The sequence below is a fragment of the Ascaphus truei genome, chromosome 5, assembly GCF_040206685.1.
Source record: "Ascaphus truei isolate aAscTru1 chromosome 5, aAscTru1.hap1, whole genome shotgun sequence".
Lineage (NCBI taxonomy): Eukaryota > Metazoa > Chordata > Amphibia > Anura > Ascaphidae > Ascaphus > Ascaphus truei.
Window position 1 is genome coordinate 263,574,039 of NC_134487.1, and position 71,105 is coordinate 263,645,143.

The 71,105-nt window shown below is 46.9% G+C and overlaps 1 protein-coding gene across 2 annotated transcripts; it reads right to left on the reverse strand.

Annotated features, from left to right (window-relative positions):
• Window positions 1-18,246: 18,246 nt before the first annotated feature.
• SLU7 (spliceosome associated SLU7) lies at window positions 18,247-54,777 on the reverse strand. 2 transcript variants are annotated; one of them, XM_075601941.1, is made up of 16 exons: window positions 54,639-54,777; window positions 51,108-51,288; window positions 48,584-48,737; window positions 38,920-39,000; window positions 36,981-37,145; window positions 36,077-36,145; window positions 33,244-33,291; window positions 31,095-31,226; window positions 30,059-30,156; window positions 28,549-28,616; window positions 27,027-27,166; window positions 26,438-26,599; window positions 24,807-24,911; window positions 22,965-23,039; window positions 22,069-22,170; window positions 18,247-18,728 (listed from the first exon to the last, which is right to left on the reverse strand). In XM_075601941.1, exons 2-16 carry the CDS (start codon window positions 51,272-51,274, stop codon window positions 18,549-18,551), a joined length of 1,746 nt encoding a protein of 581 aa, XP_075458056.1. In that variant the 5' UTR covers window positions 51,275-51,288; window positions 54,639-54,777; the 3' UTR covers window positions 18,247-18,548. The 2 variants fall into 2 exon arrangements, with proteins under 2 accessions (XP_075458056.1, XP_075458057.1); XM_075601942.1 differs by having other exon boundaries at window positions 54,620-54,642.
• Between the last annotated feature and the right edge of the window lie 16,328 nt (window positions 54,778-71,105).

Consider the following 71,105-nt stretch of genomic DNA (forward strand, 5'->3'; position numbering starts at 1 on the left):
CAGGTTACTCCCCTCATTGCTCCGATTGCCCCTCCACTTTCTCCGATTGCCCCTCCCCTTGCTCCGATTGCCCCCCCTTGCTTCGATTGCCCCCCCTGCTCCGATTGCCCCCCTTGCTCCGATTGCCCCCCTTGCTCCGATTGCCCCCCTTGCTCCGATTGCCCCCACCTGCTCCGATTGCCCCCCCACCTGCTCCAATTGCCCCCTTGCTCCGTTGCCCCCCTCGCTCCATTGGTCCCCCTTGCTCCATTGACCCCCCTTGCTCCGATTGCCCCCTCCTGCCCCGATTGGCCCCCCTTGCTCCGTTGGCCCCCAGTGTGCCTATGTGTGTGTGAGTGTCTGTGTGTGAGTGTCTATTTGTGAGTGTGTGAGTGCGTGCGTGCGTGCGTGCGTGTGTGTGTCACTCACCCACCCAAGTGTCAGTCACCCACCCACCCAAGTGTCAGTCACTCACCCACCCAAGTGTCAGTCACTCACCCACCCAAGTGTCAGTCACCCACCCCCACCCCACTCTCTCTGTCTCTCTCTGTCTCTCTCTGTGTGTCTCTCTCTCTCACCCACACTTACTCTGTCTTTTCTTAACTGCCCTATACCTACACCGAAATAACCTATACTGCTTTCTCCCAGATCTGACTCTCAACCTTCACACGGGAGACATCGGAATCCCCCCTATCCCAGAAGACAGGTAGGGAAAACCTCCCCTCCAGTATATAACATTGCGAGAATGAGGTTAACTGGAAATTGAAGGACTGCGGATCAGGTAAGATCCCAGATGGGATTGCTTATTTAAAAATTGTGACGCGGGGTCATCCTTACACTGGTTAAGGGGTTCAGGAAAGTAGTCATTCACATCTGGCTTTTTTTTTTTTAGATTAGTGAGGTCATCCGACATTTTCACACACACGTAACTATGTAACAAGGACTAATTGTAGTAAAGTATAAATGTAATACAATAAATAAACTGTTATGTAAAAAAAATCTTGTTATTAGTTCTTACTAGGAATTCATTCAATTTCTTTTTTAAAGGATGGGGCTAGGTGGCAAGTAGATTTTTTTGGTTATGCGAGTACTGCCTACCGGCTGCGGGATCCCCACATGCCAGACCACGGGCCCCTCCATAACAACACCCCCCCCCCCAGTCCCTAACCGAGCAGGCAACCAAACGCGCCCCCCCCCCCCCCCTCCGTTTCCTACATTTCCAGCATTCTACCCTGTCCACCGCGGGCCATCAGCAGCAGGTTCCTCCTCTGCTGCCGCCCGGTACAGACCCCCCACATGCCTAAAGAAGTAGATCATCCAACTCACCCCCCTGTCTGGGCCCTGGTACTGGCAAACACGGGTACGGGCTGCGGCTCCTCCCCCTCCCCCCCCCTACGTGCTGGACATCAAACACCGTTGACCATCAGCATTGCATGCCACGGACCGGGGGGCAGCCGGAGACAGCAATAATCTGATAGCAGACGTGCCACGAGTGAGAGGGGATACTCTCTAACATTATCCACCGCCTGCTAACATCTTCCATCTCGTAAGTAGGGCATTCACCTAGTGCATCAGAGTATTATTGGATTCTTGTATGGACTTAGTTTCCATTTGTTTTATATATATATATTTTTTTTTAATAAATGTGTTTTTAATTCAGTATCAATCACCTGTGTTGTCCCTGAGGCTTCTACTTACAGTAGTTTAATTTATTTTAGTTTGGTTCTGTTTGTTGTGTGTCACATTTAACATAGAATATTATGCTACTGTATGTGTTTTTTCCTCTCATTCCATGCACTTGATATATAACTACAACGATCATCGTTGGAAACTACAAGGACATTTATCGTGTGTCATTTCACCAAATGGTTGTTTATCATTTTTCTCTTAAACTTATATTGGACTTTCCGGTATTGAGTGAAAAATAAGGGGCCAAATGTATCTTTATTGCACTCCATCTGTAAGCCACACTTGCCTTTGTTTTAATTTGTAAATACTTAATTTTCCCTAGTGTTATCACAATAACATACAAAATGGTGGTAACATTTCATTCCTACATTAAAATAAATTAAGTATTAATAGTCCAGGGTGTGCTCCATTAGTGCAACTCTTTCTGAGAAACGAACCCTTTGGCCTCAGACATGGTCAAAAAGATCGTGCTGAGGCGCGCTGAGGGGAAACATTATCCCTATCAGCTCGGCTTTAGACGGCGCTTCCGCAGGCGTGCGGAGGCGTGTGGAAATGCAATAGACAGGCACATTTAAATTTTGCCGCTGAGGGAAGCGCATGGCCGGTCACGTGACTGCCAGAAGCCAATGGCAGTCCGTGACGTCGGCGCCGTGACGTGGTGCCCTAACCCCGCCTCCAGCCCGGCTTCCACCCGGCCCACAAGCGCGCTCGCTGACGCTCATGCAGGGACATGAAAAATCTCCTGCTTGAGCAGGAGAGCATGAGCGTCAGCGCTGCCCAGCGCTCTTCATATCACCATGTCCCAGGCCTGAGATCAACAGCTTTTCGTGCTTAAAATACATCCCTTCCTCACGGAACAATCCACCTAAATTCTTACTCACGCACTCATATCCTGACTGGACTTCTGCAACCTGCTTCTAGTTGGTCTCCCCCTCTGCCATCAGTCTCCTCTCAAAATACTGCTGCTGGGCTCATTTACCTCACTAGCCGCAATTCTTCTGCTGCACCATTATGCAAGTCCCTACACTGGCTGGCCATACCCAACAGAATCAAATTCAAGACCACACCTCTCTACATACCTGACCTAATTTCCAAGTTCACTTCTATTCTTGATCCAAGTCTCTTCACCCCCCCCCGTATTACTTCCTCTCACTCATGTCTCCAAGACTTTTTCCATGAGGCCCCCCAACTCTGGAATTCCCTACCACACACAGACTCTCCCCTACCATATACAGGCATACCCCGCATTAATGTACACAATGGGACCAGAGCATGTATGTAAAGTAAACATTTACTTAAAGTGAAGCACTACCTTTTTCCCACTTATTGATGCATGTACTGTACTGCAATCGTCCTATACGTGCATAACTGATGTAGATAAGGCATTTGTAACAGGCTCTATAGTCTCCCTGCTTGCACACAGCTTCGGTACAGGTAGGGAGCTGGTATTGCTGTTCAGGACATGCTGACAGGCGCATGCGCGAGCTGCCATTTGCCTATTGGGCGATATGTCCTTACTCGCGAGTGTACTTAAAGTGAGTGTCCTTAAACCGGGTATGCCTGCATACACATTGAAAAAGATCCTTTAAAAAAAAAAAAACTACTTTTTCAAGGAGATTTGTCTAACATTCTCTTGAAGTTGATAGCTAAACCCTTGCTATGAAACACACTATTCCTTGTTTCTCAATTCCCTTCTAGGTTGTAAGCTCCTTCATATTGTCTCAACATGTACAGTACATACTCGTGTCATTCAATGTTATTATCCAACCTCCCAGATTGTATTGCGCTGAGAAAATGGTGGTGCCAAAAACACACATATACATATACATATATACATATATACACATATATATGTGTGTGAAGGAGGCGTTACATACTCTAGTGCCCCCTAGTTAAATGTCTACTATAAAAAGGAGCACTACATAACCCAACCGTTCAACCATAATACTTACAGTATATGTTAGAAAATGGTCATACAGATGCATATAGGTAAAACAATGGTACATAAAACCAGTATGATCCCTGAAAGGTAAAAAAATAAAAATAAATCCCTAATTAATGCAGTCTGAGGGAGAAAATTAGGACTATATCTGTCTAAAAATACCAATATCTCATAAAGCTGTCATAAATGATGGATAACCTGTTACTGGGGATACCCCCATATGGTCTCCAAAAAAAAATTATGGTAGATATTATAAAAGGAGGCAAGTCTTAGAACTTTACTGTACTTAATTTACCTGAAAACAACACGTTCACACATCACAAGCCAAGATAAGGAAGCAAGGTGACCTCTTGGCATAAGGTAATTATGTAGCTTCGATGACCACTTTAATGTGCTCATGGTAGACTACATGGTCTACACTGAATATGAGCACAGGAACCAGGGGTCTCTGAACTTGTTACAAAAAAACATCCAAATCTTTGCCGTGTCAGATGCCCTCGATCCCCCTACTGCCCATCCATTTGGTAAGGATGGTTAGGAAATGACATTTTACACCAAGATGTTATTGCTGGAAGATGACTGACAGTGATAAGTAGAACTTGATATGCTCCAGTATATATGGAAAACATTGGCACTAACCAAATCAGATTGAAACAGACCATGGAGATGCCCTTTAGCATACAAAATTGCCAGAACCTGTTTTCTTTCCCCCTCAAGTTGCAGAAAAGACATGTTTGGGCATGTACAGTTGGCCATGTTCACTTCTGACAATTTACCTTTTCAGCACCAATTGGAAACAGGCATAAGTGCCACCTATATGTACCCCAGTCAAGGTTCGAGTTTTTGTTTATTGTTCCCCATGATAAAATTTCAGCACCATCTCAGAGTTCTGAGAACTCCCATTTTAGGGCATAGACAATGTAAAGTGTATTATGAAACCAGATAGCTTCAATGACGTCCATAGACTAAAAACATTCCAAATAGTGGCACGAAATAGAACTTGGGCCTCATCCAGGGTGGGAGGGCGCATGAACACCGTGACGTCAGGCGCTGGGCGATTCCTGGACAGCTAGTTGCATGCTCGGGAGGGTGTCAGGGGGCACAGCTGACATCACATAACTAGTTCACCCTCATTGGGCAAACTGCACACGTGACACGCCAGCGAGAAGCCAACTCAAATTGGTCTTGTCAATCAGCTGAGCGCTCACATGCACGCTGGTCAAAAACATTGTCTCACTGTGTTTGAATGAGCCCCAAGGATAAACAGAGGGCCATTGTCATACCACAGCATGCTACATGTTTTGTAACATTTCTAAAATAGCTTTTTTATTTTACCTGCTGCAGTACACAGGAGCAGAACGGGACAGGATGGCATGTAGTAGGGCATTATATACCCTCCAACTGTACCTATTTAGCAGTACATGTTTGTATTCTGTAGGACCAGTTGTACCTTATTATTCTGTATTAAATAGAACGTTTGGGGTTAGCTGCATTGTGTTAAGGACATCCACGCAAAATTTTGGAAGGTCTGACACTTATTTGCAGGATGTCAAGACTCCTACAATAATTTTAAAGTTGTGCAGGGGTAAATTATTACATCCACTAATTTTATTAATACGATCCTGGGAGCTCTAGTCACCAGTACCAAATCTATTATTGGAGACACCAGGGACTGAGGTGGGTGCCAGCTATCAAAAAAAAAAAAAAAAAAAAAACCACAAGTAGGATTACCCAGAGAAGATGTCATTCAACACAATGAAGTGACTCAATGCAGCCATATTTAGTACAAACTTTCCTGTACCAGTACAGTCAGTGGTATATTTTACAAATTACACTGATAACTCAGTAAATCAGGCAACAAATTTGAAGTGCACAATGTTTATTACGCTTTTAAAATTACAATATAATAAAAAATAAAAACACATTTACAGAACAGGAGGCAAGTCAATGTCAATGTCTTCAAAAAAGGGAACAACATCCTGAAGAGTATCTGGAAAAAATAAAATTAGAATTTATGCAACAAAATCTTTGTAATACTGTGAAGCACACCATTAAGAGACCTTTCCCAAATAGAAAGCTTTGATACATGACGTTCTCCTATTCTGGCTGAACACCTACCAAGTTACATTGGTTTGCTTCCAAAGACAGTCGTGTTATGATGGGTAAGTGGAAAAACCCTCCCCCATGCAAAGAAACACTTTAAAGCATATCCAAGAATGAGGCAACCAAGTATGTATACTTGTCCAAGGCTTATATGTACAATCTATGTAATGAAGCAGTCAAAAACACTAGGGAGTCCAAATAAAACTGGCAAGGGAGCTAGAAGTCTTATCTGCAGATAAGTCACTTTTTTTTTTATATGTGGCAATGGAATGAAACTGGTTTGGTGGACCAGGGGAAGACATGCTGCAAACACACCATGGGTTTACGTGTGTAGCCAAGTACCCCTGGGCTACCAATTCTCTGGCCCCTCCAGCACCATTAGCCCCAGTACAGAGGGTAGTGTTGGGAGTAAATCCTACAGGGCCTGGTTATGATATTGTAGAAGAATGTTAGGTAATACAGTTCAGGATTAGTCTGGTACTATAAGGGTCTATGCCTGAGAGGAGGCTGGCTTACAAGCAACTCCCATGGGAAGGAGGGTTTTTTTCTCTAAGGCTAGAGTGGAGCAGTGAGTCGTGCTGATCTCCCACTGTGGAGGAAGCACCAGTAAAGTCTCTCCCAGACAGGAGTGGTCTGAGGCCTTGCCCCGTTAGGGAGTAAGGTGTACTGAGGACCTCAAGCTCTGGGTACTGCCTTCAGGGAAATGGAGAGTGATATTGTCTGCTGTACCAAATAAAGTTCCCGTTATACCATCCTTGGTGTTGTCTTACAGGAGGGGGGGGGGAGGAGTTGCCTGTGAGGACCATCCTGGCTGCTCCAGGATCCTCATGGGATGGAGGCGCTGCCTACAGAACATGCAGCTGAAAGCCTGACCTGATGCCTCCCACAACATAGCAGAGCCTTCAGGCCTTCTGTAACAGCAACAGGTATGCACCGGCACACACTAGGTAGCGACATGATCTCCCTGGGGAAGGGGGGTGGGGAATGGAAGGTGCAACATGTGCATAAGACAAACTGCTTACCACATTGCCACTTCATAGGCAGTAGTTCCATAGGCACAATAACTGTGTTGGTAAGGGCATCAAATCTGTCCTTATCCAGAGACACCCAGAGGGGAAGACCAGCAAGACACAAGTGACTGAGCTTATGTTCTTCTGGAACTTCTAGGCTTTCATAATCTGCAAGAAAGAATTCATAGCCCAGTTAGAGTTTCACTTCAGCCCATCCAAGATAGGTTATAAGATGCCATAGTGCCACATGGCCAAGGAGGCTACTCAGATAGAGAACCACAAAAATCTGATACTGGAGTACTTACAGGGATCCAATATCAATAAATCTTTATTCCACATGTAGCTTGCAATAATGGTACAGAAAGCTTCAGGTGAACCAGCAGCAGCCTGCAAATATTCCACCCACTAGCAATCTGACTGCCAGGAGGTCTCCATACTTCCTTGCAGTGGTACTTGGGATGAGAGGAGATGCCACCCTTCTAACATCCATCAGAACCAGTTATAGCAGCCACCTTCTGCAGTTTGACCTGGTCACCCCGCTATTGCATATTGCACATTACTCATGCACCATTAACCCCCCCCCCCCAGATGCCAGAGGGGGCTATAGAAACAGGGCTTAGGCTGTGGGTTGATCTCAATGACTATGGGACACTAGAAAGTTGAATACCAATACCTAAAGGGTTGTATGGAATGAATGTCTCAATCTCAGGATATATTTCTTCACCGATCATATCACAGGTCTTCCCTTTGTTAACCTGAAAGTACAGAACCCACAAATTAAAAAGGCCTCATGTTTAATAGAATTGATGCAGCAATCATGAAGCTTCTCATACCCACCTTCTTGGTCATGAAAGGTTTGCTTGATTCAGCAGGTTTGTTCACATTTCCCAACACCTTCCTATGTGTTGGAGTTCTGGGGGCGTTAAAGCTTTTCACCTTGTGTAGTGACTGAACCCTTTTAGAAAATAGCATTGCTGCATGGAAGATATAACCAAGTTAATATGGCACATACATACACTGAATGGATAGTGTGTCTCTGAAAGCAACGATCCTGTGAAGCAAAATGATTCCTTTTAGTGGAAAATAGCAGAGCCTACAAGGAATACATAACAGAAAGTGCCAACCACTTCAGTGAAAGTATTTATTAGAACATGCTCAACCATGATAGATATATATGGTAACAGTTTTAGAATCTCACTGGTCACTTAGTGTATATTAGATACAAAAATGACATCAAAGAGGTTTTGCCAATTTAAATCTATGAAGTCTGCACTTAATGAAACCTATACAGCAAATATAATATTAAACCAACTAAATGAGGTACAAAAAACAGTTCCAATGTTAAAACATTTGCAATTATTTTTTTGCACATCAAAACCGACACAATTAGCAAGTTCCAGCAGAGCCATGTTACTAGGGAACAGTTTTGCCACCCATCTCAGACTAGACTCCAGTTCAGGTTTCCCCAAGTCAATGTTCCATGGATCCATTACCAACCAAACCACAGTGGCATTAGAAAACTAGGACTGGAGCCAAGCCCCAAAATGCAGTGCAGCATGCATGATAATGCTTATTAAATATAGAATGACACTGCTCCTTTCCAATATAAATACTCAGTAGTAGCTATTGTACTTAGACTGGAGGAGATCAACTTACAGGAATCTTGTTTAATGCTGGAAGCCAGTCTACCAATGTCACCATTTTCTTTATCCATTTGGACTAGAGTTGCCATCTGCGTGGATTAGGCACTAAAGTTAAGGAGTTACAGGTTAATTTAAACAATTAACACTGAATGCACCACTGCCCACTCTGGCAAGAAGGGACAAGTCAGCTGATAAATTAAGCCAAACACCTCTGTATACAGGAGATCAAGTCAAGTGTTTAGGAAGTATTTACACAGGGCAGTCTCACTTGTTTTAAGAAAGAGGATTACATCCCAAGGCAAGTTTTATAGCTCTTGAAAATAAGCAGCATTGCCCTTTTCATCAAGATTGAAAAGGAAGCTACAACTGTGCACACACCACACAAAGGAATTAAGTTATTACAGGTTAGACTATTTAATGTCCCACATACTGTAGGACCAGCCACTGATAATTACTCATTTTGAAGCTTCTTATACTGTACCTCTACTATTTTTCATGGTGTTGAGTAAATCTGATTACCAAGAGAAAACAACAGCTTTCACATCTAAAGTGAAAACAGTGACCAGACAAGTTAAGTGTAATTGGCTAAATTAGGACGCCCCCAATCATACTTGAGTGAAGAAAATAGAAATGTTCTCTTTACCCAAGGTGCAATTAAGTAACTTGTAACTAACAGTGTTTGAACTCATTAGGCTAAAAAAAAAAAAGTAAAATTCAAGAACCCGAAGTAAGTCAATATATATATTATATATATCCTATGTTCTAGGTTAATAAGAAGAATATTGGCCACCACCAAAAATTGCTACCAAAATATAAACTTAGTCTACAGAGAGGAGCAACACAAACCAAAGCACTGTGTACAAAGGCAGCCCTCCAACACACTGGCAGTAACTTGTTACCAAAGCCAACCCAGCATAGAAATCACGCAACAAATCAAGCTTATCTGGTCTCTTCTTTTAAACACCTTCCTTGTACCTGATTGGCCAAAATACTTCCCCAGTCATTAAAACCTGCTTAGCTGTAGGTGTGCCACTTTATGTTAACCCCTTCCTTCCCATACTGCAATACAAGTAGCAAAGGGGTTACAAGTAAAATTTTACTTGGTCCAAAAAACGTTGGTTTTAGGATATATATTGCATTTTTAGTTTCCCCAAATACATATATCATTGTGAAACTGTCCGGCTGTTTTTACCTGCTTAGCCCTGATTGCTAACCTCTGCCTCCCACCTCTACAGTGACATATCAGGGAAGTACTGGATGTGATAAACCAGTAAAGAGCCTGCATCAAATTCTAAGAATTCTGACCACTGAGATTTGGGGGATTCTCTACCAAAAAGGTTTATTTTTTTATTTTTTTTGACCTTATAATGTCAGAAAACCTCACGAGAGCTGGTACTTTGACTGTTTTACTGGCCCTTATTGAAGTCATACAATTTTTGCTTGTGTCAAGGGCAGATCACAACTGCCACTTATAGTGTTTAGATTCTAATATAAGTGGAGGGCAGTCACGTGGTGTTAACGCCAAAATGTGGGTTGTTAGCATTGGCACTTTGACACAAAAAGGTTAATATATTGATTTACAAACAGTAAAAATGTACTGAAGCCGTAGGGGTCTATTTATCAAGGCAATTCTGGTTCAAAACGAGGGCATTTTCATACTGCCGCTATGTGTCAAAGTTTTTTGCTTCAATTTTGCCCCGTCTACCAACGCCTGCGACTTGGGACGTGTCAGCGGGAGGAATTACGTGTCAGCGGGAGGAATTACGTGTCAGCGGGATTTACGTGGTGCACAGGTTATAATGAGATCTATCACATTCTGCGTCTCTCTGCAACATTCTTTTCCCCTTTTCATTGCCCCCAAAACATCCTCCATATCTGAAGTGGTGTAAATCTAAAATGCTGCATCAGATGTAAGAAACTGTTCTTAATACACCGCAGCTCTGCTCTTAAAACAGAGCAGTGCATCTAATAAACACACAGGACCTGCACCCTGACACCTACCTCATGTGCGGGTGGTGGAGGTAGCAGCATGGCGGGAGCCCACCTAGGTGGTCCAAACACGGAAGTTAAAACCGACCGGAGGTCGGGCCCCAATATCCATAATCACCACCTGGGTGGGTTCCCGCCGCGCTGTTGCCCCTGCCGCTGACCCCACCATACATAGGGGTCGAGAGAGAAGGGAGAGTGAGTGAGAGAGAAGGGGAGTGAGAGAGAAGGGAGAAGAGGAGTGAGAGATTGGCGTCGGAAAGTGAGAGAGAAGGGAGAAGCAGAGTGAGAGAGAAAGGAAATGAGCAAGAAGCGAGAAGGGAGAGAGAGTGAGAGCGAAGGGAGAGTGAGTGAGTGAAAGAGAAGGGAAAGTGAGTGAGAGAGAGGACTGACAGAGAAGGGGAGTGAGAGAAGAGGGAGAAGGAAAGTGAATGAGAAGGGAGGATAGTGAGAGAGAAGGGAGAGTGAGTGAGCGAGAAGGGAGAAGGAGAGTGACAGAGAAGGGAGGAGAGTGAGTGAGAAGGGAAAGTGAGTGAGAGAGAAGGGAGGAGAGTGAGAGAGAAGGGAGAGTGAGTGAGAGAGAGTGACAGGGAAGGGAGAAGGGGAGTGAGAGATTGGCGCCAGAAAGGGAGAAAGAAGGGAGAAACAGAGTGAGAGACAAGGGAGAAGGAGAGTGAGGGGAGGAGGAGAATAAGGGAGAAGGGGAGTGAGAGATTGGAGTTTCAAAGTGAGGGAGAGAGTAAGTGAGAGACAAGTGAGAATGAGAGTGTGAGAGACAAAGGAGGAGAGTGAGTGAGAGATAAGGAGAGTGACAGAGAAGAGTGAGTGAGATCAGAGAAAGAAAGTGAGGGATATGGAGAGGGGGAGAATTGGGGAAGGGAGATTGAGGGAGAAGAGAGAGAGGGAGAGAAAGTAGAGTGAGTGAGAGAGAAGGGAGGAGATTGAGGCAGAGAGAAGGGAGGAGAGGGGGAGAAGAGAAAAGAACAGAATTAAAAGTGTAGATGGGGGAAGAGAAAAAGGAGAGTGTGTGAGAGTGTGTGAGAGTGAGTAAGGGAGGCGGAGAGGGAGGAGGTAAGACAGAAAGGGCAGGTAGAGGAGATGCAGATGGGGAGAAGCTGATGAGGGGAGCTTTGGTAAGCTTCACGAGCCACAAACAATGTAGATTCTACATTAGGTCTGTGGCATGTGAAGCTTACCAATGTTCGTCAAGTAGCCCTCCAGCCAAAATAATTTCCCACCCCTGCCTTAGAGACTACAGATGCTAAAATAACTTAGTCTTTCTCTAAATCAGCGAAAATCTGTGAGGTTCAACCAGTCTGTTAAAATATGTATAAAAGCTCAGCTTTGTGTAGACAGGACATTTGGTATTTTGTTTAAGAGAAAGTTCCCCTGCGTGCTTATAGTTCTATTTCTATTAAGACTTCTTCCCAATACTGTATAGTAGAATGTCGGTTTTCACTTCTCCAATCTTTCCTTGCTGATTGATTTCTCCATTTGTATATTTTATTCCTAAAAATAAACCCCAAACCGAAATGAGTGTAACCCTCCTTGCCCGGCCCTAAAGGAGTTTACGAGCGTTGACTATATACGTAGCTTAGCTCAGCATCTCATACCTTTTCAGGGTGCTGTATCCACGCAGGCTGGTCGTGTATGTAGATGGTACAATGATGGGCGCCAACAACTTATTAGTACAAACATAGAGTCTTTATTTACATCTGGTTCCAGTTCGTATTATCCATGACTCCTACCACACATTTGTCATCATATGTACTGCTCTCTTATGCATCCCTATCAAACCTATTCTCAACGCCTTAGGGAGGTACTGTGGCTTACTAACTCTTGTGGATCGTCCTCGGTCAACTTCTCTTACTGTAGCTCCCGTTATGTTCATCCCCTTTGGCTATGGCAGACAATTGGCAGTTCAAGGGATCTGTGTCCCGGTGCTTCACTCTAGTGTCCCTTCTTGGGCATCTCTGTAACTAAAGCTGCAACGAACCTACAGATAAGGCAGACTACTATGTCCCTGGCCTCATTCCTTGTAGACGTCTATAGGGCATAGGCTTCCTTGTTCATGAACAGCTGCATTCATGTTGACCATACCAGGGGACTCTATTTTACAGAGAATGAGGAAAGCATCCAGGCACATGGACTAGTAGAAAAGGTGATTTATTCAGCAAAAAAACACCAACATTTTGACTGACACACAGTCTTTATCAAGGTGAGGCCTCACATTGGTGTTTTTTGCTGAATAAATCACCTTGTCTACTAGTCCGTGTGCCTGGATGCTTTCCTCATTGTATGTGAATTACTGGGGTGGTGCAGGATCTTTCACATCTCCATGTGCACCTGTGATTTACCCTTATTGCTGGAAGTAACGTGTGCCTGTAATCCTCTCTGCGGACTCTATTATACAGGGCACTTTCCCTATCTAGAACATAAAAACGGGGACAGGTACCTCTATACATACCTTATAAATGATTTACAGGCTATATACATCGGGGCTCCTCCAACTGACACCTCCTGGAACCTGCGTTCTGGAACCTTCTCCGTAGCATATATACACCTTGGGTGGTGTTACTATCACCAGGTAGAAATCGGGCACGGCTGAGTTTCTGCCAAGTCACCCATTACCGGGGAGGTGACTGTAGGAGTCGATATAGTTGACCCACTAATGCTGTTTACCCCCTTACTCTAACTAGTAGTTCCCAAAGGGGGGGGCTACACTAGTATGGCCATAAAGGCCCCTCTCAGTGACATAGTATAGCTCCAAGAACCTTATCTAAGAGAAGACATTGTTTTCTGAAGATCCTTTGTAATCCGAATGGAAAACTCTGTCCTCCGTGCTATCCTTTCGACTGGAGGAAAGAAGAACAGCAGGAGGGCCATGTTAACTTTATACTGCAAACTTTAGTCCATTTAAAATTAAAATAAATAAGATTGGTAATGTGCCTTAAAGGGCCTCATATTGAGCTCATTTTCAAAATGGGTATTTTTTGAGGAACTGCATCTTGAAAGGGGCAGAAATAGCAGTCAAAATAAAAACCTCTCAAATAACAACTTTCATTTTATTAAACCACACAAAGTAAATTTGTTTATTTGAAGTCTATGGGGTTGAACAGCAGCTTCTCTGTATAAAGAACAAAGGCCCTAAGTCTCTATTACCTTCAGGTTCTTTTTATTCTCATGTTATCTGATAGTTCTTCTGCAGTATTTCTTTACAACTCACGCTGCCACCATTAGCCACACAAAACAACAAAGGTGGAGAAAGTCGGGATCAACAATTTAGCCGGTCACTGATCTCGTTACCAAAAGTGCTTTCAGATCATTAGGTCTTTTGTTCAGAGAATGTTAAAACTGGACCTAGGAAATTCACAAAGATGTTTTTATCAGAAGGAAATAATCCCCAGGCCTTTTGCATAAACATATTTCTACTTTAAGCTGCAGGCAGGGGCCGGCAACAGGGGGAAAGAAAGCCAGGACAAGACCCGGCGAGTCAAGGAGCCAGGGCACCGTCTGCAACCCAAACATGTGCCAGAGCTACAGAGGCGCCTGTCAGAGGGGGGCCTGATGGAGGCCGATGACAGGTACCTCAGCGGGCTCCCTCCATCCTCTGAGACTTCACATTTCTGTTGGCGGCGCTGGCTGCAGGATGCCTGGACGGGGCAAGGGGGGTAAAGGACTTGAGAATCGAGGTGCCAATAGGCACAGGAAAGTGCTGCGGGGAAAAATCTTCAGGGCTTCACCAAGCCTGCTATGCGCTGACCGGCTTGGAGGGAAGGAGTGAAGCGCATTTCCGGCCACATCTAGGAGACTCGAGGATGCTCAAGGTTTTCCTGGAGAACATGATACAGGACACGGTCATCTACACCTAGCACGCCAAGAGGACAGTCACTGCTATGAACGTGGTGTATGCCCTGAAAGTCCAGGGCCGCTCTCTCTATGGCTTTGGAGGCTAAATACTCATGACCAGGGTTTCCCAAACTTTTTTTTCCGTGACCCGGTTATTTTTGAACTTCTCCTTCGTGACCCACTAAATTTTTTATCACCTATACTGGCCTATAGGGCCTGCACAGACACACACACAGACACAGATACACACACAGACACAGCCACTGATACACACACACACACACACACACACACACACACAGCCACTAACAGACATGCAGCCACTGACACACACAAGGGACACTTGGGTGGGTGGGAGGGGGGGGCAGGGACACTTGGGTGGGTGGGAGGGGGGGCAGGGACACTTGGGTGGGTGGGAGGGCGGGGGCAGGGACACTTGGGTGGGTGGGAGGGCGGGGGCAGGGACACTTGGGTGGGTGGGAGGGCGGGGGCAGGGACACTTGGGTGGGTGGGAGGGCGGGGGCAGGGACACTTGGGTGGGTGGGAGGGGGGGCAGGGACACTTGGGTGGGTGGGAAGGGGGGGGGCAGGGACACTTGGGTGGGTGGGAAGGGGGGGTGTTCAGGGACACTTGGGTGGGTGGGAAGGGTTCAGGGACACTTGGGTGGGTGGGAAGGGGGGGTTCAGGGACACTTGGGTGGGTGGGAGGGGGGGCAGGGACACTTGGGGGGCAGGGACACTTGGGTGGGTGGGAGGGGGGGCAGGGACACTTGGGTGGGTGGGATGGGGGGGCAGGGACACTTGGGTTGGCAGGGACACTTGGGTGGGAGGCAGTAACTGGGTGGGTGTGTGGGAGGGGGGGGTGAGTGACTGGGTGGGTGGGAGACAGTGACTGGGTGGGGTCACTTACCTTGCCGCCAGACGCTTTCCCCTGCTGCCCCCGATATTCCCTGCTGTCCCCGATATCCCCTGCTGCCCCCGATATCCCCTGCTGCCCCGATATCCCCTGCTGCCCGGGATGGGAGGTGGGCTTGGGAGCACGGGAGGTGGGCTCGGGAGGGGGTGCCACGGGAGGTGAGCTCGGGAAGCTGGCCGCGGGGAGAACTTGTACTTCCCCCTCTGTCCCACGTAACGTGCGGGCCGCAGAGGAGCTGGTACTTCCTCCTCGGTCCCACATTGGGAGCGGGGGGAGGAAGGGAGCGGGCCCTGCTTGACCTGCGGGACCGTGGGGGGAATCGCCGCCATTTTTTTTTAACTTGAGCGGGGGTACGGGAGACACCGCGCGGCCAGCCTCGCTGCGACCCGGCAATTTTGGTGCCGTGGCCCGGTGCCGGGTCGCGACCCACCATTTGGGAAACGCTGCTCATGACCAATACCGGTTAATATCAAATATCTTCAACATGAAGCGGGCAGGAAAACCTTTGACTAAGAAGGAAACGGAAACAAATGGAGCTAATATCTTTAATTATATTACAATTCAGCATGAATTTATTATAGTTCCATGAGGAAGAAAAGCGGCATATAGCTTTAAAATAAACTATCTTCTTTGTTCTGTTTCTAGCACCTCTATAATTCTTTTATGATACAACACAGCAAATAAAAATACCCCTTGTGGGTACATTCACATGTCCAAGACAGGTGCGCTCCCCTTCCTTTCCCTATTATTTGTTAGTATTCAATGTTACCACTGCAACCAGGCATTCTGGAAAATGACATGCAAAAGAGCCTACGGTGTCACCTTTTGCTTCTAATCCATTTTAACATGAACCCCTATAAGCTTATGCCTGCCATATTACACAGCTTCTCATCACAGCCTGGGTTAAAGAAGTGCATGGCCAGTAAACCTACTCAGAGAACTGTTTTGACTTTTTGGGTCTCTTCAGTGTGAGGATGGTTATATTGGCTTTGCAATATGAAGCTGGATAGGTATCAACCACTCATTAAATAAGTTATGATGGGGGGGGGGAGAGGGATAGTACATTCAAATTTATATATTTTTTTCCGTTAACATGGATTTCTTTTTTTCTTAATAAAACTATTGGAGAACTCATTGTTCAGCAAGAAAATAAGAGCTTTCATTTCCATATACTCTTCAAACATCCTCTGCCCCTCCCTCTGATGAAACTGCTGCAGGAGTAAAGGCACATTAAAGAGGCACTCCTATGGACCATTTTTTTCCCCCTCTAGACCAGGCTATTTGTGGCTAACGAAACGGCAGCTTTAACACACCCGAGTCCTGCAGGCCAATAAGAAGCCGTGGCGTCATCCCCTTGTAGCTTCCTATTGGCACACGGGATACTTATAAAGCAGAGCTATACCGGCACCCCACGGTAATTATCTTGGGAAGAGGAGAGTCCACAGAGCTGAAATTAGCGATTCCGCTCAAGAGACACCCTGCTTCAAACCTATTTAAAGAAATAAATGGTCCCTAGGAGTGCTCCTTTACACATAGTACTAGCTGAAAGTACCGGCGTTGTTCAGGAATTTTAATAAACCAACCTCAGCTCTCTTCCCACACCCCCCTCCCCCCTTCCTCTCATCTCGCTCCTTCCACTCACTTTTCATTAATACCTTATGACATCCCCAATTCTTTCCACCTCTTTGTCCAGCATATTTGCTTTCTCCTCACATGTCAACAGACTTCCTCTCTTCGTCTGCTTTCTGTGTAAACATTATAGCTATCTGACTCTCCATATCTGCCACCAGGCTATGTGCATTATGATGGCACATGCCAGATACATAGCCTACCAGGTCCAACACCCAGTGGCTGACTTGCTCATCAGAGAAATTGGAATAACTCACAGAATTCAATATAAAATGTATACAGACAAAAACCTGCTCCTGGACCGCAGGAACCAGCATGCAAAATGTGGTTACGATATCTTGAGAAGTGTCCAACTGCATAGCAAACAGAAACAATTTTCTAAAATATATAGTAGATGAGCATGTTAGCCCCAGCCTTAGCCAGATGACATCACAATGGCAAGGAGTCCAGCTAACCCCAACCAAGAATCTTGAGATATAGATTATTTTTAATAGTACTAAGAAAAAAATAAATAGAGTTTAAAAAATAACACAGAAAACCCTACCTATTCTCCCTGCCCCAGCTCTGCCTCTCCAATGTTCATATTTGAATTCCTAGCATTTTATTTGAAATGATTTACACAATATTTTAGATTCCGTCATCTCTATACATATGCGTTATACGTAAACTTTTTCAAAAACACTGTAATGCTAATATTTTGTTCGCTATGATGGGCAGTTTTATTTTTTTTTGAACCTCGCATTTTCATACAGACACCCCAAGCGCCTTTCAACAAGATACTACATCAGCTTGGCATGACATATAACCAGTCACCTGAGTAGAGGTCAAGCGGCTACAGCATCTTTGGTTGAACCTATACCAACTCCTGAGCAACTGCCTCATATGCAGGACTAAAAAAATATAAATACAAAAGTTAGTTCTTTTTTTCAATGAGGTTTTTACGACCTAGCAATTTCTACTGCCTGTAAAAGAATGGAAAAGACCTAGAAATTGTTCAATCCTGTTATTATCCATATGCCAATACAGTATTACTCCCACCAGTGGCATATAAAGACATTGGCAGGCACGGGCAAAATCTTTCATTGCAGTGGCCGCGCATGCGCAAAGAGCCGTTGCCGACTGCGCATGCGCAGAGCCCTTGATGACCGCGCATGCGCAAAGAATCCTCGCCAACCGCCCATGACGATCTGCACTTTCTGGCTGCTCATGCACTACAGGCAAGCTCCGATCGAGCATGAGCAACCGGCAAACACCGATCTCGCATGCGCGGTTGTCGAGCACTCTTCACGCATGCGCAGTCAGCGGATTGGTCAACCTAGTGAGCAGACCCTCAAGAGCCGGGCTATAGCTACGCCCCTGACTCCCACACTGTTTACTGATGAAAGAGAAGGGGGAAAAAAAATCAAAGCAGCTTGATAAATTGATGCCAATGTTAAAGCTTCAATATTGCAAAACTTTGTGAGTTTTTGTATTTTATTTCAGGGATAAACTACTCGCCAACTTTATTTTTAAAGCCATTTATGAATTTTTTTCAAACAATGTCATGACAATCAGATGTTTACTTTTGACACATTGTAGATTTGAAATGAATTCTGTGCCTCTGGAAAACAGTTTAAGCAACAGTACATATACTGTATTTAAAAAAAAAAAACCAAAAAAAAAAAAACCTCAGCTGCAGGCAGAATCTATGTGATTTGTTGCAAATTGTTCACAAGGGTTTTGACAATGTTGTAGAAATGCATTAACCCCTTCAATGCTGATATATGATGCAGTCGCCCCAATCTGCGAGTGGTCAAAACAGCCCTACTGGCCAAGGAAGGAGGCCATTGGGTCATCTGGCCTCAGCCGTTTCATTCTGTAAGCCTCCATTTCTTCCTCAGTGGGCTCCTTTGTCTCGTATACATTGTTGTATGCCCTCTTCCTCTCGTCCATCTGCAATATTTCCTGCACGTGTTTAAGACGGGCTTCCTCGGCGTTCAGTGCCTGGATAGAGAGGATGGAAAGAGCAAACATTTGTCATAAATAAACATGGTCATCGTTCTTCATTATACACAGAAAGGAGCACTTGTGCTAAAAAAACTCGTATGTACGGCCGTGGGTGCTCGCAAAACCTGGAGAGGCTCCAGATCATATAGTGCAAAAACTAAGGCCGCGCATATAGTGCACGCGACGGATGACGTCACCCGTCGCAGGTAGCGAAAGTTATACTTTAACTTTCAGCTACGTCGCTGGCGACAGGGTGACTGATTGCTTCACGCTATCATGTGGCGAGTGTCTCTGAAAAATCAAATTTAACCCGCTACCAATTTTCCAGATGCGACGGAGTCAATTGTTTTGTTTTCGGGTGACGTCGCATCGCCGTCCCCGGCACTATAAGCGCAGCCTAAGGCTGAGGCCCCAGTACCTCTGCTGCATGCGCGCCCGCGAGACTGGCGGCGCGTGCAGCCGATTCCCCGGTCTACAGTGAGCTGCAGGAAGAGAGACCGGAGGGGGGGGGACGGGGACCGGGGGAGGAAGGGGGGGCGTGGCGGGGGAGTGGCCATGACGTCACCCGGCAGGTTCGCCCTCATTGGCTGAACCGCCGTGGGGCGTGGCTTAGCGCTCCGTCGCGAGTCCTGGAGCAGGAGCAACTCTCGCCACAGCGCTGCGGCCCCCCCCCTCGCAGCGGGACTGGCGCCATTGAGGGGAGGGCTCTCGTGCCTGCAGCGTCCGGCACAGCGGGTGCTGCATTAGCCAGCTGGGACCAGGCCTAAGGGTGCAGCACTCACGGACTTGGTACAAAATCAAGTTTATGTATGTATGTCTTTATTTATATAGCCCAGACATATAAAGTGAATGCTGCACAGCTTGAAAAAATTTTTTTTAAATGATACAATTACCGGTGCTCCCGTGATTGAACGAAAGCCTGTTTCCAGTCCTGAATCAGTAGCAGAAGAAACACAGGGCACAAGGGATTTGCAAATCTAAACTCCTTTATTTGAGCCAACACTGTTGGCTCAAATAAAGGAGTTTAGATTTGTAAATCCCTTGTGCCCTGTGTTCCTTCTATTTATTTATATAGCGCCATTAATGTGCATAGCAGCAGTAATATGTGACAATCATATAAATAATAAATAATAAATAATAAATGATATAAATAACACAAAGGGTAAAAGTGCTTCAGACATAAAAGTAATTATTTTAGGTTTATTCAAAGATTGACGTAAAATCTGGAACTTCCGGGAAGAAAGGTCCAAATTTTAGGACCGAAACGTCGATCTTCAAAATAAATGTATGCAATCGCTTTTAAACACACGCACAGACGCGCACAGACGCGCACAGACGCGCACAGACACGCACAAGTCTTGAGAGAGGTCATGGGGCAACACTGTTGATACAATAAAACTTCACATTTTTGCATTAGGTGATGTGCCAGCAGAATGGGTGAGGGGGTGTGTGTTGTGGGTGAGGGTGTGGGAATTGCAACGGCTTAAGGACGACTGATTTATAAACAAACCCACAGTATTTTAAAATATATAAATGGTTAAATCTGCCCAGGGTAGCAGCCCGCTTTCAAAGGTTTTAGGACTTTTACCAAAACCTTTGTAATAATTATTTGCAAACCTCCTGTGTCAGTTTTTCACTTTGTGTAATGGTGGCAGCGTATTACTTTAAAACACAAACAGATAAAAGTAGAGACGCAGGAAATAAATTGCCATAGGATTAAGTTAAAATCAGAGGCCCTAATTACTAAGCTACTCCATGGAGACACTTTCAAGTATGTCATAGCAAATATAACCCTGAACAGCCCCATTGAAGTGAGTGGACGGCTGTACGCTCTCCGGGGTCTGTCTGTAGTTTGTTGCACTTATTGTATTAAAATTCCTTGTACTGTATTCTAGGTTGTAAAGCGCCAAATACACTGTGGGCGCTATATAAATAAAGATATACAGTACATACTTACTAAATATGGCACAACATGTCATAATTGCTATAAAAAAAATAATAATTATATATACAGTATATATTACTATTATTTTTTTTTTTTTTACATTAAAAGGTGACTGAATGAAGTTGACAAGTTATTTGCTAGCTGTGTGGAACTGCCCCTTTAAGTAAAAAGGCACATTCTACATTTTGAATGATATTTTGAATGATATTTTGAACATCTAAACCCAAGGTATTGGCGTTGAAGAGAGAAACATCCCTGGCTTCTTTGCATGTTTTTAAATATGTGTATTGTGTCACATTCTTTAAAAATATATAGATAACTTGGGGCCCATGTATCAAAATTTCATTTTTAAAATTGCGCCGGTGGGCGCCCATGTACGAACGAATCATTTCTCCAGCTGAAAGATTATTCTTTAAATATAATTATGCGCACCAAAATGGGTGTAAGATGTAAATAGTATGTACAAAAAAAAAAATAATAATATGATTGAATCATGTGCTTATGCAGAAAGTCAAAGAACGACCTTGATACATACGATGCAGTTTATGAAGGTTTGTGCCACTTTTTAGCACCAACATTGTGTAGCTCAATAAACATTCACATATGATCTTGGCACAGTTGACTCACAGTTGTCATTTCATCTGACTCTGGCCTAAAAAAACCTACGGTGCTACTGACTGCAATGGAAGAGCAAGTTTGTGCTCGGCCTACTCTCATCCTTCATGAAGAATTTCTGGTCTAAAGTTTGATGGACGTGAGAAGGACAGTGGCCATTTGAGGACGGCTCTTGTCATGCAATTTTATTCTGGATCCTTAAGATGGTGATATTTTACAGTTTTATTGTCCTCCAATGATTCTCCTCCCATATGTGGAGTACTCACCCCAGGGCTATATGATGAGAACAAGTGCTGACATTTGGCCTTACTATGGGCTTTTATTGACAGATTGTATGCAATTATTTAGACATTACACTTTGATAAACTGACTGTCTCTGCCATCTATGCATGTAGGGGACATTGTTCCCTTTTGGGTTTGGAAACCTATATACGACTATTATTGTGATTTTGATACCTGCACTTTATTTCTCCCTGAAACTGATCACCCGTACATGTTTTTTTCTGATGATTAGCAGTTATATCAATTAGACGGAGAGTCAACGGACACAGTACTAGTGATTTGATTGTGTATATTTATATATGGGTTGACATTGAATAACGAATACAAAGGTAATTCATGAGACAATAAGGATTCATCTTTCTGCTTAAGGTTACATTCCTCTAAGTGCACCGTCTGACATCAGATTTAGTGAATACCTTATTTAATAATTTACCAATCTCGAGCTAGCACACATCCTTTGTTTTGGTGACCCATCAATTACTAGCCTGATCTCACCTTCTTTAGTTTTTCCTTTTTCTTTTCGTCGCTGTCGCTGTCAGAACCGCCACTTTTCCGGTGCTTTTTCTTCTTTTTCTCTTTCAGTTTGTCTTGATGAATCTGTAAATATGAGGAATAGTTATTTTGACAAAAGACCACACAATGGCTAAACCTGTAGGATGGAATGGGAGGCAAATATGGAATCTGTGTATAATTTATCGACTAGTTAGTATTGCATGTTACAAAACACAGAATAATGCTTTCAGCTCTATGTCTTGAAGTCTTGGTATAAAAGGAGTAAATTCCCCCACTCTTCGTGGGACACTTGGCTACCAAGGATCAATGGGGGGGGGATTTAGCCCAATACCCACAATATTCTACTCTGTATCCATTAAACGCCTTTGATGTGAAAGTGCTTACAATCATGCACCAATAGTATTCATGAAACCACATCTGCTGTGTCTTCACGGTAGCACATCCCAAAAAGGGTGATGGGAATGGGTGAAGAGGCCAATATTGAAACGCAAACTTTTGTTTATGGTGTATTCAAGATCTACACCATGACCACCGTGTGGTTAAAGTAAAGCTCTATTACAGAGAATGTAAAAAATATATATTTATATATTAATGGTAAAGAGGGACCACCAAGATGCCAGCATTTCCAGCCTGTCTCCTAACCCTAAGGATACCTTTGTGTCGGCCCCATGGATTTTTTAAAAATGGTATGAGGTTGTGTCTTGTATCTACTTATCCTTGTGGAGTCAAGTTATTCCCTTGTCATAATGTGCATTGAACATTTCTTTATAACCTCACAGATTTAGGATCTGGGCATATTTCTCCCCTGCAAAATGAATAAATGGAAATCGTTTTAACACACACATTTAAAAAAATCAGCCACGTCCCAGCCAACTTGCCTCTACTAAGGTTTTTGGCCTGGTCATCAGGTCCTCCTCTTCTGGCATGAAGTCTTCTTCGCACAAATCAGTATTCTAAAAAAAACACATGACAGAAGCAACGTTCAACATTGAATTAATGGATGAGCACATTTAATCGTTATGGCCCATCCACCTCAAATTAGCAATTTTCAATGGAGATGAATGCATTTTGGGGGCCCAAATCAATCCTTGGCGAACTAGTTTGCAATTGCTCAGAAACCATACAAATTTCCACCATCAATTTGCAGTCTCGCGGAAGAATCGGAGCCCCATTAATTGAAATACTTGCGTGATTTTTGACCGGGCTGTGATTCCGCTCGGACTGATTCGTAACTTATTCCACACAACACAAAGTTGCACTGAAATTACCCTTTCTGAGCAAGAATAGTCCTCTCGCCTTGATGAATAACCCCCTTAGATTAGCTTGTATTGCGCAAGAAGAAGCTAACACAGATCGCTCTGTGCTCATGTTGCATCACTCCCTTTAGTACAAGGTAATCGCGACCCTCCCCATATCATGGATTTGTCTATTGCTGTTTTGCTGGTATTACAGGTCTTAACCCCTATCTGCCAGAGGGAAATCTAATGCTGAAAAGGGGCAAACAGAGGAGGGCAGCAGCATGACTGACTGAAGAGATCCAATTATGTTCTAGGTGTCTCAACAGAGAACAAGCTTGGCTGGGTTTGTTTATGTTCAGTATTACTTGATGCATGGTGCGCCATATTTATTTCTCAGTGGCCACTGCACATTAACTGCGCTTTAGCAACAAAAAAAGGAAACCAAGTCACTGTAATTTACAGAGATATAGTGTCTCGGTCACCCGAGTGATTTATTCTACAAACAAATTGATAACCTGCCCTTTCTTTCCTCTGGTGTGTGTTAAGTTATATGCTGCCACCGTTACCCAAACAGGTAAAAGGGGAGACAAATAAGGATCACATCATTGCATAGGAGTTTCCCAGACTGGTTGGCATCTCCCTAATTGGGCCGGGGTATAACTACTGCCTTCTCCCCAGCCTCAGAGTTCATTATTCTGGACCTGATGGCCTTCGTAAAGACTATGTCCTTCTCCCTGCTAATCTTTGTAAAGACATTGTGGTACCTGGTGTCCTCTGCCAGTGTAGCTTTCTTGATGTGACCCTGTGTGAGTCTTTTTCGACGGTGTTCCCTCACATACAGGAATCACCTTTTGTTCCGGTACTCGGAAGACACCAGAAGGCAAGCTTGCTACGGCAGCACCTTCCACCTAGCCATATTAAGTGTTACCCGTTAACCCTGCCAGTAATGTATCTTTGTGTTGTTCTGTACTGCGTATTTTCTGCTAGCTCCAGCTAAATAAACCACTGTGTTTTGCCTGATGCTTCAACGATCCCTGGTAGTCCGATCAACTCAGATCGTGACATGGACTGGCACACAATAGTAAACATATCACAAAATATATTTGCTCAAACGTTTACATTATGGATGACTGAATTTTCCTAACCGAATTACAGTGTCAAGTTATGCATTTGCTAGCTGTGCGGGACTCCCAAATTAAGTAAATGTGGACATTCAAGAGAAGGCAGTGCATGCAGATTACAATACAGATCCCTCTATATAGGATATATTTTGGGGGATGTAGCCTGGGAACTGGCTTATTATTATCTAGCCTCCCCTATTTATAGTAATAGTTACTGAATAGTTGGAGCCATTTGGTCATTTTAGATTAACACCCTACAGAGAAAAACACTTTAAAGCCGATTCATGTGAAAGTCTTCACTTTTCTTGTCGCCGGTTTGTATTGTGCAGATTTTTCCTTTGGCTTTTACATAACAACTTACAGTCATGCATTTCCCAGCTTCTCCGGTGCAGTAAGACAGCTTGACGAAGGAATGGCAGCACTTGTATCCCCATCTGCCTTCCTTCCAGTACGAGCCCCATATTAACTACAAAAGAGAAGATAGGGGGGTCATTATCTTTGTAAACGCGCTCAAGACTTCAATTAAAAGAGCCGGGGGGAGGGTTGGCACTTCCGCCAACTGAACGTATCTGGAACAGGAAGTGGAGGGAAGTACATTCCGTTTGGACCAGGCTGGCCGCTCAGTTAGAGAGGGGTCAGCCTGATCAGTCCCCTGGAAAACAAGCAAGTGCCTATAACGGCTCTGGTACGACAGAAGAGCATCTGGCATGCCAGGACCAATTGTGTAGACATCGGGTGCTTAACTCCAGTCTTCAAGCCGCCCCAATAGGTCAGGTTTTCAGGATATCCCAGCTTCAGAACAGGTGGCTCAATTGGAGGCTCAGTCGAAGACAGCCACCTGTGCTGAAGCATGGATAGCCTGAAAACCTAACCTATTGGGGGGAGGGGGCTTGAAGACTGGAGTTGAGCACCCCATGTCGTAGACGGTACTTCTAAAACGGCACTATAAAGGCTACCGTAGCCACTTTATTCCCCCAACTTCCAAAATACTACACTTTTCTAAACTCCAGGACAAAAAGACAGTTGTCCCGGGGAGCACATCGCAGTCAGGAGGGGACACTGCGGCTTAGTGTTGGGCGACTGGTATCTGTCGTTTTCTCTGTATACGGACAGGACTATAATAGTGTGTCTTATTTTGGTCTCCGGGGCTCCTTGGAGGTTGAGAACATTTTGGGCAGCTTTGATGGCTACTTTAAGGATGTAAAATAAATGTATGCTCCCTCCCCCCCATCCAACCCCCATAAAATTGGAACTTATCCAGGTGTCTTAACTGCTCCAACAGCAGAGAGATTTCCAAGTGCTGAAGCTAATTATTTATTTGAGGTTTTCTTTTTACTGTAGGGAAAATTAAGAAGGAAGTAGCGTGGTGCTACTGCTAGAAAAGAATGACCCTTGTAAACCATAGAAAAACCACTGTTTCTACAATACAATATAGGCATTGTATGTCTTTATTTATATAGCGCCATAAATGTACATAGCGCTTCACAGTAGTAATACATGTTGTAATCATATAAATAACAAATAATATAAATAACAGATCATGGGAATAACTGCTTCAGACATAATAACTTCACGAATAATACAATCCAGGAGTAAAGTAGTGAACGGATGGAAACTAGCAAGAAAATGAACAAATTCCAGTCATTAATCTGACAAGGGCCTGAAAGAAATCTACAGAAGAAAAATTAATAAAGTCTTTTAAATTTCAGGGCAATAGGGCGTCAAGTGAACGTAATACCCACTTCAGTGCCCTGCTGTTTCTATATTTATTCAGGAATTACACCATGTTCTATGGTTTACAAACCAGTCAATGCATGATGTTTAATATAAGAACAGTAAAGAATGAAGGAGCTTGGGACAAAGTAACTTGTGACTCTGGTAAAGAGGCCATTGAAGCCCCTGGGTAATTTGAGAGTGGCTCCTGTTGCCCAGCTTGTTAGCTTTGGTTCACTAGAACCCAAGAAGGTGGCTTTGTGGAGCTCAGTCACTTACTCTGTGGTTGTTGATGAGAACGTCTTCTTCATACTTGGAACGGGTCACTGCTTTCTCCTGCCCCTTTATGACCGTGCCATGCCGAGAGTACTCCACATAGTCTTCTGTCTGGGCAAGAAGCAGCTCCACTGGTAGAGCATCCAAGTGCTCCTGTCCTCCATACTGCAAGGTGGAGAGAGATCAAATAATTCCATCAATCCAAGAGTTTATATCTAAAGTTCACTGCTTAGATCCATAGCAACCCGCTGGGATAACACCAGATTAATAGACTTACACAATGACGCCTGCTTTATAAGGAATTTATTTTTGTAGTCCTACTCAATATGTTCAATGTTTTGGTACCACAATACTACACTACCACTAAAGCAAATGATTTTTCATTTATCTCAAATATTCCCAATGTCAGATGAACACAAGTGATAGCTGATATAACATAATTATGTGATTATCCTTACTACACATTAAAATGTTTTATAGACTAAAAATTATCCGTTACATGATCTATCCCTTCCTATTTGTATTCCCCTTAGTGGTTACCCTTTATTTTTTAATGAATAATAAATCATTTGAGGGGGGGGGTTGACCATACCCTTTCTAAGATGGTTTTTTTCTGGTCTTCCTTGAAGTCCTCTTTCTTCACTTTGAAGGATTTGCATAAGACCTCCAGCTTGGTGGGATCTGCCTGCAGATGAACCTCAGAACCCTTCTCATACGCTTCCCAGGCAAACACTGAGGAAGAAGAGAAGATGGGACCACTTCATTGGGATGCACCAGATGTGTTTCATTCGTAGTATTCAGGGTCAATATAAAAAAAAACTTTCAAAGGGAACTATTCAGCCCTTGGGCAGTACAAATGATACAAGGTCATACCTTGAAGTTGGAAGAAAAGGAGATTTCACCAGCAGCAAAGTAAAGAATTGTTTATAGTAAGGGCAGTTAGAATGTGGAATTCATTACCCATGGAGACTGATGGCAGATACAATAGATAGCTTTAAAAAAAAGAAAAGTTGGACATCCAACTTTTTTAGAAAGGAATACGCCAAATAAGTAAACATGGGAAGGATGTTGATCCAGAGAGTAATCCGATTGCCATTACAGGAGTTAGGAAGGAATTCATTTTTCCCCTTATGAGACATGACTGGATGATGTTTCACTGGGGTTTTTTGTTTGCCTTACTCTGGAGCAACACATATAAATATAGGATGAGTATCTCTGTAGTCTAAATTTAACATAGGTTGAATTCAACGGACTGGTCTTTATTCAACCTCATCTACTATGTAACTATGTATTGCAAGAAACACCTCCCTTCCGAAATTTGAGGCTACATTCACTCAGCCTTTAACACATTTGCTGCCAAAGGGACCCGCTATGCCGTGCTCAGACAGTGAAGTTAAAAAACCATATGCTTTACTCTTTAATGATACATAGTATATCTGCGTATAGGATTAGTCCTTCATATTGTCTTCTCCTTAAGGAAAATAGGTCTCAAATTGACGGCCATTTGTGCCTGGTTTCACAATGCAAAGCCAGTATAACCATCCTCACACTGATGAGATCCAAAAGGTCAAAACAGATATCTGAGTAGGTTTACTGGATCTGCACTTCTTTAACTCTGGCTGTGCTGAAAAGCTGTGTAATACGGCAGGCATAAGCTTATAAGGGTCCATGTTAAAATGGACAAGCAACAAAAAGTGACACACGAGAGCTCATTTGCATGTCATTACCCAGAATCCCTGGCTGCAGTGGAAGCACTGTAAGCCAAGAGATAATGGGGAAAGGCAGTTTGCAGACCTTTGGCAACACTATCCCTCAGTCATATCATTCATACCACATGTGAATGTGCTCACACGTTATATTTTTATTTTCTTTAAAGAACATAGAGTCAAATAGGAGGTTCACTTCACGTGCAAACTATTCACACATATAACAGTAATATCTCCACCTACAGAAAAGGGGAACGCAAAAGAAATAATAGACTTGTGTTGTCACAGTAACCTCATCACCACGCAGAAAAAAAGGACCTAAATCACCAGATTGTGGAACATTTGGAATTTGGGATGCGTTTTTTTTTTCAGCACATGGCTTTTAAGGGTTTTATTCAAAATACTTACATTGAGTCTGTGCCATTGAGATCGTGGCTCCAGTGTAACGAACAAAGTTATCTCCAGCGTAACTGACCCTGCAAGGACACAAACCAGGAATAGAGTTATCTTGGCAGGAACGGCGGGAATCTAAACTTTTTGCTGTAGCCGGGAAATTGCATGAATTACTTTCGCAATTAATTACATGCCCTCCCAGCCACAAATCACTTACGGGTTCAGTCCACTTAGTAACGGAAGAGTGAAAACATCAAGCCAGCATTACTGATTTAAAGCAGAAGCTGCCCTCTATCTGAGCTAGGTGCCGGTTCTTAGGGGAGGAACGACTGAAGCGGACTGGAAATTCCACTCCAAGGTTACGGTAATGGCAAATTCCCTGGCAATGGGGGATGAAAACCGCCGCTGTCTGCGTCACTGCCAGCTATATAACAAATTATTTGTTCAGTGATTGGCAGGTGACTCCTATTTGCAGCTGCACATCACTGGTAAACCCCCAAATCCAAGAAAGATGTAAAGAGAAACAAAACAACCATAACAAATTAGGATGGACAGACTATTTAAATGAACAAAGACCTCTGCAACAACTACAAATCCTAGTGATACAGGCTGCCTTAAGAGTTCCCAAAAAAGAATTGCTGATGGGATCAGTTTGGGGGATGTAAGGCAGTTTAAACAAACAAAAAAGTCGCGTCACAATGCTCTAAAGCAGTGGTTTCCAATCTTCTTTTGGTCAAGGAATCCTATAAATAGAATGTGAAATTCTGCGGTACCCCAAACCTCTCTAATAGCACGTCTGAGATCAGATGCATTGTAAGAAACCCCAAACCTCTCTAATAGCACGTCTGAGGTCAGATGCATTGTATGGAACCCCAAACCTCTCTAATAGCACGTCTGAGGTCAGATGCATTGTAAGGAACCCCAAACCTCTCTAATAGCACGTCTGAGATCTGATGCATTGTAAGAAACCCCAAACCTCTCTAATAGCACGTCTGAGATCTGATGCATTGTAAGAAACCCCAAACCTCTCTAATAGCGCGTCCTAGATCAGATGCATTGTAAGGAACCCCAACCCTCTCTAATAGCACGTCTGAGGTCAGATGCATTGTAAGGAACCCCAATCCTCTCTAATAGCACGTCTGAGGTCAGATGCATTGTAAGGAACCCTAAACCTCTCTAATAGCATGTCTGAGATCAGATGCATTGTAAGCAACCCCAACCCTCTCTAATAGCACGTCTGAGATCAGATGCATTGTAAGGAACCCCAATCCTCTCTAATAGCACGTCCGAGATCAGATGCATTGTAAGGGACCCCAAACCTCACTAATAGCGCGTCCGAGATCAGATGCATTGTAAATTCTTCTGTATTTGGTACAATATTCAAATGGACCGGAAATTTGCAGGGAACCCTTTAGGGATGCCCGGGGAACCCAAGGCTTCCTAGGAACCCCGGTTGAAACCAGTGATCCAAGTAGTAACTCATGCTTTCCTTTTAGATCAAAACATTCTGAACTTTATCACATACTCATCTGGATTTTTCCCTGCATCAGAGTATGGATTTTCCCTCATGGCTCTCGTTTTGGGATCATAGTAGGCAGAATTTGGATTCAGATTCCTTAGGTACTGAAAGAGGAGAAATGTTTGGCATGTGTTAGGAACACAGTAAGAAGCACATTGCCTGAAACCAAACCTCCGGCGTATTACAAATATCAAGGTTACTTTTTCCTTTCAGTGTTGCAGATCCATTCAGTGCCTGATGGAGAGGCTAAATATTATCTTAAAGCAGGGGTGTGCCCTGCGCCCCCCTGCCGGCTATCCCACCCTCCTCGCGCCCCCTCCATGCCTTGGCTCCGGCGTTCTGACGTCACGGCAACGCGGCATCACGTGACCCCGCCACGTTGCCATGGCGAAGTGACACCAGAAGCCGTCTGAGCCAAGGTAAGAGAGAGTTACAGAGGACTTCGTCGCTTCCCAGGCAGTTAATTTAAATGCCTTCGGGAGAGCGCCGGGCCTCTGTAACCCCTGTGCCACCCCCCCCGCAGAGAATCTCAGTTTGTACACCCCTGTCTTAAAGTACATTAAAGTGATATGACAAGGAATAAATGTTGCACACCGTAATATAATAATGAGATTGACACAGTTACCGGTGCTCTCATCGATGTACGATCGGCTCCGTCCAATCTACGGCATACAAGAAAGATAGAAGATGGGGAAAACGAATTTCAAAAAGGAAATGATTTATTATAGCATTCACAACGTTTCAACCTAATAGGTCTTTGTCAAAAAAGTGACCAAAAAAACACTTTTTTGCACTTGACAAAGACCTATTAGGTCGAAATGTTGTGTATGCTATAATAAGTCATTTCCTTTTTGAAATCCGTGTGCCCCATCTTCTATCTTTCTTAAAGTACATTAAATACACAGACACTTATTAAGCAATGTTCTGCCTTAAGACACTTAGTCTGATTCTAGAAGACACCTTAAAGTCCATCCAAGTCAAGGTGTTCGGTGTCCAAGTGCTGGAAAGGGTCTTAAAGCAGAATATACACACACAATCTTACTTTTGCGGTGTCCTCTCGGATACGCAGGTTCCTGACAGTGATACGTCTCTTGGAGTCGAAGTTCTGCCCTGGCATGTCAACGTCATCCGCGTATTTATCTTCATCCTCGTCCTCGCTGTTGTGATCCCGTTCCTGAAAAGGCACGGTAACAGAAATCAAATGCAAGCAACACGTGGCTGGAGAGAGCGGCGGTTCTGGCGCCCGCTGCACGTGATCGCTGATGCATCCGTCGCAGGGTCACCTCTTGCCCTGCGATGTGAGGAACGGAGCAGGGAGAGGTCTGAAGACCAATGACGATATTTAAGATTGAAGCTGCATGTGAAAAAAAACTTATAACAGGGGTGGCCGGAAATATAAAATACTTAGGAGCCAGTGCCATCACACAGCACAGCTGACAGGGGGACTGTGGGGGAATTTTAGGCACATGGGTGATCGGGTGCCAGAATTTTTCCCTCCCTGTCTTATAAGAGGCATGCGTACTCTCGAGGTCTGAACCCTAGACAGGTCTGATTGCAAGGTAATTGAAATTTAAAAATCAACCTATTCCCCAATACATTTCCAAAACCTATTTCCCAATTTTTTAGGTTTTAATGTAGAAGCGATTTAATAAAAATATATTCACTCTGTTCTAGGAGCGACTGTTAATCAGGTGGTAGAAGTTTACATTACATTTCCTATGGTTTTTCAAGGGCTCTTTTTTCCATCGTAGCAGAGGGATAAAAAGAAAGATTCCCCAATACGACTTGAACGCTAAAATGACTCAGCACGTAACCGGCTGCTAAGGATAAAGCACGGTACCCGTCGCTGATCTGCTCTCGGATTAAGGCCGGGTCCTCAGTGGACGCGGCGGCGTGCGCCCCGCACACCAGATACACACCTCTTATCAGGCAGGCCCCAGTGCTTTCTGTTGTGGGCACTCACGAAGCGCCAGGCGTGCGTGCAGCGGTCAACACTTTGACAAAGGGCACTTGCGCCCGAAAAGCGTCAGAGTTCTTTTACCCCACCATGTCTTTGTTTGTCTCCTATGTCTAGGCCTTAATAAACTGTTTTTTTTACCCCGTTTTTGGATGTGCCGTACCCCGCATTTTTCCACCCCCGTATGCAGTGCTCCACATCTCTCCACTGAGGATTCTACTATCAACACTATCCCATGCTGGATGCACACACCTGGAGCCAACAGTACTTCAATTCGTGAGTAATGTTACCTCATGGAGGTGTCTTTACCTGCGCTTTTACACAATTATTACCAATATACTCTGGGTAGTTTTCTCCTATAAATGTGGTGGTCAAAGGGTCAGTATGGCTTTATAGGCTTGATCTTTCCCAATTACACCATAAATCCCACTTAAGAGATTTTAAGCCTTGGTGTTGGCAACTACTATTATTTGAGTCATTGTTTGGTAATCAGTGTTAATCAAGACTGCACATGGTATTCATTAAATACTCCAATTATTCCATCTTGTGGTTGGCTCTAACCAAGGGACATCAAGATATGCTTTATGATATTATGTTCAACGATCTGTCGCACTGATTCAGGACTTGACTGTTCAAACCTCTCTCTAAGAATTGGGAAGTTGACGTTGCACTAAGAAAATGAGGTTGTACCCACTGTAGTACAGGCATACCCCACATTAACGTACGCAAAGGGTCCACAGCATGTATGTAAAGCGAAAATGTACTTAAAGCGAAGCACTAACTTTTCCCCCACTTATTGATGCATGTACTGTACTGCAATCGTCATATACGTGCATAACTGATGTAAATAATGCATTTGTAACAGGCTCTATAGTCTCCCTGCTTGCGCACAGCTTCGGTACAGGTAGGGAGCCAGTATTGCTGTTCAGGACGTGCTGACAGGCACATGTGTGAGCTGCCATTTGCCTATTGGGCGATATGTCCTTACTCGCGAGTGTACTTAAAGGGAGTGTCCTTAAACCGGGGTATGCCTGTATTGATGAATGCAAAACACATTAATGCAGCAATGTTGTTATCTAGTGCGTTAATGAACACCACTGAAGCTGAAGTGTACTTTGACGATCAGTAACCATGCACTGCCAATTGCTTTAGCAGACAACCGGTTGATCAGAGAAGTGTGGTCACACTGAATGATAGAACAATAGCTAGCCACCACTGAATACAAAACGCTTACTGTCGGAGTATTCTGCTCCTCTTCTCCCCATTGGTGTCTTGACGAGTTCTGCAGTAAAGAAGCAAGATCGATCATAAGAAAAAGCCAATCATACAGTCAAAAATGAGTCACTCGATAGAATTAATTGGAAAAATGCATGCCCTTATTCTCTCCCGTCTGGATTATTGCAACACACTGCCAACAGGCCTCCTTGCTGCACAACTTTTTGTTTTGCATTCTATCCACAATTCTGCTGCTTGAATAATCTCTCTTTCTCTGCTCATCTCCTCCTTAATTCCCTCTCCTAGCTTCCCATCAAATTTTGGATCACCTACAAAGTTCTCCTCCTTACCTTTAAGGCTCTCCACAGATCCAGGAACCCTCTACTTACCTCCATAGGGGGTGCCGGTAGCTGCCTCGGCTCGCTAGCAGGGTTTCATGTAATAGCGGGTTTTCCAAGCTCCCGCGCCACGCGGGCCAATAGGAACCCATGACGTCATCTGGTTCGGCTTCCTATTGGCCCACGTGACACGGGAGCTTACACCTTTGCTCGCAGGCAAGTATCTCGGGAAGCAGGGGGTCCCCGGAGCTGAAACTAATGAGCCTCAGCCCCAGAGATATCCTGCTTCCCACCTACACAAAATAAGGCCTCGGCCATGTTACCTGCTTGCATGCTGAAGCGTGCTGACGCTCGCTCCCGCTCAGTACTGAGCCCCTACAGCCGCAATTAGAGCGGCTTTAGTAGGGGCTCGCCTACGCTTCCGCAAGCGCGCGGAAGCATAGGCGAGCCCCTACTAAAGCCGCTCTAATTGTAGGTCTTAGGTAATTTTAAAAATCAAGCGCTTGCCTGAGCGCAGGGCCAGTCACGTGAGCGGTTCGCCCAATGAGGGTGAACCAGCTCCGTGACGTAACTGGCCCGCCCCCTGCCGGCGCGCAGGGCAAGCAACCGCAAGGCCAGGGAAAGCACCCACTTTCCCTGAGCCTCAGCACGCAAGCGAAGAGCCTGGCCGAGGCCTTAGAAATAAAAAGGTCGCTTTGATTGCTGCTTTAAAGGTCGTTTGCAGCAATCTGGTTTAAACTTCGTAGTTCTCTACTGTCCAAGAAAATGCTTTGTTCACATTGTTTAAAACCATATTCTCAGATATACTGTATACACCAAACCACACATGGGCCAACCTATGCTTCAATTCATTGAATAATATAGACGCGTGGGCTTTTCAAGTTTATAGGGAAACCCTTTAAGAAAAAAAAATTGAATGCACTAATTTGCACATTACTATATTTAAGTGCGCTTTTTTTTATATCATAAAACAAATCAAAAGCAAAATCGGATTCTTTTGCCCTAAAATTGCTCTACTTTTGACTTGACACCTAAACCCCATAGTATTGTCTCATCCCACTCAATGCAAACATTTCAAATAAGATTGATTTTCTCTATTTCTATATTTTCAGACAAGGAGATGAAGCCATTATAAATGATAATTGTAGGATGCCGGTCTAACTTTAGTAAACATTTACCTCCCCATGGCAAATGTACTTCCAACTGGGAAAAGCTGTCAGTTACAATGGCATTATTATTATTAATATTAATAATAATAGCCTTATATAGTCTATGCATCTTTGAATTCCAAAATGCCTTACAAAAAATTGTACTGGACCATTTTAAAGATTGCTTTTTTTTTTAAATCATCTCTTTGGGGTCATATGTGATCCAATAAAGATCCTTTTTATGAGAGTCCCTTCTTGATCGTTATTTTTCTCTTTGCCATCACTGGTGGCGCTCCGCAGTCCCACTACTTTCTACTAAAGAGCTACATACACCTCACTCGTTTTTTTCGTCTGCTCATTTCATAAGAATAAGATCGGAGCCAGAATGGGCTTATCAGGTATGAAGCAAATGGCAATAAAAAGGTACATTTGAAAAACAATTATTTTGGTATTATTACTATGTAACAAAATGTAGCTTTCAATCCAGTGTGTCAACATGGAGTTCGCAAAATCAGAATTTTAACCATGATTAACAAGATTATAGTGCTCTACAGTAACATTAACTAAATAAACGCACAGGGCTATGTTGGTTTTGGAGTCTAATGCTGGGGCCATGGTGCCTTCGCCCGTGCGGAGGCGTGCGCGGCCGTGATGTCACCCACTTGAAGCGGGTGCTTTTTTCGGCCATGGTACTGCGCGCCGTCCGTGGGCGTCTAGGGGCGTGCCAGTGACGTCACAGAGCTGGTTCGCCCTCATTGGGCGAACCGCTAACGTGACCGGCATGTCGCGTCATGAAATCAGTTTGAACTGATTTCTTGCGCAACGCGCGCCCCCTCCCGCGTGACGCATGGACGCGAACACTGCTTTAAGGAAGTCTGTTCGCTCAGCGTCCGCATGGTCTGCGGTACCATGGCCCCAGCCTTAGAGCCTTTTTCTAGATCTGTTGAAGCAGCGGTTTGGGCAGGTTTCAGCCAAAAATTCACATAACCTCCAATAGGGATTATGGGCCGTGTTGTCTACTGATGTAAACACGGAGACATCTATGGTCATTCGGCAAAATTATGAATACATATTACATATCTAAAATGTAAAAGCACCTGGTAGCTGAAAATGTGGTACGACCCAAGTGGAAGGAGGTAATGGCATATTACCACTGAAATGTATTAGTGTCATACATTTATTAAACTATGATAATGCTCAGTACCTTCAGTGCTGCAGGACTATACAGTAGTTCACAGGCTTCTTCAAGACTAACCGAGGTAAGATTATATTTTATATTGTTGGATCAGTAATAAGACCTTCTTTGAGTGAACAGTGAAAGAACAGTAGCTGTTAGAGCCATTGTACTTCCTTTCCCATTACTTACCACCTGCTCCGAAAGCATTCCCGAGGCCAACTCCTCCTGCAGTTTGTGAGACTTCAATGTACGCTTTGCCTGTAAGACAAAAAACAAAATCTGAAATATGTACAGTACAACAACTCTCTCCTATAGTGCTCAACGTGCCACCTCCACTATATAGGGCTCAACTTCAGGTTTCAAATTTCCTTTGATTATCAGATCGTCTATTGTTTGGGGCCTGTGATACGGGGAGATAAAGCATCTAAATGAGATGGTGTGGGGTCTAAAGTCTTTACAACAGGGGCACTACTGTGTAGAAGACAGTAAAGGCAGAACATTTCACTGAACAGACACCTTTCAACAACATTAGGGGTGGCCAACTCCAGTCCTCAAGGGCCACCAAGATCAGGTTTTAAGGCTATCCCTGTTTCAGCACAGGTGGCTCAATCAACGGCTCAGTCAGAATGACTGCCCCAGCTGTGCTGATGAAGGGATAACCCCAATACCAGGCCTGTTAGTGGCCCTTGAGGACTGGAGTTGGCCACCCCTGAACTACATGAAATCGGGTGATCACCTGAATTTCGTTTTCTGACCTGGTATCTTCAACTCTGATTCACTGTGTGTTGATTTTGTTATTCAATAGACACAACGAATTCAACAACTCTGTGGTGCCCTTTCATTTAAACTATTCTACCGATTACGTCTCACTACACTTCTTAGACAGGAAGATATTCACAGACGGGACTGCACGAGTGTCCATGAACATCATTCATCTCCTATAAAAAGCAGCAAATACATAGTCATCAATGTAAGAATGCATTGCTAATCCTTTAGCTACAGGAGTGACCTGCAACGCATTGCTCCACAAGCCCATCTGGAAGCAAATGTGTTAAAAAAAATATAGTCTAGAACAAAATAGAACCCAACATACCAAATCAACCTTGGAATGCTCTTCAACAATCCTCATGTGTTCTTCTGGGTTGTAGCCATTCCACCGGTCCCTCTTCCCATCGTAGTCCAACATGAGCTGAGGTTGATCATGTTCATCCGGTGCAATGTTAGTCCCGGTGAACCTTGCTCCCACTCTCCTAGGTCTCTGGAAAGCAAATATAACATTTTATATAACCTTGCTGCTCAACTGGTAATATTGCAGCCAGTTCAGTTACTCACCGAGAAACCAGAAGGTCGGTTAAAACCCCACATTTGAGTAATACACACAGAAGCAAAGCACTGCTCAAATGGAAAAAATTACAACAGCGAGATCAAAAAAACTGGGGATATAAAACCCTAAAATAAATAGATTCCCCAATGGTGCCAAGAAACACGACCAAAACGAGAAACACTCGTCTCTAATAAATCAGTACAAAAAAAAGACACATTTACTCAGAGCAACAATAGTATACAGTAGCAGAAAACACACACACAAAAAGATCTTGTACACTCCCTGATGGTACCAATTAATCCATCATATGCAATACCATAAAGGCCAAGCTAGTATGAATAAAGTGCAGAAAAGTGGGTGCTGTTTTTGTCCGCGCCAAGACCTGACCGTCAAAGAAATGAATGTAACAGAACAATAGGCATCACTAAGTTACCCCCTATTCGCCATACTAAGGGAGTATCACAAAGTATCTAGAGAACTGAGGGATAAATATTCAGCACTTGATGCTGTACCTAAATACAAACATCATTGTTAAAGCAAACCCATTACCATCAGATGAAATTGTGATGCTGAAAGAATGAAAGGATTGCCCATTCTTTCAATGAAGCATGATGATAATAGCGGCTTCATGGTGTGGCCTTGTGTTGGTCCATCAGGGAGCGGATAGGAGTAAAAACACCATGATGTACATTTCGTAAACGCTTCTTCAGCATCGCAATTTCATTCTTCTGGTGGTAATGGCTTTGCTTTAACCATTGTGTTTGGGTTTGGGTACTGCATCAAGTGCTGAATTAATGTGCCTCAGCTCACTAGATACGATGTGGTACTAACTCAGACTGGGTCCATGGTGACTGCGCGCTTGTGTCCGTGCGCATGACATCATCCGCTTTTTAGCTGAAGCGATTTGTGGACAGGGTAAAAGCGACGGGGAGGCGTGTCGGGGGGCGTTGGTCGTGACATCACAGAGCTGCTCCGCCCTCATTGGACGAACTGCTCACGTGACCTGGCCGTCGTGCCGTAGAATCAAACTTAGCTTATTCCTCATGCACCGCGCTCCCCCTCGCGGTCTATGGCTACGATCATTGCCTTAAGACATTGTGATCGCGCCGCACACACACTCCTCCGCGCGCTCTCGACAACCATATACGCGGCATTAGTATGGTGAATAGGGAGTAACTTAGTGATACCTATTGTTCTGTTACATTCATTTTTTGACCGGCGGGTCTTGGTGCGGTTTGCTTCTGCACTTTATTTATACTAGCTTGGCCTTTATAGCATTGCATATGATAGATGAGTTAGTACCATCATTGAGCGTGTACAGGGTCTTGTTTTAAGTGTTTTTCTGCTACTGTATATTATTGTTGCTCGGAGTAAATGTATGTCCTGTTTTTATATATGTATTAGTAGAGCGGAGCGCCTTTCATTATGTTCTGTGTTTCGTTTTGTTTCATTAAAAACAGTTATTCAGAGACCTATTTCAGATAGTAATGAAGAAGTAAGCTATGGTGTTTCACTGCATTTCCTTACAGAAGCGATAACTATAGTTTTTGATGTTCAAAAGATATATTTTATCGTAAAGTTCAGAATAAGTAACTCCCGTTAATAAGCAGCCCTGGGGGCCGCCACCTACAAATAATATTTAATGTCTTGTGCAATGTTATAGCCAGAGTATCACAGCGTACTTTGCATTACGGGGAAAACAACTTACTTCAAAGCAATCTTTCTTCTTATGAGACATAGATCCACAGTTCTCACATGCTCCATCGCGATATTTGGTAGCAATGGAACCCTGCATAGGCAACAATGGGGATCAATAGGCATCATGTAAATAAAATGTCCTGGCTCTTCTTACGTCCGCATTTACCGACCCATTTGGTTGTAACTTTAGATCAAAGGAATCATGAACAAATGAAGTTGTGAATGCTATTCTGAAATTGGGTGGAACTCATTGCTCCACAAACCCCATGCTGAGTTTGTACAGATTGGCTGGATAAATTGGCCACCACGATTATGTATTCGTCTTAAAACCGCTAATTCTGAGAGGACTTCCGGTGACGTCACAGCCGATGGTCTGCTAGTGAGAGAGCTCCTGGCACCCTCACAGATAAAGCTATTAGAATAAGCTTTTCCCCCACCCCAAACCCCCCGAATTTAGACTCCAGACCATCCCCTAACACTGCTGAGATGACAGGGAAATCTCAAAAGAAAAATCAGTACCCGGTAACCAAGTTTTTCCCCCCGGCACAGCGCCTGGCTGGTATTAGCCCTGATGGGCAAGATGGCGCCGAGGGAGATCCGGAGCACGAGGCGCCAAGCGGCCGACAGAGCCCGGCTAATGAGGACCCCCCCGTTCTAAATAAAGAATTTTTTGACGCTCTCGTCACCAAAATGAGAAGAGGGGTCCAAGAAGACACCGAAAAAGCCCTCCAGAACATACGCGCCGAAATAGGAGCGCTAACGGAGCGAACAGAAGATTTAGAGAGCAAAGTGGAGGGAATATCAAACGAGCAAGCTGAGACCCACGAGGAAGTCCTGAGATGCGGGGATGCGGTCCGCGACTTACAAAACAAATTAGAGGATCTTGAAAACAGAGAAAGAAGACAGAATATCCGCCTTAAAAACATCCCTGAGGACATCACACATGAGGAACTACAACCTTACCTCCGCAGGCTCTTCCTACAGCTTGTCCCCGACTTATCAGACCATGATTTGCACACTGACCGAGCTCACAGAGCCCTAGGCCCAAAGTCAGCAGACCCCAACCGTCACAGAGATGTGGTGCTTAGAATGCACGCATACTCTGCAAAGGAGCGCATCATGATGGCCGCCAGGGATCTGCGTTCAGTATCAATGGACGGCGTACAGATCCAACTATTTAATGATCTCTCCCAACTAACTATCAATAAGAGAAACGCGATGCGCCCACTCACCACCTACCTCAGAGACCAAGGGGTTAAATACCGCTGGGGGTTCCCCTTCAAATTGGTGGTGCTCCGCAACGGCCGCCATTATACAGTATCCACACCTGAGGACTCAAAGGACTTCCTAAAAGCTCTAGGGATTCCACTCCCCCCCACCGAAGAACAAACGCCCCCCACAAGAGGCAGCTCCAGAGACGGCTCCCCAAGAAACCCCCCGAGCATCGGAGAGGACTGGCTAGTCAACGGCCCCGGTGAACCAAGATGTCCCTGCTGCCTAGTGGAACTCAAGAACTCGCAAGTCTCCCTCACAGACACAACACACAGATCTAGAGGCCCTGGAGGATTGAAGTAGGCGCCTGCCGCCAAAATCCCCCAAGATGTGAAAGGCACCGTAGACCCTACAGGCCCTGACACAGCTACTTGCAAACCATCACCCCCCCCCCCACACCCTCCTCTCCCCCCCCCACACCCTCCTCTCCCCCCCCCACACCCTCCTCTCCCCCCCCCCACACCCTCCTATCCCCCCCCACTCTCCCTTCTCCCCCCCCACCCCACTCTCCCCTCTCCCGTACATCCCCCCCCCCTCCCTCCACTCACCTCTTTGCAGCTGCTCCCACAGAGTTCCAGGCACCAGCGGAAGACTCCAGTACCTGCGCCTCCCTGCAAGTCCACCAGAGGCCGCCCTATCGCGATCTCTATGAGCAAAATAACAACACGGGGCCCCAGCGTGAGAAGGCCCGACCCCCGTGACCGGAGAACCAAGGACGCCTCTAACAGACCTCTCCTTCCAGAGGACTCTTGCCGGACCCCCCCCCTCCCTCCCCCCCCCCCACTACGGTCCCTCTCCTTCACCCCCCCCCCCCCGCTTGTTAACCAGAGTAACCAACCTACTCACCCCTGTGTTCCCGCCCGAGGCCGCAGGAACCAAGGACAACGCCCGCTAGGATCCGAGCTCCAGAGACGGGGATCAGCATCCGCGCTACTCCGTGTTCTCGCTCTCCACGCCCTCGCGAGATGAGAACCCGCCACTAACCCCCAACTAGAGGAGACCCAGCTCCGAGGCCAGAGACCCAGGGACACTCTGAACAAGCTCAAGCACCCAAAGACTGCTGCGGGTGACCCCCGCCCCCCCCCCCTCTACTCACAACAAGCAGGTTGTATGAACGAGCACGGCCCAGAGATAAGAGGGAGCTCCCCTTAGGAGTGCCCCCCAAATAATGATGGATGTTGTAAATAAATGCCACCCCTCCTCCCCCTTCCCCCCCCCCTATCCCCCCCCCCCAGCTTCCCCCCCACCCTCCCCACCCCCTCTCCCCTCTTCCCCTCCCCCTCCCCCCCCACCTTTACTCCTCTCCCCTCCCCTTCTCTCCCCCCCCCCCTCCCCTCCCCCCCTCCCCATGCTGGATGTGTTTGACCAACCTGTCTTACTCCGTGTTGAGACATACTCCAATATTGACTGTATAAAGGACACCCACAAGCGGTATACGATATCATGACTGGGGAAAAGATCTCCCCCAGAGGGCAATGTTTCAATTTTATGTTGATGATGTAAATATTGTGCTCCCCACCCTCTTATTCCCACCCCCCCCTTCTCCCTCCCCCCCCCCCACCACCCCTCCCAACCTCCCCCCCCTCATCCCCACACCTACCCCCACCCCTCCCTCCCCCCCCCTCATCCCCCCCACCTACCCTCACCCCTTCCCTCTCCCCCCAGAGCTAAGATATTAGATCTGACCAAGCTGTTTTACTCTGTAGGAATATATACGCCAATACTGAATGTATAGAAATTGATCATAAAGTTTAGGTGAAGACTCACTCTAGGGAAAAGTACCCCCCCGAGAGTAATATGTAAACCACAGGTGGAAGATGTATATGTCGAGATCCCCCCCCTCCCCTCCCTCCCCTTCCCCTCTCCTCCTCTCCCCCCCTCCCCTTCTCTCCCCCCCCCCCCCCTCCCCCCCCCATGCTGGATGTGTTTGACCAACCTGTCTCACTCCGTGTTGAGACATACTCCAATATTGAATGTATAAAGGACACCCACAAGCGATTTGCGATACCATGACTGGGGAAAAGATCTCCCCCAGAAAGCAATGTACAATTCCATGCTGATGATGTAAATATTGTGCTCCCCCCCTCTTATTCCCCCCCCCTTCTCCCTCCCCCCCCCACCCCTCCCAACCTCCTCCCCCTCATCCCCTCACCTACCCCCACCCCCCCCTCCCCCCTCATCCCCCCCTCATCCCCCCACCTACCCTCATCCCTTCCCTCTCCCCCAGAACTAAGATATTAGATCTGACCAAGCTGTTTTACTCTGTAGGAATATATAAGCCAATACTGAATGTATAGAAAATGATTATAAAGCTTAGGTGAAGATTCACTCTAGGGAAAAGTACCCCCCCGAGAGCAATATGTAAACCACAGGTGGACGATGTATATGCTGAGTTCCCCCCCCTCCAATTCCCCCCCCTCCCCACCCCCCCCTCCCCACCCCCCCTCCCCCCCCCTCCCCCCCACCCCCTCTCCCTTCCTCTCCCCTCCCCCTCTCCCTCCCCCCCTCTCACCCTCCCCCCCCTCTCTCCTCCCCTCCCTCTCTCTCCTCCCCCCCTCTCTCTCTCCTCCCCACCCCCCCCTCTCCCCCCCCCCAACCCCTACCCCCCTCTCCCCCCCCCCACCCCCTACCCCCCTCACCCCCTACCCGCCCCCTACCCCCCCCACCCCCCACCCCCTACCCCCCCTCACCTCCTACCCCCCTCACCCCCCACCCCCCCTCATCCCCCCACCCCTCTCCTCTCAGCCCCAAGGCGAAGCTACTATGTCTGACCAACCTGTCTCAATATGTATGAATATAAGTGCCGATACTGATGGTATAGACAATGACCATAAAGTTTAGGCGGAGATTCAATCTAGGAAAAGTACTTCCCCGAGAGCAACGTGTAAACCCCATGCGGACTACGTAAATGTTAAGTTCCTCCCCCCTCCCCCCCCCCTCTCTGCCCGCAACCTAGTGAGGGCGCCGGACCCGACTTCCTGGCTCCGATCTGTGAATGACGCCCCGAAAGTTCTCCCAGGGGTCTTTTGTACCCCCCCCCCTTGACACCAGAATGTCAAGAGGAATCTTTTTCGGGCTCCAGGACAGCCACCTTCTCTCTTGTCCTATTGTGTCGCCCCCCCCCCCCCATTCCCCTCTTACTCCACCCTTCCCCCCCCTCCCCTACCCACCACCTACCTATGGCACAACAGAAACCCCCCCCCGCATACTCACAACAAGGCCCAAGCCGACCCTGACATGGGAATACCTCAGGGACAAGGGTTTAACCCCGAGACCCCCCCTTCCCCATTAATGGCGTCAATAAAGATCATATCCCTGAACGTTAAGGGACTTAACTCAACACGCAAACGCAAACTAGCCCTCCAAGAATTTAAAAAAACCAAAGGAGATATAATATGTATCCAAGAAACCCATTTCAACACTGCTGACCCTCCTAACACATTTAAGCACACATATCCCCAAGCATTCTTTGCATCCTCCCCCAACAAAAAAAGAGGGGTGGCTATTCTGATTAAAAACAACACCCCATTTGCCCCCACACAGGTAACCAAAGACCCAGAGGGACGATATATACTCCTCAAAGGCACACTGTCAGGCTCCCCCATAGCCATTCTCAACATCTACGCCCCGAACGCAAACCAGAACCAATTCCTCCAGAACCTTCTTAGTACCCTTGACCACTCGACGCTTTCCTCCCTCCTCCTTGTCGGTGACGCAAATATGGTCCTTGACCCGGACCAAGATAGATCAGGGCAGACAGCGACCCCATACTCTAGCCAACTGCAGAAAAAGGCCCAAAAGTTCCAGAACACTATCAGAGAGTATTCGCTGACAGACATTTGGCGGACCCAGCATGTGGGCCAGAGGGACTATTCCTTCTACTCAACCCCCCACCAGTCTTACTCGCGGATCGATTACTTTCTGGGCACCAACAATGTACTCCAGGCATCCTCCCATTCCGACATAGGCCCAATAACCTGGTCTGACCATGCCCCTATCATACTCACCCTCTCTCTACCCTTCGTCAAAACAACAGTATATTCCTGGAAACTCAGTGACTCGCTTCTCAACGACCCACAAGTGATCAAGACAATTAAACAAAAACTGCACACCTTTTTCCAGTTAAACAAAGGCTCGGTCCCGGCAGCAGCAATGCTCTGGGAAGCCCACAAAGCCACTATAAGAGGGGAACTCATATCGCTAGCCTCCTATAGGAAAAAAATAAAACAGAAAGCCCAGAAAGAACTAACCGAAAAAATCATAAAGCTAGAGCAAATGCATAAACAATCCCAATCGAGAAAGGTGTTTAGAACCCTGGAGAAAGCGAGATCCGACCTAAAAATACTCCAACTTGACGAGGTAGAGAGAGCCCTGAAATGGACCAAACAACGGTTCTATGATAGGGGTAACAAAGCGGACAAACTTCTGGCCTCAAAACTAAGAGGCATTAAGACAAAGACCCAGATAACAAAAATCAAAACCAAAAGTGGTCAAATCTCATATAATGAGAAAGATATTGCCCGGGAATTTGCAGAGTTCTACACCGACCTCTACAACCTCCACCCCATCAATCAGTCAGACCTCAATGATGAGAGCACCACCGACTATCTAACCCAATGCAACCTCCCCTCCCTCTCACAAGAAGAACGTGAGTTCTTAAACCAGAGCATAACCCAAGAAGAGCTAGATAAAGCAATATCCTCACTCAAATTAGCAAAGACCCCAGGACCGGATGGCTTTACCAACGGTTACTATAAAAAATTAGCAAAATCCCTGTCCCCCTACCTCCTAGAAATGTTTAACTCATTTCTCCAAGGAGAACAAATCCCAGGCACTATGTCGGCAGCCAACTTGGCTATCATACATAAAGAGGGCAGGGACCCACTTCAATGTGGCAGCTACCGCCCCATTTCCCTACTGAATACTGACCTCAAGCTTTTCAGCAAAATTCTAGCAAACAGACTGAACCCTATTCTCCCGAGACTAATTCATATAGACCAGGTGGGATTTGTGTCAGGAAGACAGGCCTCTGACAACACCCGCAAAATTATTGACATTATAGACCACGTGCACCTCAAAAAGTCCCAGGCCTTGATACTCAGCCTCGACGCGGAGAAGGCCTTTGACCGGATCAAATGGTCTTTCCTTGACCAGACAATGCGCCAGTTCGGCTTCTCAGGCCCATTCCTAGAAGGAGTCCGAGCCCTCTATACCAACCCCACGGCCATATTAAAACTCCCGGGTGGCCGATCCAACCCAATAAAAATCCACAACGGTACTAGACAAGGTTGCCCCCTCTCCCCTTTACTTTTCGCCCTGTCTATAGAACCCCTAGCTGCCAGAATTAGAACAGACCCATCCGTAAAGGGAATCCTAGTCGGAGACAGGGAGTATAAAATATCCCTGTTTGCCGACGACATCATCCTTACCCTATCAGACCCCCTCACTTCCCTCCCCAACCTAGAAAAACTGTTAGACCAATTTGGCCACCTCTCAGACTACAAAGTCAACACAGACAAATCGGAGGCTCTCAATATATTACTGCCGAACCCCGTATGGACATCCCTACAAAAGAAATTTAAGTATAGATGGAATAGCTCCCATATTAAGTATTTAGGGGTCAAAATAACGAGCTCATATGGCTCATTATATCAAACCAACTACCCTCCCCTTTTCCGTCAGATCTTAAGAGATCTCGAGACCTGGCAGACCCACCAAATATCATGGTTTGGCAGGATAATATCCGCCAAAATGAATATCCTCCCCCGCCTGCTCTATTATTTTCAAACCCTCCCTGTCCCCGTCCCATTAGCAGATTTAAGGAATATTCAGTCCCATATACTGCGCTTCGTCTGGCAACAACGGAGAGCCAGGGTCCCACGGTCGGTACTCTTGGCGTCGAGGACGAGAGGGGGTCTGGGGGCGCCGGACGTGGCCCGATACTATCGGGCAGCACAACTGAGACAGGCGGTGGTTTGGAACAACCCCCCGGCCTCCAATTGTTGGTTAGAAATAGAGACATTCCACGCGTCCCCGACCCCCCTCTCAGCCCTGCTTTGGACTCACGTCCACAAGGGAAGGAGGCCCACGAGACTCAGCCTTGGAGCAATGAGATGCACGTGGTCGACATGGTTGAAAACCAAAGGGAAATATGGCCTAGCTTCAACCCCCTCTCAATTGACCCCTCTATTCGGGAACCCGGATTTCCCGCCCGGTTGTTCCCGACCCCAATTCAGCCAATTTCAAGGCCTAAATATCAGAGTGGTTGCGGACTTGCTGGAAAGCGATGAGGTCATGCCCCTCCGAGAACTGAGAATCAAACTAACGTCCCCTGATCTTCCCATATTCCAATACCTACAGATTCGCCATTTTTTGAGAACTCTATCCCCTAACCTAAAATTCCCGCCGTGCACCAGATTTGAGAACCTCTGCCTCAGAGGCGAGTACCAAAGAGGCCTCATCTCTGGGATATATAAAACACTAGAGGCGGCCCAACCCTCCCCTAACCACGCATATATGAGAAGGTGGAGCCAGGAACTAAACACCAATATAGACATAGAGGATTGGGAGGATATCTGGGAGGCAGCTTCCAAAACTTCAATCTGTTCCATCACAAAAGAAAATATTTACAAAATATTATTCCACTGGTACCTGACCCCGAGTAGACTGAACCAGATCTATCCAGCTACTCCTGACGATTGCTGGAGGGGATGTGGTCAAAGGGGGGACATGTCCCACATTTGGTGGACATGTCCGGAGATCCAAAAATTCTGGACCCGGATCCAGGGCCTGCTGGCCGAGACCCTGGAGGTGGAGGTACCCCTAGACCCTCTGACCTATGTGCTGGGAAAACCAGTCGATGACCTTCCCCCCCCTATAACCAGGCTTATGGCAGCGATTCTGACGGCCGCCAGATGCTGTATAGCAGCAGCCTGGAAGAAAATCAAAGCCCCATCCAGAAGAACGGTAGTCACTAGGGTAAACGGAATCATGGTTATGGAAAGATTAACGGCAATGCTGAAGCAAAAAATGCCGCAATTCCATTCGACATGGGAGCCTTGGCCAGGATCAGACCCCCTGACCTTCACAATCACAGGACCATAGGACCGACCCCCCCTTCCCTCAAAGTCCTCCCCATCTTTCCCTCCCCCCCCTTCCCCCCCCCTCTCTTTGTCCAAAGTCGTTCCCAACTATCCACCCCTCCTTCGTCATCCCCCCTCTTTTTCACCACTGTAAACTGGAAAAGGGACTATTGAGTGTCATCAACCTCCCCCAAATATTGTACATGTATCAAGCTGTATTCCTGTGTTGAGTCGCTCATAAATGTATGTAACATGTACCAATCTGCTGTCCGACACCAATAAAGGAAAAATATTTATAAAAAAAAAAAAAAAAAAACGCTAATTCTGTTCTGAATATCTCTTGGCCTCTATATCTATATCCTCATGGGTTTTGTAACAAATTTTGATAAGATAATTGTGACGGATGGGGTAAATGTGACTGCTTTTATTAAAGGTCAAGCCCTTCATTACCTCTACCTGTTAATAATAATAATAATAATAATAATAAGTAAAATAAATAAAATATTTTCAGCTGAAATGTGGCCAAATGGTCAGTGATGTTTCCAAGTAACTTTTGCATGTAAGTGGGTTTGTTGTTGCATTTCCTCCCCCCCCTACCCCCAATCAAGGAATGGGTCATATTACAAACACTTAAGTGGGAGACAGCTAGATAGAGTAGATAAAATCAGCGCTTTGTTAGCTGTGAGCGAGTGTTTTAGTTGTGAAGCAGATTTCGTTTGGAGAAGCAGCTTGGAAAGAAGCTGAGGCAACGGGACAAGCTGCAGCGGACGCTGCAGGAGGAAAAACAGAGAAAAATCTCTTTACGGAATTCTCTGCAACTAAGTTTATAGGGTAACCCCTGTGTCCCAGTTGTAAGTGTATATGTTGATTTACTGTACATAGTTGTGGATACTTCTTTTTCCAATAAATTAATTTGATAAACTCTGTGCTTCTGTCTGGAGAATTGATCCCTGGTGTGTTTGTCCTGGTCTCCTGTGACAATAATAAACCTTAGCCTAAATGATGAAAATGTTGCTAATATAGCCCACAGGTTTAAGGTAATGTAATCAACCAACTTAACAAGGCGATCCAACACTGGGATTTGAACAGCAATCCCAGGCTACCACATAGCTACTCTTTCGGCCCATTTAATATGGTACATAAAGGTTAATGCAAAGGCTAACCTGCACCTTTAAATTCAGGTTGATGTAATGTGAAGAACTGGGACCTCGTTTCCTTATGCAATTTTTGGATTGGAACTAATTAGGAGAAGCAGACTGACGACATCCTAGGAATGGCACCAACATGGTACAGGCATCCCTAGGAAACAAGCATACTTACCTCTTTAACACCTTTCCTGTACCACTCTCCCATCAGGGTGTATTCTCTCTGTTTCTCATCCTGGGGCCTTTGGTGTTTTAGCGTGGGTCTTTTGGAAGGATCCACATACCACGGGACCGAAGAAATGTACTGTGGGATGTGAGGGTTGATGTCTCTGTATAAATTCAAAAGAACATTTTATCCTTTCATTATACTGTACGTCTATTTATATTGTAATCCTGTACTGATGTGTTCGTTCAGGGCATCCTACAGTCATGAACAAGTACACAAAGGGAATAATGCTAATATACATGCAAACTATACAAATCATGTTTATATATCTTTTTTTTTTTTAATTCTACCAAATTCACCGGGGTGCGGACAATAACAAAACACCCCGACGCACAATTCGCAAACGTGTCCAAACTTTTCAACATGCAGCATTTTACAAAGACCGAAAAAAATCCCTAACAAAATAGATGTCTGAAGCTTTTGCCCAAGTTTGCGAACCAGGCGACAGTCACAGCAGAGTCCCAGCCCTGTCAAAAATCATCAAACATTTCAATTAATGATGCGAACTCTCAACCGGAGCCCGAAATATGGGAAGAGGAGAAAGTGATTGGCGAATTAGTGACGGAGCTGTGATTCATTGGCAAAACAGCAAATTGATGGTGGACATGTGCGATTTCCGTTTGGGATTTCTCAAACTTTTAGCCCATGAAAATTCTGCAAACTAGTTCGACAGCAAAGGGATTTAAACAAGAGAAACTCATACAACTCAAAGAGCTTCTAGTAAATATCACAGATTTGCACTGATCTATTTTGCCCTAGATATGTGCTAAAAAAAAAAAAAAAAAAACACTATTGTGGCAAAATTCGCTGCTCTGATTTTCTCACCATAGCAGAGATGGAACACTATGAATACACTTTCTTCCCTGTAGTTTAATTGTAACATTGGGATTCTTCTTTACAATTAGAAACTAGATTAAAACGCGCCTGGGTCTTGAAGTGATAAGGAGACAGAACAGCTTCCTACACATTTAAAAATCACCACGTCACAGCTTTGTCTCCCATCATGTTTTCATATCCCAAATTAAAAATGACATTATTTCATCATTTGAAGTTCCAGTTATAGGAGTTACGCGTTGACTCAAATTAAACATTTAAAGCAGCCTTCCCTCAATCAAACCTATAGGATACATAATGTTAGTATCTTGCCCCCAGAGTTTAAATAAAATTATCGTTAACCATCATGACTGTCTTAATCTCTAGCTTTGGAGGTTACCATGGTAACTTTTACACTGCACTGGGGAGAGCTCCATTTTAACCTCCCGGGCTCTTAATATTTGAACTGCTTATAACACCTGAACGAAGAGTCCGATTTTATAAATGAAAACTGCGTTGGTAAGGGCAAGAAGAGATCTGCTATATAAATAGTTGGGGAGTTTTACATTTAAAAACGGCGATCAGCGCAGACTGATGCTTGCATACTTTTTAAGGCTGCGTCCATAGTGCAGGAGATGGCGCGAGCGACGTTGTTCCCGCCGAAAACAAACACTAGAACGCCAATGTGTTTGTGTATAGTGTGCGCGTGGGTGCACAAGTGCGACAGGTGCTTGGCGCGATGACGTTTAAATTTCCTGTGTGGGTCACGAGCGGTTTGCCCGATGAGGGCGAGTCAGCTCCATGATGTCACAGCCGTGCCCCCATTGCGCAAACATGCAGGCCACGTATCTCAGCAAGTACAGGCGTGTGTGACATCACGCTTTTGGTCGCGTGCTCGCACTATGTCCGAGGCCTAAAGGTATCATCCAACACACATCAGTTTGCCCTCATAAGGATTGAGGATGCAGTGTCTGCGACGGACTCCGAGGCTGAAGAATGAGCAGCGGTGTTGTGAAATAAACATGAACCCCAGAAGCTTCATTGGCAGGACATAACTGGGAGGTAGCAAATCAGACTGTCGTTAGCAGGATGCTAGTTTGTGCTCTGCAGGAGGTACATTACCCCACTGGCATAAATTAAACCCCTCCCCATCAGAGAGAGGGAGGCATTAAAACAAAAGCATTGGCATGGAAAAGTTTACCAGCTACTTTAAGGACTCCCACCAGAGATTCTGAACAGTATGAGAACCATGGTTGAGCTACAATGGTTAGGGACTCCGGGCTGAGCACGTTGCATAAGAGTGAATTATTCTCCCCTTTCTTGGTAACTCTATGCAGGGATGGCCAACTCCAGTCTTCAAGGCCACTAGCAGGTCAGGTTTTAAGGATATTCCTGCTTCAGCACAGGTGGCTCAATGACTGACCTGTTGGCCATTGAGGACTGGAGTTGGCCACTCCTGCTCTATGGATTCTATTTGAATGGGCCCACCCTCCCAGGAGGTATTTTTGCTACACACACACACACACAAATCACGTGACTTGATTTGAATAGTGTATATGGAACCCCTTCCATTTCTGTACCTCAACCCTCCCCCCCCCCCCTTTACTAAAACCTTCAATAGAATACAAGTTTAAAACAAAGCATTGTGCAGAAGACTTACTTTCCTTCTTCATCCACTTCAGCCGGGGCATTACCCAACTTCCTCTGCTCTTCCAGCTCCTTCTTTTTCCTCCAGTCCTCTCGCGTCATTTTTTTAGGTTCCTCCAGGCCAGCAGGGTCCCCCCCTCCTGGAGGGATAGAACTCAGGAGCTCTGTACCCCCTGACATGCTGGCAAGTTACACTGCGAGAAAAAGATCAGTGTTCAGTAAAGTCAACACGCGGTGTGTAAAATAACACCATATTAATAAGTAAAATATTGAGAGAATAATGCTATAGGAAAGTTATGGATCTGTCTAACAGGTGACAAGTGCATAGATATACTGTAGGCCGGGTTTGAAATAACCCCACTAGACAGGGACGAGTAGAAAATTGGAGGCGAATTGTAGCACTAACAGACCATGGCTGCTGAAGAATTGAATCGAAAGCCGAGTTGTGAACCACCGTTCTGCTTAACTTAGTCGCACCCTACAATGTCCCACATAGCGTTAAGAAAAGGCATCGCTTGGCATGACTTCAAGAAGCAGAGGTGATTGACAGCTGTTTCATAAAACATTCTGTAGTAGCTGCTGTCTTTCCTAAGCCGCCCCTTGGGTGGACGAGTGGCCCTCCCAGAGTGAACCGGTGCACATGCGTAACATTTGTAGAGTTCTTCAGAAGCCACAGTTTTTGAACCCCAATTTTCCACTTGTCCAGAGGACGAGTGTTTATTTATTTATTTTTTGAGCCCTGGTCATGTAAAACATAAAATTGCAATACTGCAGAATTGAGTTTAACTATATATCCAAGGGTACAGCAGCAGAGATCTTCAATAAGGTCTCTAACAGGACCAGGAAGGCCGGAAAAATATATAAGTCTTAAAAAATATTATACTTTAATACAATAACAACAGTGTGAATGTTACAAAAATGATCAACATTTTCATTAGATATTTACATCATCTTAGCTGAAAAAATTAAATAAGATGTTATTTAACTGCTTGAGCAACGGTCTTGAAATTAGCGGGAGCAGATGGTCCAAAGGACACTTGCAAACTCCAGATTTTGCCCATGAGTCACAAGCTGAAAAGGCAATGTATAGCATTATGATAAGAAACCTATAACACCACATTTCCAAATTTATGTCATGTTAGAAGAAAACTCACTGTGTTTAATTAACAGTTGTATATGAAATCATGATTTATTTTAAGAAAAAAAGAGTCAGGACTGATAGATTATGAGGTTGTACAGCCCAATGCCCTCATTAATAACCATTATTCCAGTGTCGGACGTTCAAACCTACTGTGGAAACGGCAGCCCATTCAACCCCACCCATGGAGATATAGCTTAGCAGTCTAATGTGCATGAGATTTTTCTCTATTCCCCTGGTATACAGATTTAACATGGCAGAATCTCCACTCCAGGATGTTCTTGTTTCCATTCCCCAGTATACAGACCCACGCTAGCTGTTGCTTGTCCCATCGACTATCTGGTATACAAATCCAGCCCACGAGCGTCTTCCCCCTGGCATACAAATCCAGCCAAGCAACTCCATCCCCTGGCATATAGATCCAGCGTCTCCATGGCATACAAATCCAACCCAGCAGCAGCTTCTCCCCCTGGCATACAGATCCAGCCCAGCAGCTTCTCCCCCTGGCATACAGATCCAGCCCAGCAGCTTCCCCCCCTGGCATACAGATCCAGCCCAGCAGCGTCTCCCCCTGGCATACAGACCCAGTCCTGCACCGTCTCCCCTGTCATACAGATCCAGTCCTGCAGCGTCTCCCCCTGGCATACAGATCCAGCCCAGCAGCGTCTCCCCCTGGCATACAGATCCAGCCCAGCAGCGTCTCCCCCGGCATACAGATCCAGCCCAGCAGCGTCTCCCCCTGGCATACAGATCCAGCCCAGCAGCGTCTCCCCCTGACATACAGATCCAGCCCAGCAGCGTCTCCCCCTGGCATACAGATCCAGCCCAGCAGCGTCTCCCCATGGCATACAGATCCAGCCCAGCAGCGTCTCCCCCTGGCATACAGATCCAGCCCAGCGGCGTCTCCCCCTGGCATACAGATCCAGCCCAGCGGCGTCTCCCCCTGGCATACAGATCCAGTCCAGCAGCGTCTCCCCCTGGCATACAGATCCAGCCCAGCAGCGTCTCCCCCTGGCATACAGATCCAGTCCAGCAGCGTCTCCCCTTGGCATACAGATCCAGTCCAGCAGCGTCTCCCCCTGGCATACAGATCCAGCCCAGCAGCGTCTCCCCCTGGCATACAGTTTCAGCCCAGCAGCGTCTCGCCCTGGCATACAGATCCAGTCCAGCAGCGTCTCCCCCTGGCATACAGATCCAGCCCAGCAGCGTCTCCCCCTGGCATACAGTTTCAGCCCAGCAGCGTCTCGCCCTGGCATACAGATCCAGCCCAGCAGCGTCTCCCCCTGGCATACAGTTTCAGCCCAGCAGCGTCTCGCCCTGGCATACAGATCCAACCCACGAGCGTCTTCCCCCTGGCATACAAATCCAGCCAAGCAACTCCATCCCCTGGCATATAGATCCAGCGTCTCCCCCCCCCCCCCCCCCCGGCATACAAATCCAACCCAGCAGCAGCTTCTCCCCCTGGCATACAGATCCAGCCCAGCAGCTTCCCCCCCTGGCATACAGATCCAGCCCAGCAGCGTCTCCCCCTGGCATACAGATCCAGTCCTGCACCGTCTCCCCCTGGCATACTGATCCAGCCCAGCAGCGTCTCCCCCTGGCATACAGATCCAGCCCAGCAGCGTCTCCCCCTGGCATACAGATCCAGCCCAGCAGCGTCTCCCCCTGGCATACAGATCCAGCCCAGCAGCGTCTCCCCCTGACATACAGATCCAGCCCAGCAGCGTCTCCCCCTGACATACAGATCCAGCCCAGCAGCGTCTCCCCCTGGCATACAGATCCAGCCCAGCAGCGTCTCCCCATGGCATACAGATCCAGCCCAGCAGCGTCTCCCCCTGGCATACAGATCCAGCCCAGCAGCGTCTCCCCCTGGCATACAGATCCAGCCCAGCAGCGTCTCCCCCTGGCATACAGATCCAGCCCAGCAGCGTCTCCCCCTGGCATACAGATCCAGTCCAGCAGCGTCTCCCCCTGGCATACAGATCCAGTCCAGCAGCGTCTCCCCCTGGCATACAGATCCAGTCCAGCAGCGTCTCCCCCTGGCATACAGATCCAGTCCAGCAGCGTCTCCCCCTGGCATACAGATCCAGCCCAGCAGCGTCTCCCCCTGGCATACAGATCCAGCCCAGCAGCGTCTCCCCCTGGCATACAGATCCAGCCCAGCAGCGTCTCTCCATGTCATACAGATCCTGCCTAGCTTCTCCCCCTGGCATACAGATCCAATCTAGCTTCTCCCCCTGACATACAGATCCTGCCTAGCTTCTCCCCCTGGCATACAGATCCAGCTTAGCGTCTCCCCCTGGCATACAGATGCAGGCCTCCTAACCCAGACATACAAACTTTACCCTCTCCCCCCCACCCATACTCCCCGCTTAATCCCGTCTCACCCGCCGGTTCCTCACTCACCGGACACGCGAAACAAAAGCAGGCGCTAAAAAAACAACGCAACGAGAAAGAAAAAAAAATACAACACAGCCGACCCGGAAGTGACGCACCCAGGTCAACAAACCAAGACACCGACGTCACGTCGCACCACAGAGGCGGCGCTGGCACGTTACGTCACAGAAGCTGAGCCCTTAACTCCTTCGGCGCTGGCGTATACAAACGTGCAGTGAATGTAAATGAATCACTGTGATCAGAGTAGGATCCTCACACAGGCCGGATCTGACTGATTAGAGCAGCAATCCCATGTTTAGTATATGAAAACGAGCTGATTTTTGCTAGTTTCTATATCCCCCCCCTTCCCACCGCCTCCCCCCTTCCCCCCCTTCCCACCTCCTCCCCCCCCCTTCCCACCGCCTCCCAGCCCCCCTTCCCACCACCTCCCCCCCCTTCCCACCGCCTCCCACCCCCCCTTCCCACCGCCTCCCACCGCCCCCCCCCCTTCCCTCCGCCCCCCCCCCCTTCCCACCGCCCCCCCCCCCTTCCCACCGCCTCCCTCCCCCTTCCCACCGCTTCCCACCGCCTCCCACCCCCCGCCATCCCACCGCCTACCACCCCCCGCCTTCCCACCTCCTCCCACCCCCCGCCTTCCCACCGCCTCCCACCTCCTCCCCCTTCCCACCACCTCACCCCTCCCCCCCTTCCCACCACCTCCCCCCCTTCCCACCACCTCCCCCCCCTTCCCACCACCTCCCCCCCTTCCCACCACCTCCACCCTCCCCCCTTCCCACCACCTCCCCCCACCCCCCCCTTCCCCCCTCCTCCCCCTTCCCACCCCTTCCCCCCTCCTCCCCCTTCCCACCACCTTCCCCCTTCCCACCACCTTCCCCCTCCTCCCCCTTCCCACCACATCCCCCCTTCTCTCCCTTTCCACCACTTTCCCCCTCCTCCTCCTTCCCACCACCTCCCCCCTTCCCACCACCTCCCCCCTTCTCCCCCTTCCCACCACCTCCCCCCTTCTCCCCCTTTCCACCACCTCCCCCCTTCTCCCCCTTTCCACCACCTCCCCCCTCCTCCCCCTTCCCACCACTTCTCCCCTTCCCCCCCCGCTCCCCTTCCCCCCCCCCTTCCCCCCCTCCGCTCCCCTTCACCCCCCCTCCGCTCCCCTTTCCACCCCCCCCTCCGCTCCTCTTCCCCCCCCCTCCACCTCTCTTTCCCCTCCCACCCCCTCCCACACTTCCACCCCCTCCTCTAACCCTTCCCCCCCTCCTCTAACCCTTCCCCCCCCTCCTCTAACCCTTCCCCCCTCCTCTAACCCTTCCCCCCCCTCCTCTAACCCTTCCCCCCCCCTCCTCTAACCCTTTTTCCCCCCCTCCTCTAACCCTTCCCCCCCCCCTCCTCTAACCCTTCCCCCCCCCCTCCTCTAACCCTTCCCCCCCCTCCTCTAACCCTTCCCCCCTCCTCCACCCCTTGCCCCCCTCCTCCACCCCCTCCTCCCCTTCCCGCCGCCCTTCGCCTTCATGCCCGCCTTACCGCCTCCCCACCCCCGCCTCTGCCTTTCACCCGCCCTTACTCCGGCCGCCTCTGCCTTTCACCCACCGCCTCACAGCCGCTGCACGCACTCAACAGACACCCGCCACACTCGACACATACCTGCCGCCACACACACCTGCTGCCTCCCGCCCCTACGCACCGACATCACTGACCCACCGCCTCACACCCTAGCAGGACCCCCACTCACAGACAGCACTCACAACCCACGCGCCAGCCGCCGCCTCACACCTATGCAGGACCCCCACTCACAGACAGCACTCACAACCCACGCACCACCCGCCGCCTCACACCCTAGCAGGACCCCCACTCGCACACAGCACTCACAACCCACGCGCCACCCGCCGCCTCACACCCTAGCAGGACACACGACTCAGATTTTTACATCACTTATGCCACCAAAATATACATTGTACTGTGGTGTGGTTACAATAAACCATTTTTATACAACATCGTATTACATTTTCTTCCATCTTTCTTTTCAATATTATTATCCAACCTTTACAACAAACAGTCACCTATTGTTCCACGATTTATAAATAATACTACCTATTACGCATTTACATCCCGGGCAACGCCGGGTCTCTCAGCTAGTATAATATATTTACATAGAATGTTATGTAATAAACATTATACTTTTATATATATGTAATTAATATACTATATAGTAAATTATATAGTATAGTTATATTTTTTCATATAGATATATTTATATTCATATCTATGATATTTTTATAGTTTAAGTATATTAAAATGTTTATAAATATATATATACAGTATATATATATATATATATATATATATATATATATATATATAGATATATATATATATCTCTCTGTTACTAGACTTGGTGTAACACACAAATGGAATGGTGTGGGTATAGCTTATATAGTGTATCCTGAATAGACAAAGTGTAGTCTAAATAGAAATCTGTATGGGCACCTTAAGGCTAAATAATAGATGGGGATAAGCACTCAGCTTGCTGCCTGAATGAACAGTCTCACTGTGGCAGACCAAGAGGTGCTAGTAAATCCTAGAGAGACCTAGCCTAGCTGTATAGGGTAAGGTATCAAAGGTTGCCAATTATAGGTACAAATTGGCATATATAAATCCCCACCATAAGGCTGCAAATGTACTATCTGCAGCACTAAAGCTAAGGGAGCTGCCCTAATAGGTGTAACTCTGGCAGCCCCACTGTAGCTAATGTTAGATAAAGGAACAGATAATAGGTAACAGGATAGCATACCCTAAAGGTCTGAGTGTTCTTGCTGCCCACGGATGCAGTATACGAAGCACTCAGACGGAACAGTGGCCCACACCTCTCCGATGAGCCGACATCACGTGATGGTGACGTCAGATGTACCATACGTACGTTTCACCGTAACTGGCTCTATTTAGCCCTCTTTCCCCCTAAATAGTGAGACTACCGGTGCTTCCGTTACCTGTTGGGTCACAGAGGGCCCAGGCCTCCGCCACGGGGAGCCTGGGATGGTATAATTATCGTCTCGGTGCAGCGCCTCCACCTGCGAGGGATCCCAGCGTAGTGGGAGGAGCCTCTCACAGGAACCAATAGTGAACCCATGAACTGTTGGTGCACTTTGTTGAGGTACCTGCCGAGTACTCCAGTACACGGTGCGGCAGACTTAGCAATGAGGATCTGTCTGATCCAGCGATGTGGGCGTTCGCCTCTGCGTTGGGTGGACTCCGGTAGGAGGGTCTCACCTTTAAGAGTATTCTGATAACACTGCGGTGGTCTGGTCCTAGACGACAGGCCGCGATCACAGCGCGGCGTCTTCACTGTGTCCCTGACACTACAGTAAAATGGGGAAGCGTCCCTATCTAAGGGCCTTCCCTGAAGCAGCCACAAGCTACACGTGATTGGGTGGTGATGTAATGGTGCTCAAAAGTGCTGTGGTGCGTATACATGGAATGGAAGGGAGCACATACTGGGTATTAATACATTCAAGTTGTGACAGTACTCAGCCTAAAAAGGGGCACTAAGGTTACCCTGAAGGTTGGGGTAGGTTGCCCAGAGACACCCTCCCCTACCTCATTGGGTTGGCCCTAGGTAGTGTACTCACGATACTCAGATCCTCCAGAGTCTCCCTTCCAGAGCGTGCTGCTGTATTAGGATGAGAAGTCCAATAGTAGAGAGTGTGCAGCGCACAGCAATCAAAGGAAAGAGCAGGTCTTGCAAAAAAAATCCTTTATTGAGAAGCCATAAAATAGAGGGCTGCAACCCTTCTACGCGTTTCGTGCTAGTGCACTTTATCAAGAAGTGCCATACACGGTGTACACAGCATTTAAATACAGCTGACTGCCGATTTTCGTGCCAAACCAATGACGTCACGAATCACCATTAGCCAATGAGAGTCGCGCCTCTAGCGCATGCGCCACACGGCTAAGTGCAGGAGAATTCCCCGCCGCATACCAGTCATCTCACAGTCTCGGGGCGACACACCCAGCTTGGGAGCTCACCCGAACACCATGATAAGCCATGACAGCGGCTGTAGAGACTCACCCGTCCCGCCGGTATGCACACGCACAGAGGAGCTAATAACACACACAAATTCATAATCCTCTCTTCGGGCTAATGCACGTGAAACACATGTATTATAGCACAATTATGGCTCCGTAAATGACGCGATCACACGCACAACCACGTGATGGCATAACAAATCGTGGAGACAATGCTCATAGAGTCACATACTGGTAGCCTGTCTCCAAGCACTTCACAGAATGTAGAGAGGGAGGTATTAAAAATTTCTCTTTTGTTGGTATAGAGAGAATTGTAAGGAAGGAAAGAGGGGGTGATATCGTGAAAACTTTGGACTGTAGAGAGTCCTATTGGATTTTCACTTTAAGAACTAGATTCCCAGAAGGGATTAATGTAGAGTGGAATATCAACCACTTTTTGAAATTAATCATTATTTCACTCTTTATCGGTATCACCTTATAGAGATCTGGACCTTGGTTTTTGACATTTGTAGATTTTTCTGATAATCATTGTTATAATATGCGAAATATACCTATATCGCTATCTGAAACTATATATACAATTGATGATCTTCCACCATAAACTGATTCTTGATGAGTTGGACCCCATTTTTCAGTAATATCTTTCAGTAATATCTCTCATTAATGGTTATCATTAATGTTTTTGTGCTTACATTATTTAATTGATTGGAGATTTGTATTTATTGTTGATCATGGATAAACGACTCAAAGATGGGGGTATACATATGTATAAGTAGGACTCTGACTGCATCATCTATAGTGTATGAACATAGTATTGATAAATATTTGCTAGTATTTTCTAATGGGCACTCCACAGAATGTATTTAAGGAACAGATGTTTCAAATCATTTATATGACCTCTATTTCATCAAGAGGGTGCACATTTGTTTTTATACGGGTATAGAAATATACTTAGTACCTTGTTTTAATTGTTTCTTTTGTTATTTTAGTTAATAAATTGTTTAACATGTATAGTTTTAAACGTTTTGCTACTGACTGCCTATGTGAATTCTCTGTTTATGGCATGCATTTATTTGTTTCTGTATGCTTCAATGTATCTACAATCATTCTATTATGGCTACCAGTATGTGACTCTATGAGCATTGTCTCCACGATTTGTTATGCCATCACGTGGTTGTGCGTGTGATCGCGTCATTTACGGAGCCATAATTGTGCTTTAATACATGTGTTTCACGTGCATTAGCCCGAACAGAGGATTATGAATTTGTGTGTGTTATTAGCTCCTCTGTGCGTGTGCATACCGGCGGGACGGGTGAGTCTCTACAGCCGCTGTCAGGGCTTATCATGGTGTTCGGGTGAGCTCCCAAGCTGGGCGTGTCGCCCCGAGACTGTGAGATGACTGGTATGCGGCGGGGAATTCTCCTGCACTTAGCCGTGTGGCGCATGCGCTAGAGGCGCGACTCTCATTGGCTAATGGTGATTCGTGACGTCATTGGTTTGGCACGAAAATCGGCAGTCAGCTGTATTTAAATGCTGTGTACACCGTGTATGGCACTTCTTGATAAAGTGCACTAGCACGAAACGCGTAGAAGGGGTGCAGCCCTCTATTTTTTGGCTTCTCAATAAAGGATTTTTTTTGCAAGACCTGCTCTTTCCTTTGATTGCTGTGCGCTGCACACTCTCTACTATTGGACTTCTCATCCTAATACAGCAGCACGCTCTGGAAGGGAGACTCTGGAGGATCTGAGTATCGTGAGTACACTACCTAGGGCCAACCCAATGAGGTAGGGGAGGGTGTCTCTGGGCAACCTACCCCAACCTTCAGGGTAACCTTAGTGCCCCTTTTTAGGCTGAGTACTGTCACAACTTGAATGTATTAATACCCAGTATGTGCTCCCTTCCATTCCATGTATACGCACCACAGCACTTTTGAGCACCATTACATCACCACCCAATCACGTGTAGCTTGTGGCTGCTTCAGGAAGGCCCTTAGATAGGGACGCTTCCCCATTTTACTGTAGTGTCAGGGACACAGTGAAGTGCACTAGCACGAAACGCGTAGAAGGGTTGCAGCCCTCTATTTTATGGCTTCTCAATAAAGGATTTTTTTGCAAGACCTGCTCTTTCCTTTGATTGCTGTGCGCTGCACACTCTCTACTATTACACGTGATTGGGGCCTATTTGGGACCTAAGGGGATTCTCTGGCCTAGTCTGAGTGCCACTGACACTCAGACCCTACCTTCCCCTTGTCTGTCCTGGCTCCAACTGACTAGCGTGGCTTCAAGCCTGCGAAAATGTATCTAACTCTCCTCAGAGTATCCTAACAGCCCTATTGGCTGAGCTGCACCCCATGACCTACACCCCAAAGCACTATGGGGCTTGTAGTTCCCATGCGGAGCCTTTATATAATGACCGCCGCAACTGTGTAGCCTTTGCACATGCACGAGCGCCTGATCGCCGCCGGGACCCTTCTGTGCATGTGTGCCCTATCTGTCATGGCGGCCCCCGCTAGCCGGGTGCGCCGCGAAGTCGACAGAGCTCCCTCTCTGGAGCGACGGAGCTCCCTCTCCTTGCGCACGCCACCCTGCAGTGCCCCTGACAGCCGTCACAGCCTCCCCCTTCCCCACATCGGAGGTAAGGGGGGGCAAGGGGGACATGGCTACATATATGTATATGTAGCCAGGACTGGTTTTGTGTCTACCAGTCTACCAGTGGCTACCAGTCTGCAGTAAGCCCTGTTAAGAGCAGGGCTGCCAGTAGTAGTCATGGGTTTTCCCCACTCCCTGCAGTGCCCTTGAGTAACAGGGAAGGCGGTGTCATCAGGCCTGAGCATATCCAGCTCTGGATCAGACCTGGTGCCTGGCTCTTGGCTGTACTTAAGGGTGATTGCCGTCCAAATTTAGTCGTGCCTCTCCCCATTGAGAGAGGCAGGTCACACAGCAGAGTGTCTGGGCATTGGGCCTTCTCTGTTCCTCTTCCCCTCCGGGAAGAGTGAGTGTGAGCCTCTGCTAGAGGGGCAGGGAAGAGCCAGGACAGCTGTGGGGACCCTTGACCCATAGTGGTTGTCCAGGGACCATCCTACAGCTGGGTAGCCGACTCAGAGACTGTGTTTGGGCAGAACACTGCCGTGTTATGAGTGCTGACCCAAATAAAGCTGTTCCTGTTTATATACCTCCTGCCTGGAGTGAGCTCTTACTGGGAGGAAAGGGAGTATTTCTACTGTAAGAGATCGCCTCCATACATCTGGAGCCTACGGCAGATGGGGGCGCTGCACTGCTAAAGAACTATGTGGGGTATGTACCCCAGAAACCTGTCCTCTTTCCCCACAACCATCGGCGGATGACTCAGCCCTCCTGCTTACCAACAGGTAGCATGCACCACACACGAGGTAATGGCCAAATCTCCCACCGAGTGGGGAAAACACTGTTACATTTATATGTAGCCATGGTAGGTTTGGGTATTCTACTGCCCCCTATTATGTACACTGGCGACACACTTTATTCGAGCTCGGCTAGTCCCACGAATTCGGGTATACCCGGGTGTATTGAGGTTTGTGACTGTTTTCTGCCCGAGTGCATTGAGGTATTTTCCAGGCAGGGATTGAAGCATTTTATTCCCACTGGCTGCAATACTGCACAGTATATATATATATACTGCATTACAATTCATGAATTTATGCCATCTGGTAGACACGCAAAGCATTGCAGCCTATTAAATCCTAATCATTATCATTTAACAGATCAGCCGCCCGTCAGCCAGGCATGAACCCAGGCTGGGAAGGCAAACACAACAGGGCTTGTCAGAGGTGAGGAGCGGCGCATTCCAGGTATCTGCCAGGTACATACTGGGTATTTGCTCGAATAAAGTGTGTCGGTGCAGTAAGCCCTGATAGATGCAGGCTATAACAGACTGTCATCTTGGGGTTTCCCCTCCTTCAGCAGCCTGTCTGAGTGACAGGGTGTGGAGGTGGAACTGGATCTGTGTACAGCCAATCATGGTACAGACCTAGTGCCCTCCCCCTCCTGTACTTTAGGGAGGAAGCATGTAAAGTTAGTTAGTCCAGGTTCACCCTTCAGGGGGTAGAGACCTATGCCTCCAGCCCTGTTATGGGCTGGGGAAGAGTTGAGGCACCTGGCCGGGCCTCCAGCCTACCAGTGTGGCCTAGGGCCATCCTAAGACCTGGATCCTGCTAGTAACATCATGCATCTGCTGTAACAAAGAACTACAGTGGCTGCCTCAATAAAGGATCCCATTTTATATACCCCTGCCTGAGTCTACAGTCTATTGAGTAGGGGTCTGTTCAGAGGACTGTCACGTGAACTTGTGAGACGCCTATATTATACACCAAAATACCCGGGTTGAACTGAACATGGCTGAGATATGATAAAATATAATTTATTCCTTGAAAAAGGTGAACACACAAGATATACAAATAACAGGCAAAATATACACTTACTTAAGGGGTTTGGACAAGAAAGCCATCAGGATACAGGATTGGCAATTTCTTCCATAACACAGGTTCAGATGTAGACATCACGAAAAGCACAAAGACACAGAGTATAGGCTGGCACTGGTTTATATGCAATCTCCAGTCTATACCTTACTATTGAGTGTAGGCCATTGGAGAACAATTACCTGCACCCAATCTCTCCTTGCCACCTCACCTGAGAGCACCGTAATACCTGCCCACTGGGTGGGTATTATTCTAATCATGGGGCTTATTTCCTCAGCCCCCCTCCCACACTTGCTCATCCTTAAATACAGTTATTTCCCATTGAACACAACCTAAACCCAACCCCTGTCATAAATCAGTGGTGAGGTTGACAGTCTTACCCCAGAGTAAAACTCCTCCCACCCCAGGACGTTTAAAAACTGCTTTTCATATCTAAATAACTTCATAACTTCAGTTCAGTAATACTTACTGGCACGCAAGACATATCAATACATTCCGGCACGCATGACGCTCCCAATGAGACTAAATATTACAGTGTAATACTAAAATTAAGAGAGATATTAATATCTGTCTCTTTGTACCTGCTAGACATCATGTGTCTGTAATCATTATTTGCGACTCGGTCCCACGGATACACACATGTAACTTTTAGCATGTTCAGCCGAGGACATCTCATGATATTCTTATAATTAATAAGGTCACTCATTCTGATATCTCCTTCTGTAGCTGCACCCCTGCCCCCATAAAACCCCTTGTCAAGAAATGCTTTGAAGCTGGGCCTCCTGTGTAGAGAACGTTTGTCATAGGTGCTATATTTCACGCCCAATGCTCCAGACATGGGCCTAGCTGTATCTACCAGCAATATACAGTTGGTTGCTGAAGCAGGGTAAAAACACCTTACTGAACCGCAGTCCAGTTAACCCCTTGCTTTCCCACGTGAGAGCAGGGGGTGGCCAAATGGGGTGTAACCCCTTCAATACCGGGCCAAACCCCCTCTCCCATGACAAGGACTGTCACAGGAGAGACGGTCGCCAGAACTCTGGAGCCTACTGTGACTGGAGGCGCAGCATCATGAGAAGAACTACTGCCTGAAACTGCCTAAAGCCTGTCCTATTTCCCCAAAACACAGCGGAATCTCAGCCTCTCCTGAACCAAACAGGTATCTAGCACCACACAGACCTGTAGCCAGAGTAAATCTCCCAGAGGGGGACGCTTGCGCGCGCTCACTATATTACAGGCCTCAGGCTGCAGTTCCCAGTGGGAGTCGCTGAGCAAAGCTCTGTTTGCTGCAGCTCTAATTGATCTTTGCCGTCAGGCATTACCCTTTCGCCTATTTGGAATCCCTATTGCTGACCCCGGACCAAGACCCCGACCTCGCTGCCTTCCGCCTGCCTTGACCTTTTGCCTGTCGCCTGCACTCTGCACCACTGCCGCCAGCCCTGACCTCTGCCTGTTTACCGACTAATGATACACTAACAGGACTCCGTCCATGGGCTCTGGTCGGTTATCCTGCATTCCTACCTCAGCCCTGCGGGTCCGCATCCTGATTCGAGATGAGCACCGTCACAATAGGGTTGCCAGGTGTCCAGTATTGAACCGGACTGTCCTGTATGTGGACACTGTCCAGTAAAAAATTAGAGGTAATACTAGATGTGTGTGTCCAGTATTACCTCTCTAGACATAGTGACCTGACGGGCTTGGGGGTCCGTTGCATTTCACTGAGCAGGGATGTTGCTAGGGGACTGGGCCGCTTCCTCCATAGTGATTGGCTGCTGCTGAGTAATGCAGGAGGAGGTGTCAGGACCCTGGGGATGGGGACAAGGAGAGGAGGAAACAGCATGGAGTGGAGATAGGTGTGAGGGGTGTGTGTTTGTGTGTTTCGAGCGCATCGCAACTTTCACCATGGTGTCTAGTACTTTTGGCAACCCTATTAGGGGCTCACCTTAGCAGCGAAGCCTGCGGCGGAGATAGAGATGCCTCTGCGGCAAGTGTAGTGGTGACTAAACACGGGTAGCGACTAGGTCGCGGCTAAACAGCCGTGACTAAATGTCCTAGACCGTCCATATTATGTACAGGGGTAAATTGCGTTCACTGCTTCGTCATTGCAGTAAACACAATTAGAACAGAAGCGGCACCCTCTTCTGTTCATGTCACTGGGTGCTGGTTGCGACCATGCGATCGCTACCCCACGCGGCACCCAATCGTTTAAAAAAAAAAGGGTGTGTGCGCCGAGCACGCGCATTCTAAGTGAAACTTCTTTGTCTTTTGTCACTATTTTGTCACAGAAATTCTATTTGTGATGGTGATGTTTTTAATTAAAAATCAAAACACAATTTCAGTGCCAAAACGCAAAGAAGTTTGACTTAGAACGTGGGTTTTAGCTATTTGCACTTCTATATTTATAGTAACTGTGAATTCCTTGTGGGTGTCAGTTTGTCAGTCAGTGTGTGTGTGTCAATGTGTCTGTGTGTGTGTGTGTGTCAGTCAGTGTCTTTCCCCTCCCTCCCCCGATATCACTGATGGCCTCTTCTGCCAGCAGTGACGTCACTTCCGTTATGAAATTTTGTTACAACACCAGGGATTTTTCCTATCAAAACCCTGTAGGTGCCAGCAAAGAAGTTTCACTTCAAAATCTATAAAATTGGCATGTTTTCTAAGGAGTCCTCCAGAGTTCAATCGTACTGCTTCTGTTTCTAGGGACCCTCAGTTGCCACTAAAATAATCACGGAACTGAAAGACAATACTTATTACATTTTAGATTTAATATTGAAACGTAGTACAGTGCTTAGTTACAGAAAAAGAATGTTACAAGAAACATACAGTATTATATGCAGACAGCTTCATAAAACAAGGTAAAACAGAGAACCTATACATTGCCAACACTCATCATCAGTTCCCTCCCAAATAGATCTTTGGAGCTTCAAAGATGAGAATTCATGTTTCCCAGGACTAGAGTTTCTATCAGGACCACCCCCCCCCCCCGCCCCCTCTCATGTTGGCATTCTTGCCCCCCTCCTCTTTCACACCTCCTCGCTCTCCCCCTCTATACCCAACTATGTATTTCTCTCCCCCCGTCTCTCACTCTTCCCCCTTCTCTCCTCACTCACTCTCCGCCCCTCACCCATCTCTCTCTTCCTCACTCTCTTACCCCCCTCCGCTATGCCTCAATTCCCCCCACTCAATTACCCCTCGCTCATTCAATCCCCCCCCTCCTCACATTAATTCTCTCCTCCTCCCCTGGCCACATACGCACACAATTCCCCCCCATACACACAGTCCCCCACAATGCCCACACAACCCCCCACCAAAATATTTACCCTCCACCATAACCACACAATCCCACCCAATAATTACCCCCTCACACACACAATAATATCCCCCCAAATACATACACAAACACTAACCCCCCAAATACATACACAAACAATACCCCCCCAAATACATACACTACCCCCATCCCCAAATACATATTACACTTACCATGGGGATGGTCTCAGGCCTCTGGTGCCCGGCTCTCCCCAGCTGCTGCAACCTCTATTCCCCACTGGCCCTCCCGCTGGGCATGCCTCTCTCCCACGCCAGGTGCCTCTCTCCAGCGGGTGCGCGCCAGAAGCTGGATCTGACTTCCGTCCGGACCCAGCTTTTCGCACGCATCAGCAGCACAGAGAGGCGGCTGGCGTGGGAGGGACCTTTTACTTTTAGTAAAGACCTTGGACTCAATGGTGACCCTTTAGTCACCTCTCTTTGCTACTCACAGGGGGGATCTCAGGAATATATGGTCCCCTTTGAGAATGACACCCCTCTGGTAGTTCTGGGTACTGACCAGGCCTACACCAGACCTCCATAATATACACATATCATTTTATTGGGCCATCAATGACAACCCCAGGTTAAACGATGGTATACAATTTACAGCTCAAAGTGTTCTTTTATAATCTGACTTTTAGACAAACACATAAAACAGACTAGGGTCATTCTGGCTTGACCACAAAAATAGTTTAAAGTTAATAAACCGAAAACGTGTATTTTTAACATTTAATTTATAACGCAAATTAACCTTCTAATCTGTGTGCCAAAGTGGTAGACTGAATATGGATAGGGGCTACCATCACAAGGAAAGACTGCTGCTTTAACCCATTGAGTGCCGGCGGTGCCAGGGCCTCCCTGGTGTTCGCAATCACGTTACCGCTTCTCCAAAGCTATCACTCTGTCACCGATGACGGAACGGAAGAGCGGGGAGTCCTCCTCCTTTCTTTCCACTTCCTTATAGATCTTCACAGCGCAGAACAAGATCTCCCCTAGAAAAACGAGCAGGAAGATTATGACTACGTGACCTGGATGGCCAGAACCTATGACGTAGAACCTACATCTATAGGGCACCCAAAGGGTTAAAATAATCATCTAGAACAGTGTTTTTCAACCTTTATTTGGTTAAGAAACCCTAGAATTAGATTTTGAAATTGTGGGGAGCCCAAACCCTCTACCTCCCATCTCTACCTCCCCCCACGTTTGTCTGTTTCTCTTCCCCCCCCTTTCACACTCCCCCTTTCTCTCTGTTCCCCCCTTATGCTCTCTCCCCCTTACGCTCTCTCCCCCACTCTCTACACCTCTTCCCCCTCTCTCTTCTCCCCTTACACTCTCCCCCTCTCTTGCCCCTTACACTCTCCCCCCTCTCTCTTCTCCCCTTACACTCTCCCCCTCTCTTGCCCCTTACACTCTCCCCTCTCTCTCTTCTCCCCTCACACTAACCCTCCCCCTTCTCCCCTCACACTCTCTCCACTCTCTCTTCTCCGTCACGCTCTTCACCTTCTCTCTTCTCCCCCTCACACTCTCCTCCCTCTCTCTTCTGCCCTCACACACACCCACTTTCTCTTGCCCCCTTACACCCTACACACACACACAGACACACACCTCTTTGAGCCTGCGGTGCTGCACCAGTCCGCACCCTCCTCCTGTCAGCCGGAAGTTGAACGCGACTTCTGGTGCAAACAGGAGCAGGGAGAGGAAGGAGCGCAGTGACCGGGTGGCTGCTGCTGAGCTCGGGAGCCGCCGGGTCACTGCTGCATGGGGTGCCGCCACGACGCCGGGCCTGTGACAACAGGGAGATTTGTCCCAGCCCCACCCCCCCCCCCCCCTGCCGGCTGTGGAACATTTGAGAGGTGCTCGCGGAACCCCGGTTGAAAATGACTTATCTAGAACATTGGTTTTCAGCCTGTGGTACATAGACCTCTGTGGGTCTACAAAAGGTGACAAACCCGCCGGGAAACTGCAGAAGATCTGGGTAACCCCTCCCTTGCATTCAGCAAAGCAGCAGTCGTTAAGCACCGCCATTTGACATTTTTTAGTGGTCCACAAATGCAAAAAGTTTGAAAACCACCGAACTAGAAACAGCAGGAGGATGTAGGAGAGAAATCTTAGTGTCAAAAAACGATAGAGAAACTTAATTTAAAAATACTTATATACACAGTACTTTATACTTACAGATATACTGTTTTTTCTCTAAAAATGAACACAAACGAAAGCATCAAAAAGTTTACATGTCTGAAGGAGTCAGTCACCTACTTTGACCCTACTGAGAAAGTGTCCATTTCTATGTGGAACTCAACCTGTAAAGACAGCTTATACCACCAAAAACGTAAGTATTCTTCTTGTTCCAGGTATCATCCATCAATGTAATTTCACAGTACTGTCAGCTCTCCATAGCTGACAGTAAGATGCATCACTAAACTATTTAGCAGCAGAGACACACTGTACTTCTTGCACTGGTGATACATCACATGAAATCAGTCTTTTCAAACATCCCTAGTGCCATCACCAAATGGTCCCCCTCACAGGCACAGGAATAAATGACATCATAAGAGGTGACAACTGGACAGCAGAGAGATTCAGAACACTGACCATAGCAGCACACAACATTTTTCTTCATTGGGTTGGAGCCTGCCTTTAACATTAAGGTGACCATATTTTTAAAGTGACGAACGGGGACAAAATACAAAATTATTTATTAATTATCTCTCACTCATGCACACCTTTCTCTCTCACGCACCCCTCTCTCTCACGCACCCCTCTCTCTCACTCACCCCTCTCTCTCTCTCACGCACCCCTCTCTCACTCATGCATCCTTCTCTCACATGCACCCGTCTCTCTCTCACGCACCCCTCTCTCAGAAGCACCCCTTTCTCACGCACCCCTCTAACACGCACCCCTTTCTCTCACGCACCCCTCTCTCACTCATGCATCCCTCTCTCACTCATGCATCCCTCTCTCACGTACCCCTCTCTCACGTACCCCTCTCTCTCACGCACCCCTCTCTCATGCAACCCTCTCCCACACGCACCGTCTCTCTCACACGCACTCGTCTCTCACACGCACCCGTCTCTCTCACACGCAACCGTCTCTCTCACACGCAACCGTCTCTCTCACACGCAACCGTCTCTCATGCACCACTCTCTCTCACACCCCTCTCTCTCACGTACCCCTCTCACGTACCCCTCTCTCACTCATACATCCCTCTCTCACGCACCCCTCTCTCACACGCACCGGTCTCTCTCACACGCACCCGTCTCTCACGCACCCGTCTCTCTCTCACGCACCAGTCTCAAGCACCCCTATCTCATGCACCCCTATCTCTCTCACGCACCCCTATCTCTCTCACGCACCCCTCTATCACTCACGCACCCCTGTCTCTCTCACGCACCCCTCTCTCTCACGCACCCCTCTCTCTCACGCACCCCCCTCTCACGCACCCTACTCTTTCCAGCACACCTCTCTCTCACGCACACCTCTCTCTCACGCACACCTCTCTCTCACGCACACCTCTTTCACGCACACCTCTCTCTCACGCACACCTCTCTCACGCACACCTCTGTCTCACGCACCCCTCTCACGCACCCCTCTCTCACGCAACCCCCTCTCTCTTACGCACACCCCTCTCTCTCACGCACCCCTCTCTCTCACACACCCCTCTCTCACGCAACCCCCTCTCTCTTATGCACCCCTCTCTCTCACGCACCCCTCTCTCACGCAACCCCCTCTCTCTTATACACCCCTCTCTCGCCGGATCTGGGCTGGAGAGATTGGGTTAGTCCAGATACTTGCTGGAATCCAGGGGCGGAGCTAGGAAAATGGTCATTGTCCGTTGTGCCGTGGTTTGGGGTTGGAGCCGGGAGAATGGTAACGTGTCCAAGAGCCGTGGTCAAGGTTGGAGAGGTGCGGATAGTCAGGGGCAAGCCAGGGTCGTTATCCAGAGAGGGTCCAATATCCAAGCCGGGGTCGTTAACCAGAGAGGGTCCAATAGTCAAGCCGGGTCGGTACACAGGAAAGCAACTATAGAGGAACAGCAAGGCACAAGTCAAGGCAAAACAGAACGCAGGAACACAAGGCTACACAGGTTATGCTCAGCAATGAGGAAGTGAAAGTGAAAGTCTTTTAAAAAAAACAGGAACCAATGAGGCAGGGGGCGGAGCGGAGGCACGGCCTCTGCGGAGGCAGGTATAGGCTGCAGGAGTCAAGTGGGGCACTTAGAACTGTTGACACACAGCTGGGGAGCGGTGCACGCCATCACGTGTGCGTGCAACGCGTGACAGACGCGTGACGCAACCGGGGGGTAGAGCCAAGCTCCGTGGCATGGAGTAAAGAGCTGCGGGTGCGCGCGCTGCTCTGTAAACAGAGCGGGGAGGCACGCTGCAGCAGGTAAGGATTTAAAAGTCATTTTGTTTCTAGACCCAAATTCTCAAACTCTGCAGTTTCCACATGTATAAAAACCTTTTGGGGACTAACCAATTTTTATCTTTTTTATCTTTTTTCTCAGTGTTTAAAACTTTAAATGTACTTGGAGCCAACTTACTCTTAAGATTATTTGCTCTCTTAAAGATGACTTGTGGATGATCTGGGATTTCATCACCCAGTTTTTAATTATGTGCCAATGTTTGGCAATCACATTTCTTATTTTAGCTGCCTCACGGTTATACTCGGTGATGAAAGTGGTTCAACATTGGTATTGTCGG

Coding starts and splice junctions, on each gene's coding strand:
- SLU7 (XM_075601941.1), bottom strand. CDS start 51,274: ATGTCAGGGGGTACAGAGCTCCTGAGTTCTATCCCTCCAGGAGGGGGG. Junction 48,738..51,107: donor GAAGTGGATGAAGAAGGAAA/GTAAGTCTTCTG, acceptor GAATTTATACAG/AGACATCAACCCTCACATCC. Junction 18,729..22,068: donor AAAAGGAAAAACTAAAGAAG/GTGAGATCAGGC, acceptor CTCTCTATCCAG/GCACTGAACGCCGAGGAAGC.